Raw genomic sequence first — 72089 nt, 5'->3', positions numbered from 1 at the left:
GTTTTCGGAGAATATTATTATATCGTCCAGATATATCAGGATTTCCCTCCACTTGAGATCTCCAAAAACTTTATCCGCTAGCTGCTGGAAGGTGGCTGGGGCATTGCAGAGTCCGAAGCTTAACACGTTGAACTCGTAGGAGCCATGCCCTTGTGCCGTGAAAGCCGTATATTGCTTAGAGGTTTCCTCGATCGGAATCTGCCAATACCCTGAGAACATGTCCAGTGTCGTGAAATATCTGGCTCTCCCCAGATAGGTCGATATGTCATCTATCTGCGGTAGGGGGTAGCAGGATTTTTTCGTCACTGGGTTGATGGTTCTCTTGTAATCCACACAGAATCTGGTGGACCCGTCCTTTTTCTTAACTAGGACTACAGGGCTTGCCCAGGGCGAATGGCAGGGTCTTATTACCCCACAGTCTAACATCTCCTGTATCTGGGTATCTATTATATCCCTTTCGTTCTGTGAGACCTTGTACGGGCGGCATTTTACCGGCTTGTCCTCAGTTACCTCTATCTTGTGTTCGATAAGGTCTGTTTTTCCCATGAATTTGGGTGATTTGCAGAACACATCCTCGTAACTCGACAACAATTGTTTTAATTTTTCTTTAAAGCGTCCTTCTGGTATGTGTTCTAGCTTATGATCCTCTAGGTTCACCTTTTCATCGTTCGATTGGCGGACCGAGAATACTTGACTGGACGCCGTTTCTTTTTCCATCTTTGCTATGGTGGTACCTTTATACACTATTCTTGGCGTTGGGCCGACGTTTTTGAGCTCTATCGTGGGGCTCTCTCCGTCTTGCCCGTAGTTGCCCAGCAGGTGGTTCCTGATTAACCAGTTTTCATTAGGTACCACGTGTGTTCCCTCTGTTGGGGTATTCTGCGGTCTTGTTGTTATTGTTCTGGTTTCGCCAGGCATGATGACCACATCTTCCGCAGCCCTTAATTTAGTTTGTTCTGGCGGGATTTCCTCAAAGTAGTTAGGTAGGTTTTCCCATCCTGTTTTTGCTTTGCTGGCGCGTGTTTTCCTCTTTCCTTTTCCTTTCGATATCCAGATTTTTATGTTAGTGCCCCTAAACGCGTCTGTTAGTATTTCCTTGCTGGTTAGCCAGCTTGTGGGATCGTCTCGTTGGCTTAATATTGGTAAGGCGATGCTCCTAATCTCGTGATGATTCGCCCATTGTTTCAGTGCCGTGCAGCATCTTCTGAAAGGTTCGATGGCGACTGAATGGGCGTTTTCCTCTTTGGCCGTCATATGAACTATCTGTCGGCCGTTTTTTGAGAAGAAATCCAGTTCTCCCAGGTGGGAGTCATTTATTTTTTCTACCCCTGCGTGGCTTCTGATTACTCTAGCAATACCCCCGTCGTTGCAGGGTGTCGTGGACACTGTAAATGCCCATGCCGTGTTCTTGGGGAAGGAGAAAATCGATCTGGGCACCTCGTGTATGCTAGGCTCTGGTAAACGAGAATTTGCTTGCTTTTTCCTGGTTTTTCCTGCTTTTGCTTGCTGGGTTGCTTTGCTTGGGTTATTATTTTTTTTTGTTTTGCGGCTGTAAACGTGGGTCTTGTTTGCTTGTGCTTTTTGCTTGATGGCTGAAACTTATGGTCAACCCTTCTTCAAGGGTTAACGTTTTCTTTGCCATGTCGATTGTCGCTTTTGTATCCACCAAAAATTCCATTCCCAAGATGAGTGGTTGGGGTGGGTTTCTTAGTATAGTAGCTCGTATGTCCCATTTTCCTACGTAGCTCCCTACTATCTCTAGTGATGTTTTCGTTTCCCCCAGGCCGGGGGTTTTCTGGCCCCCTGCCGTGAGCAGGAGGGTGGAGTGTCTTGTGCTTCTTTGCTTGTTTTCTATTAGGCGATCGCTTACTATGTTCAGCTCCGCCCCTGTGTCTATTATTGCTGGTATTATTTTTCGTTTAAATTTGTAGCCTATCCAAACTCTCTATGTAAAATATTTTGGACTTTGAAGTGTTGCCATATCAGTCGGAAAGAACACCAACTTTTAATTTTCAAATGGAATACACTGTTTCTAATCTAATTTTTGAATTCCTCGCAAGAAGCCTAGTAATTAATGTTAATACTTCGCTATCCTATTCTATTCCCTATCTTGCACCGTTTCTTAGATATTTCATAAGAGTGGTGGATTTGGCAGCAAAATGGTAGTCTAAACATTTATTAAATTTTTAAGTCCTGAAAGGTTTGCTGGTGTGATCTTTTGTCCTCAGTTAGACAATACCACATGGTTGAAAAGCCCAGAGACGAAAAATGTCAAAAATTTATAGGGTGAAAAAAAGAACATTAAATTTAGAACAAATCTATGTGTACTCTTCCTTTACCTAACTTCAACCGTTTGTGACTTTGGTCGTTCATGTAAGAAATACCGGGTTAGCGGCCAAACATTTTATTCTGATGAGCAGAAGCGAAGAGAAGTGGACCTAACCTAATTATGATTCGGTTTTAAAAACTGCGAGAAAAAATGTCATGTTGAGGGCATGTTTTCTTGTTAGACTAGGGTTAAGAAGATAAGACAAGTAGTAATAAAATTTCGTTTGATAGAAAATACAGTCCATTAGTCATTTCTGTGCAAATAAGAGAAAATACCCGTGGCATTTGGCCACAATCCCGTTCATGTTCCATCGAGCCGAATGGAAGTAGTCTTCGCCAAGTAGACAACAAAATTTAGTCTAAATTTAGTGAAGAAAGTGAATAGTGGCAGATGCAAATGGTAAGTCCCCATTCCTTTAGTTTTATGTCCTATTTGCCATATCGTAGCTTTCTGAGTAGACCTGGTTTTAGTCAGCTGTGGTTTGTTAGCCAAGCAGTTTAACTTTATGTTAAACTCACCTTTTTTAATTAGGTTTGCTGGTTTAATAATAGGGATCCAAGCATATACACATTGTTTCGATTAGTAGTGTTCTTAGTTCAAGATGAGTAGAAAACCAGCTAAAACTGATAGTTCCGCTGGTGTAGCCACAACTAATGTTGAGTTAGATAGACTAGTATTGCAAAAAAAACCAGTTACAGCAACAACTAGAGCGATTTTCTGAGTTCCTTTCAAATATGAACACATTAAATGGCAATCAAATAAATGAATTACAGGTTCGTACTGCAAAATTTGAAAAGTGGTTAGAAAGGTTTGAAGAAGTGCAATTAGAAATTCAGGTTATGAGTACCGAGGAAACCAAGGTTAGTGTAGATGAGCAATGTATATTTGAAAGGCAATTCTACACATTGTTGTCTTCAGCTAAAGGTTTGATAGCAAGTTTTAATAGTCAATCAATGCCAAATAACACTGCTTTGGGTCCACCTGAAGCTGTCAATAATGGTTCCTTTATAGTTGGTGCTAGACTTCCTAGCTTAGACCTGCCAAAATTTAATGGTGATTTTGAAAAATGGTGTCAATTTTCAGAAACGTTTCAAACACTGGTACATAACAATGTAAATTTAGATGAAATACAAAAGTTCTATTATTTACTAAGCTGTTTAGAAGGGAAAGCATATAAAGTTTTAGAAGGTTTAGAGATTTCTCGAAGTAACTACTCAGTTGCATTGGAAATTTTAAAGGAGAGGTTTGAAAACAAACCATTAACAATCCATAAGCATATCAAATCACTTGTGGATGATATGCCTTCAATGAGTAAGGAATCTGTTAGTCAGCTAAGAAGCATTAATGATGCTCTTGAAAAACATGTTAGAGCTCTTAGAGCTTTAGGAGAACCAGTAGACTATTGGGATCGAATTCTCATTTTTTTGATAAGTAGAAAAATAGACAATGAATCTAAAAGAGTATGGGAGGAAAAAACCATTTCAGCCTTTAATGGCCAACCAACATTGAATGATTTTACCCAGTTTCTTAGTAGCAGATGTTTGATTCTTGAAACAGTTGAAGGTAATGCAAAGGAATGTCAAGTAACAAAATTGCGTTTTAAACATGAAACAGGTAATAGTAGGATTTGTAACTATGTTTCTGATAGTAATATTCGAGGTAATATTAAATGTGAAATTTGTCAGGGCTCGCATTTTGTTTACAAGTGTAATAAATTGTTGGCACTTTCTATTCCAGAAAGATCAGTTGAAGTAAGAGACAAAAAACTTTGTTTTAATTGTTTGAGATCTAGTCATATGTCAAAAGATTGTAGGTCAAGTGGTTGCAGGAAATGTGGTAAGCGCCACAATTCATTGTTACATAGAGATCTTGATGTAGCTCAAAATGTGACCCAGGGTAGGGGCAGCTCTAATCAAGGAAATTATAGTACAGAAAATGTTGTAGAAGGTGCTCACTCCTGCTCTGAAGAGATAGAGTGTCCTGGTGCCAGTTCAGTAGTGGCAACTTCACTTAAAACTTCAGAAAATTTGAGCCAAATTTTATTGTCAACTGCTATCATTTACATTAAGAATAACAATGGTTTATTTGTTAAGTGTCGAGCATTACTAGATAGTGGTTCGCAGTTGAACTTTATTTCATCTGAATTAGCTAAGAGGCTTAAGTTACATCAACAGGCAGTCAACATTCCAATTGCTGGAATAACACAAATGAGAGCTACCATCAATTATCGCTTAAATTCTGTTGTTAAATCTTGTCATAACGATTTTCAAGCCAATTTATCATTTCTTATTTTGGATAATATCACTGCAAGGCTTCCAATTAGAACCTTTAGTACATCTGAGTTGGAAATTCCCTCAAATTTACAGTTGGCTGATCCCAATTTTAATGTGTCATCACAAGTTGATTTGTTGATAGGTGCCGGTCTGTTTTTTGATTTGTTGTGTGTGGGGCAAATTAAATTGGGAAAAAACAAGCCTATCTTGCAAAAAAGTGTACTGGGGTGGATTGTTTCTGGTAACATTTTTGAAAATAGTCATGAACCTTTGTCAATAGTAGCATCTTGTCATGTTTTAAATGAAACTGTACAAAATCAGTTAGAAAAATTTTGGACAATTGAAGAATTAGACACCAAAAAACATTTATCCAAGGAAGAAATTGAGTGCGAAACATGGTTTACTAGCACATTATCACGCGAAGTGTCAGGTAGGTTTTGTGTATCCTTACCTATTAAAGGCAATGTAGGTAATTTGGGAGATTCCCTTGAAAACGCAACTAACAGATTTTGTTCTCTTGAAAAAAGACTTTCAAAGAATTCCAAAATGAGGGAAATGTACATCTCATTTATGAATGAGTACATAGAGCTAGGTCACATGTCTAAAATAGAACCATCAAATTTAAAGGCCGACAATGTTTTTTATTTACCACATCATTGTGTATTTAACTCGAGTAGTACAACAACAAAAATGCGTGTTGTTTTCGATGGTAGTGCGAAAACATCTAGTGGTTTATCCTTAAACGACGTGCTTAAAGTAGGACCCTGCGTACAGGATGACTTATTTAGCATATTAGTGCGGTTTCGACAATATGATGTGGTGATTACGGCAGATATAGCCAAAATGTATCGCCAAATTAATATTATTCCCCAACAACGCGACTTGCAAAGAATACTTTGGCGGCCGAATGAGAATTCGGAGCTAGATCATTATAGGCTCAACACCGTTACTTACGGCACATCTTCCGCGTCATTTTTGGCCACTAGATGTCTTGAGCAAATAGCGCAAGATTTAAATGTTACAATGCCAAAATTGAGTAAAGTTATATCAAAGTGTTTTTATGTAGACGACCTAATTTTGAGTGTCGAGACAGCATCTGAGGCCGTTGAAGTCGGAAGTGCTTTGGCAATTGAGTTGAACAAATACGGTTTTCCACTTAGGAAGTGGTCATCAAATCAAGATAGTGTACTGAAATCTTTGTCATTAGGAAATTTAGACAGCTCAGGTTATTTATTTACAGATGGTGATACGAAAAAGACTTTAGGTGTTTACTGGCAGGCTAGATCCGATAGATTACAATATGTTATAAATTTGAGGTCAGAACCTCATTCCTCAGTTACTAAACGATTTATTTTGTCAGTAGTGTCTCAAATTTTTGATCCGCTAGGTCTTGTAGGCCCGGTAACAATAAAGGCAAAGATTTTACTTCAGAAGCTTTGGCAATTAAAACTTGGATGGGATGAGTCCCTTCCTATAGACTTATTTTCCACTTGGACTAGGTTTTATAGTAATATAGAGTCCTTGAATTCAGTTGTGATTCCTCGTCAGATTACCATATCGAAGGCTACATCGTTTGATTTACACGGGTTTTGCGACGCCAGTGAAAATGCTTATGGAGCTTGCCTTTACTTACGATCTGTAGATAGCTCTGGAGATGTAAAGGTACAGCTCATATGTGCCAAATCTCGCGTAGCACCCCTCAAGAGTATTAGTATTCCTAGATTGGAACTGTGTGGGGCTCTTTTGCTGGCTCGTTTATCTTCAAAAATACTATCTACTTTGGACATTAACGTAAATAAAGTTTTTTTATGGTGTGACTCCACTATCGTTTGGTCGTGGCTTTCTGATGAGCCAAGTAGATGGAAGTTATTTGTAGCTAATAGGGTGTCTGAAATTCAGACCTTGACTACAAAATGTAGGTGGAGTCATGTAGCGTCAGAGGACAATCCTGCTGACCTAATTTCTAGGGGAGTTGAGCCAGAGTTTTTGCGCGAGCACCATTTATGGTGGACAGGTCCCGCATGGCTCCGTAGTGATGATCAGGATTGGCCGACTGAAACTAGACTAAAGGTAGACTCTATTCCTGAAGAGAGAAATGTTAATAAAGTTAGCTTGATTAGCCATAAACCTGAGACTTCTATTTTTGATAAATACTCTTCGTTGCATAAATTAGTTTACGTGTTTAGTTGGTGCTTAAGGTTTGTGCACAATCTGCGAGTCAATCGAGCTAACCGATGTTTTGAAACAGTTTCAGTTCAGGAATATGACACAGCTTTAATTAGATTAATTAAATTAATGCAAAACGATGTTTTTTCAGCCGAAATTCTTGCTCTGAAAAATTCAAATAACATCCCTAATCGAAGTTCAATCAGGTCGTTAGATCCTTTTTTGGATAATGATAATATATTGCGGGTAGGAGGCCGCATCAAGCATTCTAACGAACCATATAGTGCTCGCTTTCCAATAATTTTACCACAGAAGCATCCTTTAACTAATTTAATCATAATGGACCAACATCATAAAAGACTTCATGCTGGTCCTCAAGCAGTGCTAGCGGCTTTGCGCAGGCAGTACTGGCCTATCAATGGTAGAAGTGCCGTTAAGAGTATCTTGAGCAAATGTGTTACCTGCTTTAGGGTTAAACCTCATCTTTGCTATCAAAAAATGGGCAATCTGCCAATGGATCGTGTTATTGCTCAAAGACCTTTTTTGATTTCCGGGGTAGATTTTGCAGGGCCTTTCAATTTAAAAGATGGAAAGCTGCGAAATCGATCACTAGTAAAAGGGTATATGTGCCTCTTTATTTGTTTTACAACCAAGGCAGTGCATATTGAGCTTGCAAATGATCTAAGCACTTCTTCATTCCTTAATTGCTTGAAACGATTCATTTCACGTCGCGGTTTATGTAAACGGTTATACTCCGACAATGCCACCAACTTTGTCGGAGCTCAAAATGAACTCATGAAAATTGCCGAATTTGTTGCTAGTTTAAATAAAAATAAAGATTTTAACAAATTTTGTTTGGAATCCTATATTGAGTGGAAGCACATTCCTCCCAGAAGCCCACATCATGGTGGTTTATGGGAGTCCGCTATTAAGTCAGCAAAGCATCACATAACACGTGTAGTAGGAAACGTTAATTTAACTTTTGAAGAGATGAGTACACTGTTTACTCAGATAGAGGCGATTTTAAACTCTCGTCCCTTGACACCATTGTCCTCTGATCCTCACGATTTACTTCCTTTAACCCCTGGCCATTTCCTCATTGGGGACGCCTTAAACACATTTCCACAACGAGACGTGTCAGAGCAGCTTTCAAATCGCTTGAATCAGTATCATCTCCTTCAAAAGATGCAGCAACAGTTTTGGGTTCGCTGGTCGACCGAATATTTATCCCAGCTTCAACAGCGGGCCAAATGGCAGCACACATCCGAAAACTTAAAGCCTGGTTCCATGGTCGTTCTACGAGATGAAGGTACTCCACCCTTAAATTGGAGACTGGGCCGAGTTGTGGAGCTCCATCCTGGTCAGGACGGATTGGTACGAGTAGTCAGCGTTAGAACCTCATCTGGAATTACCCGACGTGCTACGCAGAAGCTATGTTTATTGCCAATCGAGACGTCAGTGTAAGTGAGTGCGCCGTGCATAAAATCTTCGTGTTTAAGAAGCTTGTGTTCGGTTCGTTATTGAAGTTCCTTCAAAATTAAGTTTATTCTTTTAAGATTTTGTAAATGTTACGTTTAGTTTAATACTGTATCGTCACATGTTATCCTAGTTTATAGCATGTATTCGAGCGATAAATTGATAATTATGGCATGCTTTGAAAGTAGGAACTTTCAAGGCCGGCGGTATGGTCGTTCATGTAAGAAATACCGGGTTAGCGGCCAAACATTTTATTCTGATGAGCAGAAGCGAAGAGAAGTGGACCTAACCTAATTATGATTCGGTTTTAAAAACTGCGAGAAAAAATGTCATGTTGAGGGCATGTTTTCTTGTTAGACTAGGGTTAAGAAGATAAGACAAGTAGTAATAAAATTTCGTTTGATAGAAAATACAGTCCATTAGTCATTTCTGTGCAAATAAGAGAAAATACCCGTGGCATTTGGCCACAATCCCGTTCAGACTTAATAACAGTTTTTCCTTAAAGTGCGTATAAAATCGTAATACATACTAATCTGAATACGGACCCCTGCTTGTGCTAAAGTTTCAACCAGTTTTGTATTTGACAAATATCTGTCAGAACATGTCGTTATAGAAACGACAACTAGTCATTAAGGCCAAGCAGGTGTCCGTATTCAGATTGGTATGACACGATTGTATGCACCCTTTAAGGAAACACTGTTAATAAGTCAGAAACGGTTGAAGTTAGGTAAAGGAAATGTTTACATGGATTTGTTCTAAGTTTAATATTATTTTATTACAAACCATAAAACACCGATGAATCATTTTAAAAGAAAACGAACTTTTGGCAGTTTTTATATCTGTCTGTAGGTCCGGTAGGTTTTTTTCATTTTCTGTGTCTGGGGTTTCAACCATATGTAGTATTGTCTAACTGAGGACAAAAGGTCACATCGGCAAGCCTTTCAGGACTTGAGAATTTAATTAATGTTTAGACTACCGTTTTGCTGACAAAGCCACCATTTTTATGGAACATCTAGGAACCGGTGCAAAATAGGTATAGGGAAGTATTAAGAATAATTACTAGCCTTCTTGCGAATAATAAAAAAAAAGAATAGAAACAGGATGTTTAATTTAAAAGGGAGGAAAAGTGCCACCCGTAAAAGTCTTGCTGTCTAAAGATAGTTTGTCACTTTCTTGACAAATTGACAAACATATCTTTAGTAACAACACCTTCTTCAACCTGGTATTAACATAATATTTAACTGCTGCTTTTAACTATGCGCAAATAACTATTTTCTACGACCTCTATAGAAAATAAAAGTTTTCTCCCTCATTTGAGAGATGAAAATATCACTTTCACTACCTAGGGAGTAATTAGAGAATTTTAAACTAAAGCCTGTCTGAATATTGTGGACTTTCTTTCGTTTGTTATCTGTTTAATGACTTTTTCAATTTTTTTATTTGCTTGAGCATCTCATAAAAAGGTTGGTGCAAGTGGGTATTCTCTACACATATTACCTTTAAAATTTTACATTTATTGTAAATTAATTTTGCAATGTGGAAAAGTAACTTTACCGCATCCGGTGCGGAAAAGTACTCTTTACCGCACTCAAATAAGTGTGTAAAAGTGCATTTACCGCACCTGAGTAGGAAAGGTTTTTTTCATTATTCTTTCTAGTCTGAAAACTATATATTTTTTGGTGGATTTGTTTAAAAAAATGTACCTTTTCCGTGAGGACGCTGGAAAGTGCCCATTTCCCGTGCGCTGTTTTTAACTGGTGGGTTTTCTCGTACGCTGACAAATACGTGTTTTGCATAAAATCTTTTTTTTTTTAAGTCAGTGAATTTCTGACATTCTACGTTAAGTTGTGTGCTAGATTACCATTCAATGTATAATGAATTTTTATACTGATTTTATGCCACAATATAAAATCAAGCTTCAGCTAACATTGGTTAAAACCGAGTTCAAACTTAAAACACATTGACATTTCTTATATTCTCGTGGTAATATTATTTTTTTTGTTTCAGATATTCTCCCGGTGAAGCGAGAAGCAAAAAAAAAAGTCATCCAGGTCAATCTTGGAATTTTTTTTTTTATTTTAATAATAAACTAAAGATTGGGGCGCGGGTGATGTGTAGTTTTATTTGCGATTTCGATTTGCTGTTATGCCATATGCAGCATTGTTCTATCCACAATATCTGGCCGAATAATTTTCCTTTAATTTCCAACTAAATGCTGAAGTATTAGATATATTGTCATTCCTTTAAATGTCAATCTATGCATGGCGAACTGAGTAACTGTGCAGAAGTTGACATTGGGAGTGAACAAGGACCAGCAATCAGTCATTCATATCTATCTAACGTACAATTTATTTTCCAACTGATTAACATCCTACAGCAAATTTAACTTTTTGTGTCTGCTCAGCTTCTATTTATATCGAAGAATTAATGCTAATCACGTGTGTTTTCTAAGAACTGTCCATAATGCCCAAACGGCATTTGGACGTCTCGTCTAGCCAACGTTCTATTACCCGACGCAAGGTCAGGTACCGACGTTGGGGCGACGGCATTTCTACTCGTATTTGTACTATTTTGGGGAATACAAATTTGAGTCGATTGGACGTCGGGTCACCACTAATACGGTATATTAACCCTTTCAGGGATGACCCTTCTGCAAACATTTTGAAAAAATTTGTCGTTTTGAGGTAAAAATATTATTTTTTTTATGATTTTTCGTAAATTGGCCTAATTAGTTTCCTACGGCCGTGACGTCATGTCGTCGACGGACAATATATCTAAGTGGAAAATTCATATACATATACGTTGAGGACATTTTATTTATCATCAAAACTCTTATTTGTTATGAAACATAAACAGTTACTACCCTTAAAGCAGCACAAATGTACTTCACATTTTACACGATAAACATGTGTTTTTGAAGAACAGCCTGGCAACTTGCACCTGCCCAGCCAGCAAAATAACGTCTTTTTACGTAAATGTACGTCATTTTCTAACCTAAATGACGTCTTTAATGACGTAACTTGACGTCCCGTGGACAGCAGAATGTCACAGGGAATCGACGTCTTTTATAAACGTCCCTTAACGTGACATTCACACGACACAATGTCGTTAATTTACGTCTATAATGTTGTTACTTGACGTTAAGTAACCGATATAGGGCCGATTGCACCGACATATGTTTAAGGGCACCGTAGGCTAGGTTATAATTCGACTGTGAGATCATGTGCAAAATGTCACAGTCAAATTAAAACCTAGCTTAGGTGGACCCTACGGTGCCCTTAATTACGTCGGTGTAATCCGCCATTTATACTTAATTAAGAATGGGAAAAGTATATTGAAATAAAACTTCAAATCATGTAACTGTTTAATTAACTTGGATTAAGTATTACATATAGCTATAACAAATACGACTCGGTAGTAAATAACGGGTGTTCAATAATTGTTATGGTCGTATAGTTGGCTGTGGTTCTCTCTTTCTAGCATGAACATAGGGCGGAGATAAGTTCGTATATGTTTGAAATCAACTGTCACTGTCATATAATAATTGTTTACAACCTTATCTAAGGGATATATTTTGACAATTGCCATCCATAGGTGACCTGACCATAACAATTATTGAACACCCTTTATAACATTCTTTGAACGGAATAAATGCCTCACATTTTACAAATAAGTATTTGTAAGAAAATCTTCCGATTAAACAAAGTGAACAATAATTACTCAACTGATATTAATTATTTATACAGTGACTTAAACTATTGTTTATTCACGAAAAGAGCAAAGAAAATTAGGTCCGAGTTGCCCAAGTTCTTCGAGTGAATAAATAGGTTTAAATCACGTGTTTTATACAATATTTTATTAAATTTTGACTACTATTTCGACTATTAAATGTTCGTTTGTTTACATATGTAAATAAGCGAGAGTGGTTTAAAAAAAATTTAGTTCACAAGTGAATATAAAGGTACGAGTCCACTGTGTACATTTGTATCGCAACAATGTTGTACAACATACTGGAAACTCATGTTTCCTGTCTTCACGGGGAATAAAACAAAAATAAATCATGTTATGCCGGAACACGATTTTTGTTGCAAAACATATTTGATTCGCTATGTAGACAGGATCGAAACATGAGTTTCCAGCATTTTGTACAACATTGTTGCGATTGTAGAGGGTTATCCACCAAAATATACACACCACTGTTAACTTTAATTATGTATATATTGAAAGATGAACTTAAACTACTAAAATAGATTATAACTTGGTTCATAATTTTGGAAACATAAAAAGTTTATCTTAAAACATAAAAGCGTTTTATCAAAAGGTATTTCTTAAAACCACCATCATCATCCCCCCCCTCTAAACCTCAAACGTCTCTAAAGTCACTCGTCAATATGCCAAATGTCACGTCATTCAAAGTAAAGCTCAACCTAACGCTGTTTTAAAAATTTTGATTTTCCGAGTACTTCCGAAGATATCCGAAAAAAACTGAAAATTTGATTTTTTGTTTTTATTTATTTCTAACCTTATTTGAAGAGATATCCCAAAACTAAAAGCATCTTTTTATTGCCACTTTTTCCTAGCTATTTGATGATGGATTCAAATTTGCCACACGACGTTTCGTTTTCTGTCAGTCATCATCAACTTTCTTTTTTCTTATGGGCGCCATATTCGATTTTTAGCCCACCAAATAGTACGTTTTATTCTGATTTTAGTGATGTATAATAACTTATGATTTGCTTCATAAATAAAATAATTCAATAAAAACTATTTTTACTTTAGTTATTGGCTTTGAGTTAATGGGCCGTTTTAAAAAATGTCATTATTTGACAGTACTTGTCAAACACGATAATTCGGACGATCATTAGAGCGTCAATCATAGTTAAAAATGTATCTAGAAAAGAAACCCCCGCAGAAAATGTTATTATTATACAAGCATTGCTGAACTATTTAGGTTAATCAGAAAAAAAGATTTGTTAGCATTATCTCTAACTTAAAAGGCTTATTTACGTTTCCAAGAGAAAGATCATCATTTTAGGAACTTCATTTTTTGCCAAATTTCAATTTTTTATAATGTTAAGTGCAAGTTTATAGTTATTTATACAGTAAGTGACAAACCATTTTTTATTCATTCATATTTATTCGAGTGAATAAACCGGTTTAAGTCACGTGTCTTATACAGTATTTTATTAAATTTCGACTTCTTATATTAAAAAAAAATACTAAAATTACAGTTCTATTAAATTTGCACCGCGCCCCGTGTAGATGTAACATTGATGTTTGTTTGTTTACATCTGTAAATAGGCGAATGTCATTCAGAGTGATTTAATAGTTATTTATACAGCAAGTGACTTAAACTATTTTTTATTCACGAAGAACAACTAGGTCCACAAGCGTAGCGAGTGGCCTAAGCTTTTCGAGTGAATAAACCGGTTTAAGTCACGTGTACACCTTTGTGACTAAGTATGTTCAGGCCAATTGCGTGTGATTATTACTATCAAGTAATCTTCATAAAACGTCTCATTAACTCAAAGCTAACTAAGGTAAAATCTCTAAAAGCTTTAATGATCGTCCGAATTATCGTGTTTGACAAGTACTGTCAAATAATGACATTTTATAAAAAGGCCCATTAACTCAAAGCCAATAACTAAAATAAAAATAGTTTTTATTGAATTATTTGGTTATTTATGAAGCAAATCATAAGTTATTATACATCACTAAAATCAGAATAAAACGTACTATTTGGTGGGCTAAAAATCCAATATGGCGCCCATAAGAAAAAAGAAAGTTGATGATGGCTGCCAAAAAACGAAACGTCGTGTAGCAAATTTGAATCCATCATCGAATAGCTGAGAAAAAGTTGCAATGAAAAGGTGCTTTTAGTTTTGGAATATCTCTTCAAATAAGATTAGAAATAAATAAAAACAAAAACTCAAATTTTCAGTTTTTTTCGGATATCTTCGGAAGTACTCGGAAAATCGAAATTTTTAAAACTGCATTTGGTTGAGCTTTACATTGCGCAACTTTGCCCCAATTTAAACTTTCTCGTATCTCTTATAGTTTCCGAGATCCCAATGGTGAGGGTCGAATTTGAATTACCCTGTAGATTGATAACATGTCCGCCAGTGTCTTATTTTATCGCTCCGTGAGACCATTCGTACTCGGGTGGTATGCTGTTGTGAATTGTTTAGTTGTACCCATTTTCTTTAATAATTCGTTGACTAATTCCGACTGAAACACCTTTCCCCTGTCGCTAAGTAAATATTTTGGTGCCCCGTGCCTTGTTACTATATTTTCGAGTATAAATTTTGCTACGGGCCCGGCTTTTCCGTTTGGTAATGCTTTTGTTTCAGCCCATCTAGTTGCGTAATCTGTTGCGACTAAAATCATAGTATTGCCGTTCCTACTTTTTCGAAATGGTCCTAACAACTCGATTCCTACTCTTTCAAAAGGGGTTCCCACAGGGATCGGTTGTAGCAGTCCTATTGGGTTTTAGGGTTAGTCCTGCGTCCCTCAAGCGTTGAAATACTTTTCTTAGCTTAAACAGATGTTCTTCTGTTGTTTTTGAAAATATAATTATGTCATCCATGTATATAAGTATTTCTTTCCATTTCATGTCTCTAAACACCCTATCCGCTAGTGCCTGAAATGTCGCCGGCGCGTTACAGAGTCCAAAACTCATATAGTTAAATTCCCGTAGTCCGTGCCCTTGTGTTTGAAATGCAGTGTATTGTTTAGAATCCTCGCTTATCGGTACTTGCCAAAACCCAGAGTACATGTCCAATGTTATGTTCAAAATACTTTGAATTGCCTAGGTATGTTAAGATGTCGTCGATATTTGGTACTGTATGCTGATTTTCTTGTTACGTCGTTAAGTTTTCTATAATCCACGCAAAACCTAGATTCGCCCGACTTTTTCTTTACCAAGACGACCGGACTGGCCCATGGTGATTGACTGGGTCTTATGATGTCGTATTTTTCCATTTCGACGATTTGTTGGTCGATTATATTCTTTTCTTTTTGTGACACCCTGTAAGCTCTGCTTTTTATTGGCTTCGCATCCCCCACGTCTATTGTCACGTTTAAATTGTAAAGCCTATTTGGCCCAACAACTTAAACGAGACGTGCGTTTATTACTTTAATAAACGCTTTTACCGAGATCTTGTTTCAGAGGTAGAATCAAACCACTTGGTAGAAAAATATAATTTAATAACTAAATAACAGTTAAAACTAATTGACAAAATGATTGGTTTATCAACTTAGTGAATCGGAATAAGTATTGGTTGTAAAGAAAAAAAGTGATCAAAGCGAACCGAAAGAAATCAAGGAAGATTTAAGACGAAAAGTAAATCCAGTACAAATAGGAGTTGGCGTGTCAATGGGTCGGAGTACAAAAGGAGGTGGAATCATATTAAATTGCGGAAATGAAAAGGAAATTTCTAATGTGCAGACTGAAATTCAAAATAAGCTCGGTGATCAATATCAAGTTGATCGACCAAAAATATTGAATCACCGATTGAAAGTTGTTGGTGTAAATGAAAATGAGTATGCTGTTGGTGATGAGCTTATCATAGAAAAAATTATTAGACAAAATGACCTAAGCGCTGATAGAAGCGACTTTAAAATGAACTTACTCAGAAGAACCAACGTATTTAGTAAAAGATTTAATTTAGTTTTTGAGGTTGACTCAGCCACATATGACAAAATTATTTCTAAAGAGAAAGTAAACTTAGGATGGAATCGATGCAGAGTTTTCATTGATTACGGGGTGATACGTTGTCTAAATTGTTGTAAGTACGGTCACTTGAGCAAAGACTAAAGATAAGCAAGCTTGTGGTAAATGCGGTAGTGATCATAACTCAAATGTGTGTGTAAATAACTTTAAAAAATGTAAAAACTGCGAAGACTCAAATCAAATATATGGGTTAAGTTTAAGCACGGATCACACTGTGTGGGATGTGACTAAGTGCGAAGTTTATAGACAGAGTGAACAATTGCAACGTAGGAAGTTTATACAATAGCAATTAAATTCTTTGGAGAATTATGCAAATTCCGATATTGTATACCTAAATTGCCAAGGTTTCTTAAATAATAAGGACGAAATTCTATTGCTGATAAGGAATTGGAAACCGAAAGTTATTCTCATGTCAGAAACACACGTAACTGATGATATAAGTGAATCAGAACTGAAAATTGAAGGGTACCGAATCGAACTATGTAAATCAACAAACAAAAGAACGGGTGGTGTAATTGCGCTGATCAATAATGGCATTAAATACAAAATGCGCAATAATGAGTGCGTGCAAGATTCGGTGTGGCTGTTGTCCATTGAAGTTATTGCGACTGAATCAAAGTATCTCCTCAGTGTGTTGTACCATTCACCACAAAAGGAAAACGCTCAGTTTGTGGAATATTTTTCAGACTACCTGGAAAGGGTAAGTGAATATGATGGAATAATTGTAATAATGGGAGATTTTAAATTCGATTTAGTCAAGCCTAATTTCTATGGTACCAAACTTATGGAAAAGGTGTATTTAAAAGGTTTCACGCAGTTGGTCAGCTCACCTACCAGAATAACTATAAACAGCGCTACACTAATTGATTATATTATTACAAACAATAAATATCTACCGCATTCGGTGCATCTAACACCGAAAATCAGCGATCATAATATACTTACAACATCTTTAAAAGAGAAAATAAAAGATGATAATTATGTAACAATATACAAAAGAGTCATGAACAAATACAACCCAACTTTCTTACAAAACTTCATTATAGGCAATAACTGGAATAATGACATAACGGATGTCAATGTGCTGGCTAACTCTTTTATTGACAATTTATCATATGTCATGAATGAAATGTGTCCAATACAAAAAATTGTTACAAAAAGGCAGTACGAAGAAAAAAAGTGGATTACTAATGATATTAAAAGTATGATGAGAGATAGAGACGTTTTGTATAAAAGAGCAATCTTAAGCAAAAGCAACAATACTTGGAATGAATATAAATTCATCAGATATAAAATTATCAAACAAATTAATATTGAAAAAAACAAATTCTATATAAACAAGATAGATAACAATAAACATAATGCGTATGAACTTTGGAAACATTTGAAGACTCTACTTCCAGAAAAAAATCCGTCTTTGCCAGACTTAATAAAATTTGAGGGAGGTGCAATTGTAGATGAGTCATGTATAGCAAATCAATTTAACAAATACTTTGTGAACAGTGTTGCAGATATAATTAATGGAATCCCACCAAATGCACATTTAGAAGATGTAACCGAGATTGTTTCTGGAAATAAATCATCTATTGATGTGTTTAAACAAATTTCTATGGCAGACCTAAAAAAGCATATTAAACTTATGAAACAAGTCGGAGGAGATGAAAATGGAATATCAACCAAAGTATTTAAGGATGTCATGGACGTAGCTGCAAATAGGATTTTAGATGTGATAAATGCATCACTTTCAAGTGGGGTGTTTCCGGAGTTATGGAAATGCTCAACAATTGTGCCGATTCCCAAAGTGACAAACTCGAATTTATGTTCTGATTTTAGACCTCTAAATAAAGTACCAGTGTACGAAAAACTATTAGAAATGGTAGTAAAAGAACAAGTCCAAAACTTTTTTAGTGAAAATAACATACTTGTAAGTAATCAATCAGGCTTTCGCCAGGGACATTCATGTGAGACAGTAATTATAAATATTTGTGACGAATTCCGTAAGAGCATTGACAAAAATAATTATGTACTAGCAGTGTTTTTGGATTTCAAAAGGGCATTTGAAACGATAAATAGAGATACTTTGATTAAGAAAATGAATAAAATGGGTTTCAAAGGCACTGTATTAAAATGGTTTCAATCTTACCTACATAATAGAACACAAACTGTAAAATTTAAAAATAGCACATCTGATTGCATTGTAATAAATAATGGTGTACCACAAGGTACTGTTCTCGGTCCATTTCTCTTTCTTTTATATATAAATGATATTGTTAAGACAGTAAAGTACACGAAAATCGAACTATTTGCAGATGATACCATGATTTACATCTGTGGACCAAACATAAGTCAGTTGCAAGATTATATAAATTATGACATTAACAGTTTAAGCAAATGGCTTTGTAGTAATAGTCTAAGTGTAAATGTAAATAAAACTAAATTTTGTGTTTTTGGAAAACAACATTTACTGTCTAAACTAGACATAAGTAATGTACATATTAGTTTAAGAAATCAACAAATATCGTATGATAAGCAAATTAAGTATTTAGGAGTGATCTTTGACGCCAATTTGACATTTTACGAACATGCACTGTACATAACAAGAAAATTTTCAAAAAAGGTTAATTTTATAGCAAGGGTTGGGAGAAATTTATCTGTAAGCACTAAGTTATTATTGTATAACAGCATAGCGGCGCCACACTGAGAGTTCTGTAGTACACTTTTTTACAATTTGCCGGCATATATTTTAAATGATTTACAGACCATACAAAATAGAGCAATGCGTATAATTCTTAAAAGCAACCGGTACACGCCGATTAAAATCATGTTAAATGTGTTAGATTTCTTAACGGTAAAACAAAAAAACGTATTTAACACATTTGTGTTTATTTATAAAATTAAAAACAAATTATTACCATCTTACCTGTGTGGCAAAGCAACTAACTTTAGTATTGACATTGACTTGATTGTATAAGGACATATTGTTATTATTGGCTTGCGAAGTCAGTTGGTGTAATAGTTGTGACTGCTTTTGTCGTTTTTGTATATAGCTTGACTAGCTAAATAAACGATATTATTATTATTATAATAAAACCTTCAAACATAATTCCCAAAGTAGCACTTTAAACAATACCTTTTACATGCACAAAATATTACAATAATAAATATATACTTACATTAGTTAAACAATTACGAGAGCAGCTTTCTGGAGGGTTTGGCACTCGCGATTTATTATAGTTTAAGAGATGGTTTACTATTTAATTAATTTATGAACCCGGTGCGGGTTGCAGAATTCAGGACGACTACATTCTGTGGCGTGAGCGGAGTCTTCTGGCTAGGTATGCCTTCTCCGACGTGGTGCACAGCAAAACTGGACTGACTGGAATGAACTGAACTGAACCCCTCTCTAGGGTACAACTTCCTTTTTATAGCATTCCAGACACTGGTTCCACCAATCAAAACTCCCAGACCTGGTCTCCTCTAGCCGACAACTCGTGACGACCTTTCGACCCTCGGTACTTGGAAATATTCCACATATTTTGCAACTCAGCAATTGCATCATAAGTGCAGTTGCACTCTGACCGCATTCCACAATTTTAATGTTTCCGCTCAAGTAATATAAATTCCACATTTTTTAATGTTTCCGTTCAAGTGAAATAAATTAGATTTATTTCATTCGTGACACTATTTTATGCTCGACTAAATTCGTTTTTCCCATACTTTCCCGTACTTTGGTGTTTTAGAAAACACGTCTGAAAATTCCAGTAGTGTTTCCCTTAAGATGTTTTTTTTTGTTTTCGTCTTTGATATGCCCGATTTTATGATCTTCCAAGGTGACTACTTCTTCATCGTCTTCTATTTGTAGAACGGAGAGTTGTCACAGTATTTGTCGTCCACTAGTCCTTTTATTTTCAGTATTTTCGGGCCTGATGTTTGGAGGGCGAACTCTGTTGGCCCACTTATTGGAGTCGCCCACTTTCGTTTGGGTGCGCGTTTCCGCTTCTTCTCTCATTGTAGCATGTATAGTGTCCTACTCGATTACACGTGTTGCATCTCGGTCTCCCGTCGCTGTACCTAGTGTTAGGTGGATTTTGCGGTCCTGTTGGGCGTCCCCGGTGTGTGAATCCTCTCCCCCTGGGGTTCTGTTCTCTTCTTTCGTCGTATCTTATGTTTTCGTTCCTCCTGGGCTGGGACCTGTAGTTACCATTCGACGGTCTGGTTCGACGGTCTGGCGTTTCCTCTGTATCCACCGTTTCCTCTGTACCCATTGTATCCTCTGTTTCCACGGTAGCCTCTATACTGAGCTTGATAATTTGTCCGGTAATTTCTATTTGGACTTATGTTATTCGCCATTTGACGTTCGTCTTCGTAACGCCTGTTTGCAAAACTAGTTGTCTGAGAGAGCGTAAGCACTTCCGTTTGTGAGATCATTCTGTCCACCAGTACTCTTTCTCTAACGTCGCTCAATCTTAAGACGAGAGTTTTTAGTTTGTCTAAATTTGACGCTTCGTTGCCAAACAGGTAGTAGGTCTCGGCAAACGAAGGATGCAATCCTTGTTCAAATTGGTCTTTGAATGTTTCAAAGTTCATATTCGGGTCGATTTCATTTGCTAAATTCAATAGATCGTAGTAATAGTGTTTGATATCTTCGCTGTCCCCTTGCTTTCTTTTATTGAACCTAAATTTTATATTTCGTAGAGGGCTTTCTCCTCGAAATTCTTTAATAAAATCCTCTTTTATGTTTGACCAGGTCTTATTCCGATTTGTGTCGTCCACGGTGTAGCCTTGATACCATCGACCACTTGGACCCTCGAGGAAGCTCCCTAAATATGCTATCTTGAAACTATCGTCCCAACCATTACAATTCGCTATTTTTTCATAATTATTTAAGAAGGTTATTGCCGAGTCCAAACTTGGGTTAAAGGTTGGGGGCGGGACAAACTTTGGTTTGGCAGGATTTTTTGTTTCTGATAAAGCGTTAGACAAAGTAACATTTGCCATTTCTACTGTAGTTACTCGATTATTTGGCGGGAAAGACTGTATAGACTGTGTAGGATTTGGTATGACCGTTTGGTCTAGTGGGTTGGGTGGTTGATCGACGTCCGAGTCGGACAAACTATTAGGTCTTGGGGCTATGCCGGCAGGCTTTTGACTGTTTCGTGGTTGGTGAATCTCGAATGTAAAACGTTGTCTTTTTGGACTACGACAGAGGTCTTCTACGGTGGTGCTGCTTAGGGGAGGGTCAAATAGCGAATGCGATGGGGTGGGCGATGTCCCGATTTGCAATCTTAAATCCAATTTATTTTTTGCCGCACTACGTGTCGTTCTTTTATCCCCACTGCTCATTTAGAAATAATATACGCATACAAATATTCACCCTGGTATCTTAGGCAATCATTAGTTCCCACATAAAAAACACATTTGCACACAGCCGAACTTAGTCTGACAGAAGAAAAAGAAAAAATATGTAAAAATTTATTTAATCACTAGACACCTTTTCAATATTCGGGAGTTTTAATTACACTGAAAAACTCTTCCATCTCTTCCTCAATAATTAACTGGAGTTTCCATTTGTGTACTATCTTGGTGGCCCAGAAACTTATTGCACCCCCTAATTTTCTGTACTTGTTTACAGTTTTCCCTATCAGCGTAGTTTCTAATACCTTGACAGTAATTCTTATTTTTGAGAAGTATTTCAAAAGGTCAATTATTTCGTTTGCTTCACTAGTCTTTTCGAAAAATTTTTTAGAACAAACGTCATCGTACAGGGTGTCCAATCTTTTTTTTTAGCATCCACGATATCGTTTACAAACCTCGTATATTCATTCATAGTTCAAACTTTCTTCTTTAAAGTTGTACATACTAATTATGATATACCCGGCGCCTCCACCAAGTTGTCACGATCTAATTTTTAGTCGTAACGCGGGGACGTGTAGGGTGGGGTCGTAGTCAAGTTAAACTCAAAGATTGGATAACAAAAACAACAACGTTTATTCGTAGAGAAACTAATAAAGAAAGATTAAATGAAAACTGAATTTATAAAAAGCATTGTCAGACATAAGTTGGTTTAATTCAAATTATAGAGTTTGTACTTACATGATAATTAATTCACAAACCATTTTGGACGAGGGTAAGTGTCAGGGTAGAGTTCCCTTAACTTTCGCGACCGAATCGTCTAGTTTCGCGGATAATTTCTAACTAACTTCTTTCCAAATTTCTCATCTATTTATTGTAAGGTATTGCGATCCCTTAGTCAGTTCAATTTCTTAATTGCTTGTCTAAGCACTTGGATCATTGTCCGAACAATTGATGACTTATTGCTGACTGGCGATTGCAACACCTTAGCTAGCTTCCGTTCTAAAAGGTTCAATTGCTTACTCTTCAATTTGAGTGGTCAACGACTTGTTTCGGTCAGTGGCCGATTATTTGCTGACTAAGTAATTAACGTATTGGTAGTAGTTAGTATTAAATTAATTAACGAGAATCTACTTGTGAGAATATCTGAGACTTCTGGATCATGTGAGGTTTCGGACATTGAGGCTGGAGGCATCCTTCTTAGCAGAGGGTAGATCTTCTTGTAACTTAAATAGATGCAAGTTAGTACTACAATAATATATAATGGAATGGTCCATATATTAAAATCTTGATTTGGTTTGGCGTTTTGTAGAATGTATTTTGTTTTTTCACTTTCACTATTGAGAATGTCTTGTATTTGTTGCACTTCATTAAAATTTAGAGCAATAAACTCGCTTAACTTCGTTTCACCGAACTTGAGAGGTTTGTACTCGTAGTTTTCAATTGAAGTGTTTAGCACAGGAAGTTCAATTCTCTTGAAATCGATTTTAGAGTTCTTATAGGTTTTTAGATGAAAGTTGTTAACAATAACTTCACAATCGTTGCTTACTTCTACAAGGTAGGATTCTTTTAGAGGGACATTTTCCTTTGTTGATCCACAGAGTTGGTGTACCACTACTTGATTTGGGATAATAAGCATCCACTTCTGTTGCTCCAATGTTTCCATCTTGATGTATTCCACGTCAACAGGCGTCTGTTGGCATCTTGAAAAGTTTTCATTGAATTTCAGCATCTGTACTTCACAAGGGCTCTGGTCATCATTTGGTACGGAGCTGATTTAGAGGTATTCTTGTTCCTTCACGTTCTCGCAGGAGTCGTCGAAAACAGCATGCTTTTCTTCATTAAGGATTAGGTATTTTGAGAACGGAAAAATTACTTTATAGGAGTTTTGACTAGGTGTCGGTAGAGGATACAGCCGATAAAGGATGTAATTATTCTTTTCAACAATTGGAACTTCAATTATAAAGACAATTTGATCTTGTTTTGAATAGCTTTTAATTTCCAAAATTCTTTACGAACGTTTTCTTTATTTGGTAAGAATGGCAATTTTCCAATATTTCCAATTTCCTCTGATATTGTTTGAATTTCCTCTAACAGATCTTCGGGATGTAAGATCGAATTATGAAATGTATTTAATTTTGAGAAGGTTATTGCAACGGAGTTTTTCGAATATGTCATATAATTTCTTGATATGAAGTGATTATTTGTGTTAACACATCTGAATTAAAGGTAGTGTCTATCTTCCAAACCTTTTGCATCTAAACGTTTTACAGCACTTTCAACTTGAAAAAGCCGTGATTCTAAAATTAGCTGGTTATGAGTTCAATTTTCAGCTACTTCTTTTATTAAGTAATTAGAGCTTTGCAAAATAGTTATCTGTTCTTGTACTATTATTTTTAGATTGTTTTCATTCTCTAATACTTGACTTATTTGCTTATCATACCTCTCGGCATCTTGTTGGTCAAGGTTACCTGTAAGAGCTTTGACAATTGAGCCTAGTCTATTAATTAGTCCTCGTTTTTCTCTTTTGATCCTTAAGGGATTTATTTGTGAAAGTTGATAATGGATTTATATGGCTGTTTTACCTTGAACTGGCAATACTTGACCTAGTTTCGAAAATGTGTCGATTATAGTAAGAAAATTTTGATTATCAAACTTGAAAATGTCAATATGAAGTATTTGGAATGGTTTGCTCGTTGTTTCGGTAAGAACTAGAGGAGCATACGGCGGTTTTCTGTCATATTTGCTGGTTTGACAAATAGTACATTCAGAGATGTATTTTGTTACGTCTGTTTTCATGGATTGCCAGTAATAATTTAGTTTTAATTTTTCCATGGTTTTATTAATACCACGGTGATTGCATTTACCTTCATGTTGGCATTTGATTAATCTGAGTCTTTCTTCTTTGTCTCTTACGGAATTTATTAGTTTTGTACATTTAACTAGCTTTAGTCCGCTTTTGTAGAAATTGTGCATGTAAACCTTGTTAAAATCTAAATACATACTATCATCATGAAAGTATAAGTAAAATGTTTTATTATTTGTTGTATAGGTTTTTAGAAATACCAATATAAGGTTGTGATTTGACTTAGGTATTTTTAAATGCCAAATTTGAAGTTTTTCAAAACTGTCCCATGTTACGTCAATTTTGTCATAGGGATTTTTTGATATTATTATTTGGTAAGGCTTATTATTTATAATATCATCGAGAATCGTAATACTGTCGTTAGTTGTATTGCCATTACTACAAGAATGAGAAGTTTGTTCTTGATTTTGATCTAATGAAGATTTAAGTTTTACATCTTGTAGAATATTCACTGTATTTGGAGTTGATTTAGGTTCTAGTAGATTTTCATCAAATAAAGAGATTGCGTCCTGCATTTCTCTAGTATTTAAATTATTGGGGTTATTGGTTTCGTTAATAAATTGATTCAGAAATTGGTCAATATCAACATCATTATCGCCAGGATTATCGCAAATACTTTCATTCTCTAGAGCATTTATCTGTATACGGGATAAAGCATCTGCATTTTGATTTTGTTTACCCTTTTTATATATAATTTCATAGTCATATTCTTCGAGTTTAAGTCTCCATCTTACTAATTTGCTATTTGGTTCTTTTAAATTAAAAAGCCAAATTAGAGGTCGTTGATCGGTATATATCAGAAATTTTCGTCCAAACAAATAGGGTCGAAAATATTTCCATGGCCAGACTATAGCAAGTAGTTCCTTTAGTTTCACTATCGTTTAATGTCCTAGAAGCGTACGCCACTGGTTTATCATGAGGTGCATTTCCTTGTGACAATACGACTCCGATAGCAAAGTTGCTTGCATCTGTAGTTAAAATAAACTGCTTTTCAAAATCTGGGTACTGTAATATGGGTGCATTGACGAGAAGTTGTTTGCAATGTTCGAATGAATTAATAAAATCTGAGTTGTAAATAATTTTGGAATCTTTCTTTAAGCATTGCGTTACTGGTTTTGTAATCTTAGCAAAGTCTTTAATAAATCGTCGGTAGTAGCCTAGTAAACCGAGAAACGGTTTAATTTTCTTTTGGGTCTTAGGTATAGGAAATTTTTTAATTGCCGATACTTTTTTTTTGGTTAGGCTTGACACCTTCTGTTATTACTACATGTCCCAAATATTGGACTTCTTTCTTTAAAAATTCCGACTTGTCCATTTGAATTTTGAAATTAGATTCTCGAAGCCTAGTAAAAACTTGTCGTAGTCTAGTAATATGCTTTTGTAATGATGTACTGAAAATCACAATATCATCTAAATATACGAGGCATATTTCGTTCTGTAGTCTTCTTAAGATGTTGTCCATCACTCTCTGAAATATGGATGGCGCGTTTTTTAATCCAAATGGCATTCTTTTGAATTCATAGTGTCCATTTTCGGTAGAAAATGCCGTTTTTTGTACATCTTCTGGTTCCGTTTCAATTTGATGGAAGCCACTGGCAAGGTCAAGTGTGGAAAAGTAATTACTTCTTCCAAGCTTATCTAGTATGTCTGTTATATTAGGTAGCGGATATTTGTCGTCAATTGTCTTTTCGTTCAATTTTCTGTAGTCCACGACCATTCGACATTTGCGTTTACCTGATGCGTCGAGTTTTTTAGGGACAATCAAGATGGGACTGGACGAAGGAGATGTTGAACTTTGAATAATTCCTTGTTTTAACATTTTTGAGACTTGTTCTTCCACTTCTGCTCTATGTATTTCAGGGTATCTATAGCTTTTTGTAAAGATTGGATTTTCATTTGTTAAATTAATCTTATGACGAATATTGTTAGTGAAAGTAAGTGGTGTATTTTGGCAGTAGAAAATATCTCTGAATTCTAAACATAAATTTCGGATTGCATCACGTTCTTCTTGATTACAATGATTTTTTAAGATTTTTTAAGTTCGTAATTTGGTGAAATGTCATCATCGTCCATTTTTTCACAAAAATTTACGTCGCAAATATCGATTGATTCTACTTCAAAATTATCTTCAAAATTTATTTGAACTGGATTTTCTCGAGAATTTATTATAGTAGTTATTGCGTAATTGTTAACAATGTTCACTAAAGCTTTAGGCATTTCGACATTTTCATTAAATTTTGGATAATCTAGAATACCTAAACCGTTGTTTATAGTAACGGGTATTTTAACTACTTGTTATGTTCGTGGAGGAATGATTACTGAATGGTAATTACATAGATTTTGAGAATTTTTCGTAATTTTTTTAGTACCGTAGAATATAGGTATTGTTGCATGAGGGGTAGTTAGAGTTTTTTGTTTCAGTTTAATTTCTGCGTCTAATTGCTGTATCATGTCAGCTCCGATTAGACCATCAAATTTATTTGAAAATTTAAATAAGTAAAATTTGTGAAATCCTGATATATTAAAAATTTTGATAGCAGGTATATTGATAATTTCGTTATGACAAGTCATCCCATGAGCAGTTTGAATATTAAAGTTTTCTGATTCTATAAAATTTCTGTAAAATTTATATGCAATGCTGGAACTTTTTGAATTACCTGTATCGATTAAAAAATAAGCTTTCATTTCTGGGATGTAGATATAAGGTAGATCGGAATTTATGTTACATAATACTATGTTAGTTCATTGCCTTGCTGAGCTTGTATAAAATTTTCCTGTAATTCGCTCGGATCATTTTCAGTGCTAAGGTCGTTTGTTGAGTCCTGATTCTGTGAAAAGGGGTCAGTATAATCTTGACCGGCTAATGCACTCTGTTCAAAGTCAGGGTTATAGTAATTTCGCACATAATCATAATTTTCGTATTCATTGGAATTATAGGAATAGTTATAACACTGTCCACTTGATTCGTTTCAGAAATTTGAGTGATGGGCATCGGATTTTCTAATGAAGTGGTTGGACTCATTTCTTGGGCATAAAGTTCTTGGAATGTATATTTGGGTTTAGGCCTATTGGATATCATCGTATTTTTGGAAATTGTGTCCCAATCCATGCGAGTGGGTTGATTTGAATTATTAGGTCTTTGATTTTGGAAATGAGTGTTAGGTTGTGGCTGATTGTGGGTTTGAGGTCTATTAAAAATAGGCGGCCTAAGAATACTACGTTGTTGGTTATTAGAATGGAAGTTTGGCAGAGAAGGCCTGAATGGAAAATTGTTTTGTTGTGGCGGCCTGAATGAAGTAGCATTGATCGACATTGGTTGGAAAGGCCTGTTAGGAAAAGAGGGTTTTGAAAAATTATTAAAAGGTAATCTTGCAGTATTAAATCGCTTGTTTGATTGCATCGGAGAATTTAAGGTATGCATTTGAGGTGGTCTTTGAAGATTTGGAAAACCATTACTTGTTACTGGTTTTTATTGTTTCATCGGGTTGAAATTTGAAAAGGTATTTGAAACATTATTTCTTCCCAAACTAAACTGCAGAAAGTTTTCTTCTTCAGATGTGTGTGCTAATGCTTCTTCTAAATTTTCAGGGTCTTTTAACCTTACAACTAATTGTAAATGATATGGTAATCCTGCTAGATAAGTTTTTAAAGCAAAATCGTCATAGTGTGCAATTTTAATAATTTTTTCGTTTTCATCCTGCACTTTTGTGCTTAATTTTGCAAAAAGGAGACTGCGAGCATCTTGTAAGCGCATGCCAAATTGAAGAGGATGTTCGTTCTTTTGTGGTTTTAGTGAAATAAGATCTTGAATTAGACAGTCAATTCCACGTTGATCAGAAAAAGTTAAATTTAAAGCTCTTTTTAAAGCATTCCATGAATTAATTTATTTTATTTAATTTGGATCTAGTACCAATTAAATCAGCGGCCCTGCCACGTAATTTACCTAAGATGGTATGAAACAATATAACATTTAATGGATCTGCTGGATTTTCAGCATTTTGAAAATTACGTAACAAGTTTTCGCAAGAACTGATGGGGGACCGGGTATGTTGTCTGCTTGATATCTAAGTAAGCTAATGTCTCTACTCATCTTATTAGATTCACTTACTTCTTGAATGTTTGAAAGTGTTTCACTTAAAATATTTAAATATTCAGATTGTTCTTGTTCAATACGCGTAGAAGATAAAACGTTTCTACTTGTTAGATTTAGTTGTGATAATTCAGAAAATAGCTTCAATGTCAGACATAAACTATAAAGATAAATTAAATTCGAGCTGTATCATAGGAAAAATAGAAAATGGAAAAAGGAAGTCACTTACAATAAGATTTCGGCGATGATGAACTTTATCATTCTCGAATGGATGCTGGATAATTAATCTTCTATATGTAGTTGCTTACTGCTATCCTATAGGAACCTTGTTGGAGGAATCCCAGGCACTTAACTGCTAATCCTAGAGGAACCTTGTTGAAGGAATCCCAGGCACTTAACTGCTAATCCTAGAGGAACATTGTTGGAGGAATCCGAGGCACTTAACTCTACAGTTCCCGGAGTTGAGTCGATGTTGGACTTTTCTCCACTCACTCGTTCAAGCCGCACTATAGAGCTGTGTTACTTTGTGTCGATCACACGATTTGTTTATCAACTTACTAATAAAAACACCTCCATTATCCGTTACTATAAACCGCTGGACTCCATATCGTGGATAAATTTCTCGTTCTAATACATTGACGATTTTCTTGGCTTCCACTGTTTTAAAAGTAAACGCTTCCACCCACTTAGAAAACACGTCTTCAACCAAAACAATATATTTGTTGTGGGTCCGTTTCGCTTCTGGATTAAGTCCAAGTACGTCCACAGACACCATTTCCCATGGAAACTTCGGTAACCGTGGTCTCTGGGGGGCTACACTCTGACGTTGAACAGTCTTGGCGATGCTACAAATAATACAATTGGCGATATATCGACCAACATCTCGGTGCATGTATTCCCAGAAATAATATTTGCTAATTTTTCGACTAGTTTCCGCAGTTCCAGGATGAGCGGCATGTTCCACGTCATGAAAAGTGTGTATCACTTGTTCAATCAGTTTCCGAGGGACCACGAGTCGGTCACCTTCGGGATGTCTTCTCCAAAGAAGGCCTTCTTCTACAGTAAATCTTCTCATTAATCTTTCTTGCGCCGGCTTAAGTATCTCATTGCTTTCTCTGAGGGCTAAGATGGTTGCTATGGTGTTGACAATGTGTTCCACTTTTTTTTGCTCTTGCGTCACTCTATCATATTGTCACGTTAAGGGTTGGTTGAGGGGGAAGAATACGCAGGATTCCACAGGTAACCCACTTTTATTAAGCTATAGTGCAGAAGGAACACGGAGGGCAGCGCTTTAGCGGTGGTGAATGAACCCTAGACTTAGGTCCGAGGGCATTCACCGAGCCGGCAAAGACGTGAAGAACCTAACAAAGGGAGGTAAGTTGGAACGGCAACTTAAGCTGCGCGCCCACACTATTTCCTTTGCTAGGGCTGATCTAGGGTGTGGCACTTGGTCACCTACTGCTCCACGTTAAGTTCTACAATAGGCATACCCAGACTAACCCAGAGATCAGTCAGTGACTTCCCTCTGGGGAAGACCCCAGAGTTCGGTAATCTGTACGTGCTTTTGGTGCAGTATTTATACCCACATCATGACCCCAATTCGCCAATCTTGCTGACACAAACATTGTACTGGGGGAGACCGGGGCAACTTAGGGTAACGGCACCTAGTGTAATCTTTATGTTACATGCCCCTCCCCTAGAAAGTGTTCGCCCCGAACACTAAAAGCGAAACTTATACATAAAGTCTACATATACTAATGTTAATCTTAAATGCTATAGGGTGTATAAAGGTGGTGGAACGAGTCCTTTATTTCTTCACCAGATTACAATATAATAGCTTAATATAGTCCTATTCTTAATGCTTGCGAGAGATAGGGGTGTACTTTAAAATATCACAAATGTTACATTGGGTCACCTTTCAACCTTGCTGTTGCGTCTATCTTATTGCCTTCCTTATTAAGCAAAATTCACTTAAATTGCTCATTGTACCCTTCTTTGGCACCAACGTCTAAGTGGAAACGCTTCACCTAGGCTTCATTTCATCGTAGGGCCCTCTCTTGGCACTGTATTCTCTAAGCGGCAAACTTCATCGCTTAGCTTCATTTCTTCATATTGTGTCCTTTTGCGTGCTCCTTTAGCACACCTATCCTTGGACATGTATATTTCTTCCTAATTAACGTCAGCCCATTTGGAGATGCTTCTTCAGCTCGACTTATTAAAGACTTCGGGTGCACACGGGTGTAAGTAGAACCGTCGTGGCGGGACCCATCTGAAGATGTCGGCTTCTCCAAGGCATAAGGCTAGTTCGCTTTTCAACAAGGCTGTAGCAGTTGATCGATAGACGCAACCAGATTGCCAGGTTGACCCTAAAAAAAATAAAACAAGATTCCAATCATTACTTTGTTTGCCATACATCTCTTAAAACATAAATAAAATCATTATGTAAACCAGTACACTTTGTTGTTGTAACCTAGAACTTCATAATTGCACGAATTTGCTAGGTCATCACATACCTACACTTAGGTCAGGGATCGCGACACTGGCCTAGAAATCAAGATATTGTAAATAAATAATTGCGCTAACTATACACCTATTCTATGAAACCTAATTAAGAAAATTTGCCTTTTACCATACCCAATATAATACCAAAATAATGTGCTGCTAATGCTGCTATAAAAATGTTGCCTTCTTAGAGCGTCCTACAGGCCCCTCTTGACATTGCCCTACTCAGTTCAAGCAACTGTGGACCTGCAGGCTAGCCCTTTTTCTTCCACAACCTATCATTGTGTTTTCGCTATGTTTCTTCCTTACCCTTCTGGCCCTTGTCTTATCTTATCTTCTTCCACTTGAGCTTCTGTACCTTATCCGAAGCGGGCTGCCAGATTTTGTGGACCTAGAAGTGTACCGTCTTCAATCATTCCCTTTTTCTTTGTGCCCTTGTTTAGCGTCTGCGAGGGTGTGTCTGCTAATGTGAGGATTAACAGACGGGGATCCAACGAGGCGCCTCCACCATGTCACGTTAAGGGTTGGTTGAGGGGGAAGAATACGCAGGATTCCACAGGTAACCCACTTTTATTAAGCTATAGTGCAGAAGGAACACGGAGGGCAGCGCTTTAGCGGTGGTGAATGAACCCTAGACTTAGGTCCGAGGGCATTCACCGAGCCGGCAAAGACGTGAAGAACCTAACAAAGGGAGGTAAGTTGGAACGGCAACTTAAGCTGCGCGCCCACACTATTTCCTTTGCTAGGGCTGATCTAGGGTGTGGCACTTGGTCACCTACTGCTCCACGTTAAGTTCCACAATAGGCATACCCAGACTAACCCAGAGATCAGTCAGTGACTTCCCTCTGGGGAAGACCCCAGAGTTCGGTAATCTGTACGTGCTTTTGGTGCAGTATTTATACCCACATCATGACCCCAATTCGCCAATCTTGCTGACACAAACATTGTACTGGGGGAGACCGGGGCAACTTAGGGTAACGGCACCTAGTGTAATCTTTATGTTACAATATAGAGTGTCCCGGTCTAGGTTACATAATCCTGGGTTTTGATTATTAAGTATTGTCTCTGTCAATTTGTAGTTGTTATCAGCTCCTGGTGGCACTAGACGCTCGTTATCCGGTTCCCCTACATATTCCATTTCTTCGGGCTTTCTGCTGAGCAAATCTGGAAGATGGTTTTCCGTTCCTTTAACATGCTCGATTACAAAAGAATACTCTTGCAACTGAAGAGCCCATCTGGTGAGTTTTGCCTTGGTGTCACGAAATTTTTCTAGCCATGTCAAGCACCGACTATCCGTTCGAACCACAAACGGTTTATCATCTAAATAGTGTCGAAAATGATTGATAGCCCAAACGAGCGCCAAGCACTCTTGCTCGTTTACGTGTAGACGTCGCTCGTTGGGCTTAAACTTCGCACTAGCAAATGATACAATATACTTTTTACTCACTTCAGGTTCTTGATATAAAACAGCCGCCATTCCATTCTGGCTGGCATCCGTCTGTAGCACAAATGTTTGACTGAAGTCTGGTCGATGTAAGGGTTGAGCTTGAGCAGCTGCTTGTTTCACTCTTTCGAAGGCAACATCCTCAACCTCCGTCCAAATCAACCTACTGGCCTTTCCTTTTAATAACTCGGTTAATGGTGCGGTAATCTCTGAATATCGCGGAATGTGTTCCCTTAACCACCCACAGGTACCAAGAAATGCCTGTAGTTGTTTACGGTTTTTCGGGATTTTAAATTCTTCTACTTGTCTCAAATGCTTTTTCTGAAGAAAGATGAAATCACACTGAACTCGAAATCCAAGATAGTCAAGACTTTCGAGGCCTATGTGACATTTTTCCGCTGAAGCTCGAAGGCCATGTATCCTTAGCCTTTCCAAAACAAGCCTCAGGTGTCGCAAATGGTCTTCTTCAGTATCACTGTAAATAATTACGTCATCTAGGTATACCTGTGTAAATTTATTCACATAACCCACAAGAACCTCCCCGGCCATCAACCTTTGGAAGGTTGCCGGAGCATTTTTGAGTCTAAACGGCATTACGGTAAATTGATAGGCCGTTCCGTCGGGGGTAGTGAAAGCAGTTTTTGGTTTATCAGCAGGCTCTAATGGAACCTGCCAATATCCACTTTTGAGGTCTAAAACACTAAAAATCTTCGCCTGGGCCAGGTTTTTGAGGGCGTCTGATATTCTTGGTAAGCCTGAAGATTCGTCCATAGTTATTTTGTTGAGCTCCCTGTAGTCTACACAAAATCTCGGACTTTTTCCTGGACGGGTTACCAAGACTGGAGGCGAAGCGAATGGCGAAATAGAGGGTTCTATCACACCAGCCTGGAGCATCTCATCTATTTGTTCATATAAAATTCGCTTCTTTGCCGGAGCCATTGGATAACATTTCTTATTAATGATAATATCTCTCTTCAAGTGAATCCTGTGAGTTGTAGTCTGAGTAGTTGGTTGTTGCATCCCAATCTGGAACACTTCTACAAATTCCCTTAGTAGTTTCCCGAAACGCTCATCGTTCACTTCGGGTAATTTAACGTTTCCCAAACTATTTAAAGTTTTGGTTTTCCAGAATATGGTGTTGCGCTCACGCTCGCCGTAATTCATACAACTACGATAAAAGTCTAGGACTACTTTCTGTTCTACAAACCAAGGCATTCCTAGGATCATATCGTGTCCCAAGTCTTCAACTACATGAAAATTCATTTCAAACTGCCCCTGTTTTATCGCGAATTGAACTCGAGTCATCCCTAGAGTCTGTACCTGTTGCCCCTGTGCAGCTAGCCTAAGCATAATCCGATTCTCACTTATAATTGGATTATTCAAATGCCTTAAACTTATTAGATTAAGATCAGATCCAGGATCCAATAGAGTTTTTATTTCTTTTTGACCCAACTCTACTGGTATAATAGGCCGCAGATATTGCGGTCTGGAATGCTCTGCAGTATTCACTTTGCCTTGCGGACCGGACTCGGTTGTTGGGGAGTACCGGTCCTGGGGTAGTTTTTTGGCTCGTTCCATTCAGATTCATAATCATCTTGGCGGTTTGAATCTCGGAAGAGCTCCTGGGGTATTTCTTCAATTGCTGCCAGTCTTTGCGGCTGACCCGGTTCTATAGTTTGGGAACAGTACCGAGCCGGATGAGGTCCATTACAAATATAACATTGTATCGGTCTTCGATCATTCTCCCGCTGCTCCGAATTTATTCGTCGTTCTTGAGGATTTTTTGGATAGGCTTTATTTACATCAGAAGTAAATTTTTGTTTAGCATTGTTTGCTGATAATTCTTCCAAGTCCATTTCCACCTGTACAGCCGCCACTTCCAACTGTTCTAAAGTTCTGAAATGGAGTCCTCTCAATCTCGATTTTATCTCAGGTCGTAACGCCATCAAAATAATACTGATCAACGACTCTTCATTATTGAAATCAAATTGATCAATCCTTGCTGCCAGTCCTCTTTTCCTAGCGATGAAGTCTTCTGTACTCTCCTTTTGACCCTGTTTTTCGCTGTAAATTCTGGTAGTTAGTTCAATTTTTACCGCATGACCGTCAAAGAATTCTAAAAATTTGCGACTAAATTCTCCGAATCCTACAGGATAAAGCTTAAACCTGGTCCCCCACTTTGCGGCTCTTCCCCTCAAACGTTCTAAAATTTTTTTAACCTGCTCATGACTATCAGTAATACCAACGTTTTCAAAATATTGAGACATTTCCCTAATAAACCCTTTCGGATCCTCATGAGTGGCTCCTTCAAAGCTTGAAAGTACAGTATGCTTTCCACCAGTTTTAATTAACTCTAAATTTGCTGTTAATTCTTGAATTGCCCTTGCTAGCAAAATGTTTGTATCTAAGCTATCTACCTGCCTAACTACTTCATCTGATTTGTCCCTGTCAACTCTATCCAAGCCGTGAGCTCGACAACTCGAGTCTTTACTATACTCGCTTTGGGAATTCCCTTGATTCCCCACCAGGGATGCCATGTTACGAGAATCACTCTCGGGACTAGGTCGTTCCGAAGGTCTCCGTTCCTGAACAGTTGGACTTTTATCTATTCGCATAATTATATCATCTAAACTTTCTCGAGAGTGATTATCTTCATTTTTATCCATTCTTTGATTTAAGTTAAATTGAAGAAAAATAAAAATCAAAAAGAATTTACAAAAAACTGATCTTTATAACCCAAAGGGATGCCAAGTTATTTTTCCAAGGGGAAATAACTAAACCTAACTATAATTACCTACCGCGAATCTAACTTAATTTACTAGCTAATTTCTAACACAGGCGACTGTTCAATAATCACTACTGTAATTAAATTTACATCCTGTCAAACAATCCCTAAATAGATTAAACAACTTATCTACTACTTACAGTCTCTGAAATTGTTAATTTAGGCTCAGGTTCACTGTTTAAATTGAAAGAGTCCCTCCTATGTGTCAATCACAATGACGGACCTCTCCTCATCTGCTTTCTTTGGCACCACTGTCGGTATCGTCGTGTACCAGTGTGTAGTACTTCAGATCTCGGCCTATCCAGTTCACCTCAAACCGATCGTCCAAAACTCCTCATTTGACGCCAGCACTGGGGTACGATCAGGGCACAGCCAAAGTATTGTCCAAAAAAACAAGCAGGGAAGAAAAACCAAATTCACCACGCGATAACTCGTCAACCGTATTATCGTTTCCGCGTTTTTCTTCGGTTTTCAGCTCAAAATTCGTGACTAAATCGTATTCTAAAGTAATGACATCAATCTCAAGTCAACAATTGACAATTCTCTACCTTTTTTTTTACCTGAATTACCCTAGCATCCCTTATAATTTTTTAATTTACGCACACAAAAAAAAAAGAAAAAATAAATCTTAAAAAGAATGGATATTTTTAAGACAAATTGACATAATCATTGACAAGGATTTGATCTAATTTTAGGTCAAAAATGTCATTTGAGGTTACGTGTCCTTGTATAATATCAATTGGTTTTAGATTAGTACTAGAGTGAATGGTATGATTATACGCAAGTATGGCATAAATCATTTTTTGTTCCATCGGAGCGGCTGAATAATTTTGATTATTAAGTAATCTAATGTGTTCAGCAAGAGTTGAATGTAATCTTTCTATAACTCCATTTGATTCTGGGTGATTGGGGAACAAAAATGTACTTTAATCTTGTGCAAGGTTAATAATTCTGTCTCCACTGAATTTTTAAATTCGGTGCCATTGTCGACAATTATTAGTTTGGGTATTCCATGGTGAGAAAAGAATATTAAAAGCTTATCAACAATTTCCACAGAAGCAAGTGAATTTAAATGATATGCTTGTGCATATTTCGAGAAACTGTCAATAATTGTCAGAAATTTGTTTTTTTCAAAAGTATAGGTGTCAAGGTGAATAATTTCAAAAGGTCTTGATGCAGTTGGAGTCACATTCATTGGGATTTCGACTGGGGTTCTCTCATATTTACTTCTTATACAAATCTCCATCATTTATATAAGTTTGAACAGATTGTTTTAATTCGGGCCAGTAATACCTTTCTCTTAAACGTTTAATCGTTTCTTCGATGCCGCGGTGGTTAGATTTACTTTCATGATAATTTTGAATTATCTCTTTGATGTCGTTTTTATCCGTAACATCAATTAATTTTTTGAGACAACGTAAGAATTTAAGAGATGGCCACTTAAAGGTTTTTCTTATTACTTCAGCGAATGGTTCAAAAATATGGGGATCTTCAAAATACAGGTAATAAAGTTTATTTGGTACAACAGCTTCCTTAATGAATGTTATGACACTTTTTTCAAAATCGTTTTCAGAGAATTCTGTGTTTAGCGGGTGAATGAAATACCTTTTGGATTATTATTTGGTTTGCAGTGGGAGGTTATTAAAAAATAACCGGTTAATGATTAACCGGTTATTCCCTCTAAAGGTTTAACTGAAATCGGTTAACCTGTTCAAAATTAACCGGTTAATAAAATAACTGTTAAATAAAGTGTTTTAACATTTTTATTTAAAAAAATCCACATTTCCGATTTCCGGTACATAAATAAAATAAAACCTTTCGGGTCCTTAGACGATGATTAATACATATTGGAAAAATCAATATTAAATTTCCCAATATTCATCGTCTAACGATCCTAAGAAAACCAACTGATCAGAGTGCTTTGGAGTCAGACGACTTCTTTGATCAGTACAGACATTGTTTAATAGTGAAACTAGTCGCTCTGATGGCACCGAAGCACCCAATACGGTCAGATATTTTAAGGCAACTTGGTAGGTCCCTGGAAAAGCATTCTTGCTGTTCTTCCAATATTCCAACGGGTCCCGATCTCTTGGTTGGATTGGTTGATTGAGATAAAGTTTTAATTCACTTGGAAGTCCTTGTTGACTGCCTCCATGGCCTCCAACATCCTCAAGATTTTGATTTTGAATCGCAGCAAATTCGTCATGAATACTCCATATGTCTCCACATGACGTTCTTGTTGAAGTTGAGTTAGAACTAGAAGTGCCAGCTTGAGGGGGACTACCGGATCCTTGCTTTCTTAATTCCTTTTTAATTTCATTACTCACAACACGAATAGCATTTGCCGCATTTATGGGTGATGCAAAATGTATCTTTTTAAACCTGGGGTCCAGTATTGTAGCTGCGGACAAAAGAGTATTAGATTCCAGTGGAGTTAGTCTCTTTACCATTTGAATTTTTAATTCTTTCTGAATTAATTCCACTTCAGCATTACTAATGCATATTCGGTCAAAAGAAGTTCTTAAACAATTTGCAAGCGGAATTACTAGACTTCCTGAAACATATTTATCTCCGGATATGTCTTTTGTGACTGCCTCGAATGGTCTAAGCAATTGAAGACATTTCTCAATTGTTGCAATCTCAGATGGTGTTAACATGGCAGGAGGTTTTTTGTGCACTGGTGAAAGAAGAATTTTGCCCACATGACCTGACAGTAACACAAATCTTTCAAGACAATAAAAAGTTGAATTCCAGCGTGTTGCTATCTCTTGAATCAAATATAAAAAAGTTCCATCACTCTTTCCTTCTTTTCTTTGCTCCTCGCGCAACATATCTTGTGCTATATTACTGTGCTTAAAGAAAGCCACAATTCCCTTGATCTTCTCAATTATATGAACAATGTTTTTATTCTTTTCACTCCCTAGGGCTTTTGACACAATTAAATTTATAATGTGTGCAAAACAGGGCACATGCCTGTCATTTTGTGATTGATTTTCACTTTCTGAACTGTCATCGGTGGTAGATCCAGATAGCAATAATTTTACACCACAAACAATATTTGCTCCATTATCAGTTGTAGCTGAAACTATTTTTGAAGTGGGAATTTTCCATTCATTTATCATCTGACTCAAATCTTCACAAATATGTGGACCAGTATGATGTGGTATAAGGTTTCTTACTCCAAGATTCATGCACTTCATAGCTCCTTTGTCTTCATCTAGAACATATACAGAATTCATACCATACAGAACCTTTAATTATAATATGAATTTTGACTTATCTACTTCAAGAAACTCACCAATGTAATGTAAGGTTAAAACAATAAAACTGCGTGTGGCATTCATTACAGTGGCTATGTCAGTAGTAATAGCAACACTTTTTATATCAGTTAGTTTCGTGCAGACAATTTTCTGCAGAGTAATATATTTTTGTTCAATAAGGGTAGTAATCTACAAAGATATAAACTAACTATAGTATTGAGGAAATAAAAATTAAGGCAATTATAATTACAGTTTTTCTACTTGGAGGTAAATATAAAGGAACAACAACATGTAGAAACTTGGTCAAGCCTTCTCTCTCAGTACAATTTAAGGGCATGTTATCTTTACAGATCATATAAATTAATGCCTGAGTAATTGAAACATTTTTTTTGCCACCTCCTTAAAAATAAATAATAAGATATTGTAACTTGAATTGGACTTATATGCAACATGCTTACTTTCATAACTTCTTTGGTGGTTGAAGATGTGTGATATAGTAGGTTGTACTAAAAAGTTACTTAACACTGATGAAGCTCTCGATGATGAGGCTATACCACTTGAGCCAGCAATAGTAGTTTCTGAATCTCTGGATGAATCCATATCAGAATCCTTGTTGTATGTGTTCTGGGACTTCTGGGAACTATTGGATATTACAGATTCCTATTTATAAAAAGGAATTAAATCACAAAAAGATAGATATGTAAAGTATGTGATTTTACCTTATCCATACTTGACATTGTTAAGGCGTCTGTATCTGTGTCTGTATCTGATTGCACATCTTCAACAATGGCAGGCTTTTCAGCTGGTTTTTTTAACTTTCCTGATGTGGAGGGACACATTTTCTGCAGCTTGGCTGATAGTGAAGAATGTTTGTGGAAAAGGTGGTTTTTTAAATTAGTTGTTCCACCACCCATTTTATACATTTTTCCACATAAGTTACAAACTGCTGCATTGTTAGCTCGTTTAGTAAAATAATCCCAAACTTCGCTTTTTTTACTAGACATTTTATGTAGTTAGAACGTGCGGCCAAAAACTAAACCAAAACCAATCAGTTCAAGGAGTTCAAGCTGTCCCCGAATCTTCAATTCTAGAGGAAACATAACAAGTGACCATCACCATACCCCCATAACCTATATACCCTATGATGCAAGTACTACAACCCAAACTAAAAATTTGCACCACTTGTAATACTTACCTATAGAATGAGGGCACACAAACTCACAATAAAAACAAATGAAATGAATGATAAAATATATTGTGAATACTGAAAATTCATAAATATCTCTAGCGTATCTCTTTCTCTTATCTTGAAATGACACTATGAAACCATTGAAACATTTGAAACGCGGGAAACAGGAAACGCCAATACAAATACAACACAACCAAACAACCAGTCACTAGTCAGTAGTCACTGTCAGTAGTGTCAGTCCAGTCACTCTCAAGTGTCAACACTGTCAACTGTCTCCCTTCTGAAAGCTGTCAGTTGCCACTGTTGAGTTGAGTGTTGACAAAAGAAGTATTTTGGCGTGAGTGTTTACTAGAGTGTTTACAATGTCTTTCTCATTTTAACCCATTCTGATAAAACAAGATGGCCTATGTTACTACAGCTTAAAACTCAGGTTAATACTGCCGCCAAAATATGCCTAAAGACACTTCATATAGCCGAATTTGATTAGGAATATTAAGATACTATTTAATCAGCCTCTTCTTTAGGGAAACAGAAATCCAAGAAGGTGTTTTTCAGAAAATTCAAATTGGATGACAATTGATACTAATAATATGGACAAAATGTGAAATTAAAATATTTAAATAAAATAACCTGTGTCCGGTTATTGCTTTTAATAACCGATTATTAGGTTAAACCGACTTTAAAAAATAACCGTGTTTTAACGGATTAACTGGTAATAAACAACCGGTTATTAGTTTAACCGGTTAATTTATCCCATCCCTAGTTTGCACCATAATTAACAGCAGTTTCTGAAATCGGAATACCAACTACAGGATCTTGATCAGCATTTGTATGAACGGTGTTATTATCATCGTCAGGGATACACGGCTGCTCGTCGTCCGGTTGAGCGATAACAGAAATCCGATCCAAATCGTAACTTGTACTAGGTGCCATATGATCGTTGTAAACATCATTTACATACTTGTCGATATCAAATGCTTCAGTGTCTTGGGTTTCTTTAACATGAATTTCTATCCGTGACAAGGCGTCAGCGTTAGTATTCAGTTTACCCTTTTTATAGATAACGTTCATTCCAATCAATCTAGTTTTGCTGTGCCCCACGTCGGAGAAGGCAGTACCTAGCCAGAAGACTCCGCTCACGCCACAGAATGTAGTCGTCCTGAATTCTGCAACCCGCACCGGGTTTACAAAATAATTAAATAGTAAACCATATCTTAAGCTATAATAAATCGCGAGTGCCAAACCCTCCATGAAGCTGCCCTCATAATTGTTTAACTAATGTAAGTATAGATTTATTATTGTAATATTTTGTGCATGTAAAAGGTAATGTTTAAAGTGCTACTTTTGGGAATTATGTTGAAGGTTTTATTCCGATTCACTAAGATGATAAACTAACCATTTTGTCAATTACTTTTAACTGTTATTTAGTTATTAAATTATATTTTTCTACCAAGTGGTTTGATTCTACCTCTAAAACAAGATCTCGGTAAAGGCGTTTATTAAAGTAATAAAGGCACGTCTCGTTTAACTTGTTGGGCCAAAAGGGCTTTACAAGTTAAACATGACATTTGGTGGAGGTGCCGGGTAGATCCTGATTGACTTGCTGCTCTTCACGAGTTGGCCAGAATGTCCTGACATAGGCGTTGTATCTATGATCGTTCAGATCTACATGGACTGCTGGTATTGGGTTTGGAGCTCTAGTCCATTTTGGTGGCACATCGAATCCTAGTCTGATCAGTGCATCACGAAATGCTAAAGGAACTTCCTTCCTACGTTGCGTAGAAGTGACCATATTGTCTTGCATTACCGGCAACACTTCTTCTCTCGAAATCAGGGACATTTGATCAGCCACATAATTAATATCATCCATCCATTGACTGTCGAGCTGGTATGTCTTCACCAATTGTGCAGCCTCAAACATGGACAACTTTACTGTGCCAGGTGGAGCACCCCTAACCAAACGTGGCCAACCAGCTCTAGCTGGCTGATTATCACCATCGGCAGCGTCAATTAGTTGGTTGATACGGTTCATCATGTCTCGGTCGGCTTGCTGTCTTGCTGCGAGAGGCCCTTGGCCTTGCTGTTGCTGGGGGGCTTCAGGAGCTGCTTGGGCTTCTGCCAGATTGTTAGGTCTATTTTGCTTAGGAATCAGGAAAATTTCTCCCTCTGCTTCCACAACCCGATGTCCTCCTGCAGCACTGGCAAGTGCGTTTTTAATGCTCATGATGTCTTCCACCTCCAAGATGCTTTGGTCTCTTATGCATAAAGCCATCCTGTCCAGATTGGCCTTGCTCCATTTAGCCTGCTTATCCGGAGTACCTTTATAACCACCAGCGTTCAGACCGGGACGTGACATTCCGAACTCCACAAAAATGCCAATGCACGCAAGGTCAGCATACTTTTGAACAGTAATTGGGGGTGCCACAATGGATGCAAATCTGTCATACATAAGGTGCCCAACTACACCTGCCCATTGAGCAAATTGATCACTACCCAAAAGTATTTTAAGCCTCTGGTACATGGCACATTGGTTCTTTCTAATCATCTCTGCTATTGCCAAAGCAGCAGAAACATTAGAAGCTGCAGACTGCTCAATCATCCAGGTTACAGGACCTACATCAATTTCCTTGAATATTGTGTAATAGGTGGATAGCACCTTGCACACATAATCTGCTGTCAGGTTGGTTATTGGGAACATTTTTGCATAGGCCGAGATGATCTCAGAATTAATATGTAAATTAAGATTCTGGGCTTGAAACTCTGTAGCGAGTTGGTCAATCCTCCTATCCAGATAGCGCTCGGTGACATTCCCACTTTTTGTCAGGTTAAGCAGACTTGTGATCAAAGAAGCTGTCATTCTTACGAAAACATCCTCAAGTTCAATGTCTCCCATGATGTGAAAATACTGTGTGATGTCATCAACCCCAAGTGCTGACCACACGTTAGCAATCTGGTCCTCTGGTATAACTGTAACTTCTGCTAAGGCAGGTATGATAACAGCATTATTGTCAATATTGCTCATTCCCTGGAAGATACGTTTAATATCATCTTCGACAAGGAAATCAGTGATGGCACGATTAGCACCAATTTCTATAGCCCTTAACTTTTGAGGATGCACTTCTGCAGGTAGTTGGATATTGAAGTGTTGATCATCCACGACTCTTAACCGAGCGCGGCACTCGTCAGCTGTGATGGAGTAAGCTGCATGCTGCTCTTGTCTCAGATTATTCAGCATATAGGTATAATAGGCTTGAATGCGATTTCTTTTTGGAGGATGTCGGAGCAAGATGGTTAAAACTTTTTGCATGGCAACCTCTTGGTCAATGGGCTGTGTTTGTTCTGAGGCCATCCATAAATCAGTCAATTGTCCTGCCTGTGCCGCATTAGTACTAGCCACTGTCAAGTTCTGATTGGCACGTTGCCTTGTGACAATCTCCTCAGCAATTTTGACAGCTGCTTGTGTGCTAAAAGGGGCTTGGAAATCATGTACCGTGAGTCCCTGCATGAGATTGCCAGAAGCAATAGCTACCAAGCAGCTCTCTCTTCCAATCGAGTGAACACTGTGTTGTAAAACGGTCTCCGTATGACATTTGGTGTAGGTGCCGATTTTGTGTCAGAATGACATTTGGTAGAATTTGCCGTATTTCAGAACGCCGTTTGGTAGAGTTGTTTCAGGCAGATGAAAAACAATGTTAAAAAAAAAAGTGAATTTTTAAACCAGAAAAAAAATTTTTGATTTTTCTTATTGTGAGTGAAAAGTCCGCAAGATTAAACAACTGGACTTATTTTTTAAAGATTTCATATTTTAATAATTATTTGGACGGACCAGCACAAGTTTGGTATCATAAATATGTAAATGATCCAAAAAATGTTTTGAATACTTGGGCAATAATTTGAACAGATTTTCTAAAAGAATTCACAGGTGACCAGCCATTTCGTAAACTAAAATTTAGATTAAACACGAATTACGAAACCGGTGTTGCAAAATACCTTTTTAAAAATAATTAACTTAAGCTTTATTAGAAAATATACTAAAATAATAATACGTAATACGTCTAACTAGTTTTAATGTTAAGCTCTGACTGAATCTAAATCTAACACAAACACTCCCGAGAACAATATTATGTCTATTCAGCGATACCTAAGTATTTGCTTTAACTTGCATTTTACGTAAAAGGGTGCCTCGTAACTCCTCCCCTGGAAGCTTCAACTATACGGCTTGACGGGGTAGTTGAACATCACGTGGTAGCTCCATTTCCTTAGGATTTTCTTCCATCATGGTCTTCTTACTGCAATTTATCAGGTTTAGTTTCCTTATGACAATGTAGATGACCAGCAGGATCAAGAGTCCATAAATTGCAATTGTCCAACGTAAGAATTTAAGAGATGGCCACTTAAAGGTTTTTCTTATTACTTCAGCGAATGGTTCAAAAATATGGGGATCTTCAAAATACAGGTAATAAAGTTTATTTGGTACAACAGCTTCCTTAATGAATGTTATGACACTTTTTTCAAAATCGTTTTCAGAGAATTCTGTGTTTAGCGGGTGAATGAAATACCTTTTGGATTATTATTTGGTTTGCAGTGGGAGGTTATTAAAAAATAACCGGTTAATGATTAACCGGTTATTCCCTCTAAAGGTTTAACTGAAATCGGTTAACCTGTTCAAAATTAACCGGTTAATAAAATAACTGTTAAATAAAGTGTTTTAACATTTTTATTTAAAAAAATCCACATTTCCGATTTCCGGTACATAAATAAAATAAAACCTTTCGGGTCCTTAGACGATGATTAATACATATTGGAAAAATCAATATTAAATTTCCCAATATTCATCGTCTAACGATCCTAAGAAAACCAACTGATCAGAGTGCTTTGGAGTCAGACGACTTCTTTGATCAGTACAGACATTGTTTAATAGTGAAACTAGTCGCTCTGATGGCACCGAAGCACCCAATACGGTCAGATATTTTAAGGCAACTTGGTAGGTCCCTGGAAAAGCATTCTTGCTGTTCTTCCAATATTCCAACGGGTCCCGATCTCTTGGTTGGATTGGTTGATTGAGATAAAGTTTTAATTCACTTGGAAGTCCTTGTTGACTGCCTCCATGGCCTCCAACATCCTCAAGATTTTGATTTTGAATCGCAGCAAATTCGTCATGAATACTCCATATGTCTCCACATGACGTTCTTGTTGAAGTTGAGTTAGAACTAGAAGTGCCAGCTTGAGGGGGACTACCGGATCCTTGCTTTCTTAATTCCTTTTTAATTTCATTACTCACAACACGAATAGCATTTGCCGCATTTATGGGTGATGCAAAATGTATCTTTTTAAACCTGGGGTCCAGTATTGTAGCTGCGGACAAAAGAGTATTAGATTCCAGTGGAGTTAGTCTCTTTACCATTTGAATTTTTAATTCTTTCTGAATTAATTCCACTTCAGCATTACTAATGCATATTCGGTCAAAAGAAGTTCTTAAACAATTTGCAAGCGGAATTACTAGACTTCCTGAAACATATTTATCTCCGGATATGTCTTTTGTGACTGCCTCGAATGGTCTAAGCAATTGAAGACATTTCTCAATTGTTGCAATCTCAGATGGTGTTAACATGGCAGGAGGTTTTTTGTGCACTGGTGAAAGAAGAATTTTGCCCACATGACCTGACAGTAACACAAATCTTTCAAGACAATAAAAAGTTGAATTCCAGCGTGTTGCTATCTCTTGAATCAAATATAAAAAAGTTCCATCACTCTTTCCTTCTTTTCTTTGCTCCTCGCGCAACATATCTTGTGCTATATTACTGTGCTTAAAGAAAGCCACAATTCCCTTGATCTTCTCAATTATATGAACAATGTTTTTATTCTTTTCACTCCCTAGGGCTTTTGACACAATTAAATTTATAATGTGTGCAAAACAGGGCACATGCCTGTCATTTTGTGATTGATTTTCACTTTCTGAACTGTCATCGGTGGTAGATCCAGATAGCAATAATTTTACACCACAAACAATATTTGCTCCATTATCAGTTGTAGCTGAAACTATTTTTGAAGTGGGAATTTTCCATTCATTTATCATCTGACTCAAATCTTCACAAATATGTGGACCAGTATGATGTGGTATAAGGTTTCTTACTCCAAGATTCATGCACTTCATAGCTCCTTTGTCTTCATCTAGAACATATACAGAATTCATACCATACAGAACCTTTAATTATAATATGAATTTTGACTTATCTACTTCAAGAAACTCACCAATGTAATGTAAGGTTAAAACAATAAAACTGCGTGTGGCATTCATTACAGTGGCTATGTCAGTAGTAATAGCAACACTTTTTATATCAGTTAGTTTCGTGCAGACAATTTTCTGCAGAGTAATATATTTTTGTTCAATAAGGGTAGTAATCTACAAAGATATAAACTAACTATAGTATTGAGGAAATAAAAATTAAGGCAATTATAATTACAGTTTTTCTACTTGGAGGTAAATATAAAGGAACAACAACATGTAGAAACTTGGTCAAGCCTTCTCTCTCAGTACAATTTAAGGGCATGTTATCTTTACAGATCATATAAATTAATGCCTGAGTAATTGAAACATTTTTTTTGCCACCTCCTTAAAAATAAATAATAAGATATTGTAACTTGAATTGGACTTATATGCAACATGCTTACTTTCATAACTTCTTTGGTGGTTGAAGATGTGTGATATAGTAGGTTGTACTAAAAAGTTACTTAACACTGATGAAGCTCTCGATGATGAGGCTATACCACTTGAGCCAGCAATAGTAGTTTCTGAATCTCTGGATGAATCCATATCAGAATCCTTGTTGTATGTGTTCTGGGACTTCTGGGAACTATTGGATATTACAGATTCCTATTTATAAAAAGGAATTAAATCACAAAAAGATAGATATGTAAAGTATGTGATTTTACCTTATCCATACTTGACATTGTTAAGGCGTCTGTATCTGTGTCTGTATCTGATTGCACATCTTCAACAATGGCAGGCTTTTCAGCTGGTTTTTTTAACTTTCCTGATGTGGAGGGACACATTTTCTGCAGCTTGGCTGATAGTGAAGAATGTTTGTGGAAAAGGTGGTTTTTTAAATTAGTTGTTCCACCACCCATTTTATACATTTTTCCACATAAGTTACAAACTGCTGCATTGTTAGCTCGTTTAGTAAAATAATCCCAAACTTCGCTTTTTTTACTAGACATTTTATGTAGTTAGAACGTGCGGCCAAAAACTAAACCAAAACCAATCAGTTCAAGGAGTTCAAGCTGTCCCCGAATCTTCAATTCTAGAGGAAACATAACAAGTGACCATCACCATACCCCCATAACCTATATACCCTATGATGCAAGTACTACAACCCAAACTAAAAATTTGCACCACTTGTAATACTTACCTATAGAATGAGGGCACACAAACTCACAATAAAAACAAATGAAATGAATGATAAAATATATTGTGAATACTGAAAATTCATAAATATCTCTAGCGTATCTCTTTCTCTTATCTTGAAATGACACTATGAAACCATTGAAACATTTGAAACGCGGGAAACAGGAAACGCCAATACAAATACAACACAACCAAACAACCAGTCACTAGTCAGTAGTCACTGTCAGTAGTGTCAGTCCAGTCACTCTCAAGTGTCAACACTGTCAACTGTCTCCCTTCTGAAAGCTGTCAGTTGCCACTGTTGAGTTGAGTGTTGACAAAAGAAGTATTTTGGCGTGAGTGTTTACTAGAGTGTTTACAATGTCTTTCTCATTTTAACCCATTCTGATAAAACAAGATGGCCTATGTTACTACAGCTTAAAACTCAGGTTAATACTGCCGCCAAAATATGCCTAAAGACACTTCATATAGCCGAATTTGATTAGGAATATTAAGATACTATTTAATCAGCCTCTTCTTTAGGGAAACAGAAATCCAAGAAGGTGTTTTTCAGAAAATTCAAATTGGATGACAATTGATACTAATAATATGGACAAAATGTGAAATTAAAATATTTAAATAAAATAACCTGTGTCCGGTTATTGCTTTTAATAACCGATTATTAGGTTAAACCGACTTTAAAAAATAACCGTGTTTTAACGGATTAACTGGTAATAAACAACCGGTTATTAGTTTAACCGGTTAATTTATCCCATCCCTAGTTTGCACCATAATTAACAGCAGTTTCTGAAATCGGAATACCAACTACAGGATCTTGATCAGCATTTGTATGAACGGTGTTATTATCATCGTCAGGGATACACGGCTGCTCGTCGTCCGGTTGAGCGATAACAGAAATCCGATCCAAATCGTAACTTGTACTAGGTGCCATATGATCGTTGTAAACATCATTTACATACTTGTCGATATCAAATGCTTCAGTGTCTTGGGTTTCTTTAACATGAATTTCTATCCGTGACAAGGCGTCAGCGTTAGTATTCAGTTTACCCTTTTTATAGATAACGTTCATTCCAATCAATCTAGTTTTGCTGTGCCCCACGTCGGAGAAGGCAGTACCTAGCCAGAAGACTCCGCTCACGCCACAGAATGTAGTCGTCCTGAATTCTGCAACCCGCACCGGGTTTACAAAATAATTAAATAGTAAACCATATCTTAAGCTATAATAAATCGCGAGTGCCAAACCCTCCATGAAGCTGCCCTCATAATTGTTTAACTAATGTAAGTATAGATTTATTATTGTAATATTTTGTGCATGTAAAAGGTAATGTTTAAAGTGCTACTTTTGGGAATTATGTTGAAGGTTTTATTCCGATTCACTAAGATGATAAACTAACCATTTTGTCAATTACTTTTAACTGTTATTTAGTTATTAAATTATATTTTTCTACCAAGTGGTTTGATTCTACCTCTAAAACAAGATCTCGGTAAAGGCGTTTATTAAAGTAATAAAGGCACGTCTCGTTTAACTTGTTGGGCCAAAAGGGCTTTACAAGTTAAACATGACATTTGGTGGAGGTGCCGGGTAGATCCTGATTGACTTGCTGCTCTTCACGAGTTGGCCAGAATGTCCTGACATAGGCGTTGTATCTATGATCGTTCAGATCTACATGGACTGCTGGTATTGGGTTTGGAGCTCTAGTCCATTTTGGTGGCACATCGAATCCTAGTCTGATCAGTGCATCACGAAATGCTAAAGGAACTTCCTTCCTACGTTGCGTAGAAGTGACCATATTGTCTTGCATTACCGGCAACACTTCTTCTCTCGAAATCAGGGACATTTGATCAGCCACATAATTAATATCATCCATCCATTGACTGTCGAGCTGGTATGTCTTCACCAATTGTGCAGCCTCAAACATGGACAACTTTACTGTGCCAGGTGGAGCACCCCTAACCAAACGTGGCCAACCAGCTCTAGCTGGCTGATTATCACCATCGGCAGCGTCAATTAGTTGGTTGATACGGTTCATCATGTCTCGGTCGGCTTGCTGTCTTGCTGCGAGAGGCCCTTGGCCTTGCTGTTGCTGGGGGGCTTCAGGAGCTGCTTGGGCTTCTGCCAGATTGTTAGGTCTATTTTGCTTAGGAATCAGGAAAATTTCTCCCTCTGCTTCCACAACCCGATGTCCTCCTGCAGCACTGGCAAGTGCGTTTTTAATGCTCATGATGTCTTCCACCTCCAAGATGCTTTGGTCTCTTATGCATAAAGCCATCCTGTCCAGATTGGCCTTGCTCCATTTAGCCTGCTTATCCGGAGTACCTTTATAACCACCAGCGTTCAGACCGGGACGTGACATTCCGAACTCCACAAAAATGCCAATGCACGCAAGGTCAGCATACTTTTGAACAGTAATTGGGGGTGCCACAATGGATGCAAATCTGTCATACATAAGGTGCCCAACTACACCTGCCCATTGAGCAAATTGATCACTACCCAAAAGTATTTTAAGCCTCTGGTACATGGCACATTGGTTCTTTCTAATCATCTCTGCTATTGCCAAAGCAGCAGAAACATTAGAAGCTGCAGACTGCTCAATCATCCAGGTTACAGGACCTACATCAATTTCCTTGAATATTGTGTAATAGGTGGATAGCACCTTGCACACATAATCTGCTGTCAGGTTGGTTATTGGGAACATTTTTGCATAGGCCGAGATGATCTCAGAATTAATATGTAAATTAAGATTCTGGGCTTGAAACTCTGTAGCGAGTTGGTCAATCCTCCTATCCAGATAGCGCTCGGTGACATTCCCACTTTTTGTCAGGTTAAGCAGACTTGTGATCAAAGAAGCTGTCATTCTTACGAAAACATCCTCAAGTTCAATGTCTCCCATGATGTGAAAATACTGTGTGATGTCATCAACCCCAAGTGCTGACCACACGTTAGCAATCTGGTCCTCTGGTATAACTGTAACTTCTGCTAAGGCAGGTATGATAACAGCATTATTGTCAATATTGCTCATTCCCTGGAAGATACGTTTAATATCATCTTCGACAAGGAAATCAGTGATGGCACGATTAGCACCAATTTCTATAGCCCTTAACTTTTGAGGATGCACTTCTGCAGGTAGTTGGATATTGAAGTGTTGATCATCCACGACTCTTAACCGAGCGCGGCACTCGTCAGCTGTGATGGAGTAAGCTGCATGCTGCTCTTGTCTCAGATTATTCAGCATATAGGTATAATAGGCTTGAATGCGATTTCTTTTTGGAGGATGTCGGAGCAAGATGGTTAAAACTTTTTGCATGGCAACCTCTTGGTCAATGGGCTGTGTTTGTTCTGAGGCCATCCATAAATCAGTCAATTGTCCTGCCTGTGCCGCATTAGTACTAGCCACTGTCAAGTTCTGATTGGCACGTTGCCTTGTGACAATCTCCTCAGCAATTTTGACAGCTGCTTGTGTGCTAAAAGGGGCTTGGAAATCATGTACCGTGAGTCCCTGCATGAGATTGCCAGAAGCAATAGCTACCAAGCAGCTCTCTCTTCCAATCGAGTGAACACTGTGTTGTAAAACGGTCTCCGTATGACATTTGGTGTAGGTGCCGATTTTGTGTCAGAATGACATTTGGTAGAATTTGCCGTATTTCAGAACGCCGTTTGGTAGAGTTGTTTCAGGCAGATGAAAAACAATGTTAAAAAAAAAAGTGAATTTTTAAACCAGAAAAAAAATTTTTGATTTTTCTTATTGTGAGTGAAAAGTCCGCAAGATTAAACAACTGGACTTATTTTTTAAAGATTTCATATTTTAATAATTATTTGGACGGACCAGCACAAGTTTGGTATCATAAATATGTAAATGATCCAAAAAATGTTTTGAATACTTGGGCAATAATTTGAACAGATTTTCTAAAAGAATTCACAGGTGACCAGCCATTTCGTAAACTAAAATTTAGATTAAACACGAATTACGAAACCGGTGTTGCAAAATACCTTTTTAAAAATAATTAACTTAAGCTTTATTAGAAAATATACTAAAATAATAATACGTAATACGTCTAACTAGTTTTAATGTTAAGCTCTGACTGAATCTAAATCTAACACAAACACTCCCGAGAACAATATTATGTCTATTCAGCGATACCTAAGTATTTGCTTTAACTTGCATTTTACGTAAAAGGGTGCCTCGTAACTCCTCCCCTGGAAGCTTCAACTATACGGCTTGACGGGGTAGTTGAACATCACGTGGTAGCTCCATTTCCTTAGGATTTTCTTCCATCATGGTCTTCTTACTGCAATTTATCAGGTTTAGTTTCCTTATGACAATGTAGATGACCAGCAGGATCAAGAGTCCATAAATTGCAATTGTCCAAAAACTTGATGTTTTGGAAATGTACGAAAAGCTTAACGAAGGTCGGGTTTCCAAAATTTGGCTTTTTAGTTTCTGCAAATCGTCCAATTTGATTTCTTCCAATGGTTGAGTACTTAAGCTCAACGTCGGTAAAAATGGCAAATTGTCTGTTAAATCAGGGAAAAGAATTAGTTGATTAGAATTTTCTGCTGGTTGCCGATTATTGATCAATATGTTGTTAAACTGAACTTCACAATGTACTGGTATGTTCATTATGTATGTTCCCAGTAGCCTTAGACGTTCATTTTGATTTGTACACTTTAATTGAACTAGTTCTTCTTTGGGCAACACTATTGTCCATTGACTTAAGTCATCCAGTTGATTGACTATTGGACTGGCAATATGTAGTGCGATTTGGTGACAGGCAGGTGAAAATCCATTATCTTCTAATAATTGAATGGTGCAGGATGCGTTTTGCCTATCATCTTGAAGTTCCATTTTGTCGCATAAGTAGTACTGATTTTTAAGTTTAGTACTGTGACGCTCTTTTGTTGGGGATTCAAATCAAATGCCCCTTTTGACACTAGTCTGATGTTAATTGCCTCGGGCGCCACCTGGTTTCAAATAACCGCGGAGCGTAAACCAGGAAAACGCTCCGTCTACCGGGGTAACTTTTAAGACAGTCGAAGAAGGAAAGCGGTCGCTAAGGTTTTGCAAGGCTGACAGGCCCAATGAAAGTCAAAAATTAATTTACAAGCTCACCGGGTCGTGTTTCCAAAATAAACTAAACAGAAATCAACACTCTGAAACAATTAAACAAAAATTATGTCTACGGGCCTACGGTGGTTAACGGACACACAACCAACTGTAAAACAAATGTCGGAACCCTAACGGTATCTTAAGTCCTAAACAGAAACAAAAGCAAGTATAAAAAATGAGAGAGAGCGTGTAACTTTGTTTTAAGTGGTCAACTTCAACCAAAAGCGTGTAAGTCGGGACGCGGGTGACAAAGCAGCTAAACGTACCAATAAAAGCGGTCAAATGATAGGCGTACGCGTTAACGGTGTCTACGGCAGCTGTCCTGGCGGTTAAGGACAGGAGAAATCCGGGTGCTAGCTACGGTTAACAGGGAGAAACCGTCGGGTCCTTACGAACACACAACGGCCAACTACGGTATACTAATTACTGGGGAAATCCGCCGGGTCGTTACGAGTCCACGACGGCTAGCTACGGTGTACTAATTACTGGGGAAAATCCGCCGGGTCATTACGAGTCCACGACGGCTAGCTACGGTGTACTAATTACTGGGGAAAATCCGCCGGGTTGTTACGAGTCCACGACGGCTAACTACGGTGTACTAAACACTGGGGAAAATCCGCCGGGTCGTTACGAGTCCACGACGGCTAGCTACGGTGTACTAAATACTGGGGAAAAATCCGCCGGGTCGTTACGAGTCCACGACGGCTAGCTACGGGGTACTAAATACGGGGACAACCAAAAGGAAAGGACAGGTATTGCGGTATAGGCCCAGAACAGATGCCGTACCGGTATAAGCGGTTGGATGGTACTTACTGCTAGTCGGATCTCGAGTCGGAGCAGGTTGACTGGTTCGGACGCTGACCGCAGGTGGAAGAGGCCGTTTGCCACGTGCAGGCCAGTTTTATTACCTGCAATGTCCCACTCACCTACGTACCATGTATGGGGGACCGGAAGCGCGCGCACTGCCACACACTGAGTGCCGGCAGGACGCCTTTGCAGGTTAACTGCGGTACTATAGCCGCTAAACATTCGGCCGCGTAAAACTTATTAACCGCGTATTTATCAATTAGCGGTTTTCCGCGACACATCGCTATGACCCTAACAAAGAGTAACCGACGTCCCGATCCTAAACTGACAAGAACGGAGAAAATCCGACTGTGGGAACTTTAACAATTAAATCGACGATGATTCCGGTTGATCGATCGAACTCACATTTAGTCATAAAAAATATTATCAGTTTATATATTTCATAAACAACACAAAGGTAATTAACTAGGTTATTGCGGCTAATGCACCGCCAGCAGGTCACCGGGCAACCAGGTACCAAACGCAGCGTCAGCAGGAAAATCACCAAACCTTCGAATGTGGAGCACAGGACAATATTGGTCAGCACTTATTATTTTCATTTGTTTATAACGTTGTAAATGTGTATAAATAGTTGTTAATTGTTAAATAAAAATCAGTATTAATCCAACAGCGGTTCTTACTCAACCTTCCAACCTAAACTACAATAAACTACCAAGTATCCTGAGCAATCTTCCTGAATTCCATTACAGGAATTTACATTGGTCCTTCGAGCAAAAAACCTTCAAAAAACCAACTGATTAGAATTCTCTCAAGCCTGTGCGGTGCCTAAGTATACCTTGGGTGGGAGTGGTTCTTCTCAGTTAATTCCCTTTACAAATAAACACACATACCTTTCTTCCTGCTGTAACAAGTGCCTTGTCTGGTTGCAGCATTCCAAACTGATTAGAATTCTATCAAGCCTGTGCGGTGCCCAAGAATACCTTGGGTGGTAGTGGTTCTTTTCAGTTATTCCTTTGTATAGCAGGTGCACTGTCTGGTTATACAATTCTTGACCAAATCATACCATCCCCAACCAAACAAAGAAATCGGTTGAGATACCACCAAACAACAAATAACAAACCCAAACAAAGAAATCGGTTGAGATACCAGCAAACAACAAATAACAAACCCAAACAAAGAAATCGGTTGAGATACCAGCAAACAACAAACAACAAACCCAAACAAAGAAATCGGTTGAGATACCAGCAAACAACAAATAACAAACCCAAACAAAGAAATCGGTTGAGATACCAGCAAACAACAAACAACAAACCCAAACAAAGAAATCGGTTGAGATACCAGCAAACAACAAACAACAAACCCAAACAAAGAAATCGGTTGAGATACCAGCAAACCACAAACAACAAGCAACAAACAAAGACATCGGTTGAGATACCACCAAACAACAAACCCAAACAAAGAAATCGGTTGAAAGACCAGCAAATAACAAACAACAAACAGCAAACAAAAAAAACACCTACTAAAATCATAAGAAGAAGCCAGGACATACAAACCTAGAAGAATGGAAGAAGCCAACGAAATCGCCAAAGCACAAGAGACCTTGGGTAAAAAATTAAAAACCCTATTTACCAATTACAAAAAAGACGCCCACGAGAGGAAAAATGAACAATATTTTCTCAAGAAAACTGCAGAGTTCGAGGCCATTTGGGAAAGCATTGAAGAAAACCATAAACAGCTTATAAAGCTTGACGTTCCGACGCATCCGTATTTCACAGCCAGATGTTTTTGTCAACTACAAGAGCTACTCCAAGAAATTACCAAACATATTTCCGATTCCAAACAAAAGTTTCTTCAGGCAGCCAAACCACTCGCACAACAAGAAGCCTTATATTATAATCCAATAATATCAAACACCGAGAATGAAAAACCACTATTCCACAACAAAAACAAACAAAGCCCAAGACAACACTGGAAAAAGGTACTGATCGCTGTTCTTTTTGTTGTGATGATCCAAGCGTCCAAGGCAACTCAATATTCGATCCATTATCCTCCACCAGGACTATACATTGAGCACATGGGACATGCACGAATAGACAGGGGCACCTTCAGAATTGACCTTAAGTACGAGAAAAGTAGAATGATAAACGACTCAATAAACGTTCAAGATGCAATTAATCAGATAGACAACCTCTGTCAACGAGCAAAATCAATAGCAGGGGACACACAATGCATATCACTGATACATCATTTAAAAGAGAAGGAAAAACAATTTCAATGGACACAAAACGGATTACAAACTGTGGTATCCAAGCGTGGAAAAAGAGGAGCGTTGGGAAAACTACTTACCGCTGTATTCGGAGTAAATGATGAGATCTACACAAATATTGACGAATTAGATAAAAACCAAAAGGAGCTAATCAAGGCATCCAACCACCAAACCAAATTTATGCTACATGCTTTATCTACTTTTAATGATACCGAATCCAGAATCAACAATCAACTCGAAAGATTCCGGGAGAAAATCAATGAAGGCATTGCTTCAATAAATGAAATGGAAGAATGGTATCGAATGGTGGATACAAATAAACTGACAATTCACATTCTTAGTTCATATCAAGTGGTTTCCAATTACATAGATGAACTTTTGGACTATTATAAACGATTGTTAGATGTTCACTACCACAAAGATCACATATATGACTTAATATCTCCGACCCACATTGAAGAGATTATAGCAGCTGCGTCCAGAAAGATTCCTTCCAACATCGAAATAATATCCTATCCTGTGCTCCAGACCAGAGTGGAACACAGTGAAGAATTTATCCACGTCTATGGATATTTTGTGATGATAAACCACAACGAATTTATGCTAATCAGATCGACTCCAATTCCACTGAAGACAGAAAATAAGTCCTATTGGATCCTGGATATTCCAAACGAATTACTAGCAATCGACTATGATTCACAGTTGTACTTCCAAATTTCTGAATATGAGTTGAACAACAGTCTGAACATTGCGGAAAATGTCTTCGTATGTTCACCCACTACAACAAGAGGCATAGAGACTAGTCCAAATTGCGTAATAGACCAAGTATACCAGCGCGAAGAAAATACCTCATGCAAAATCACACAGCATTCCATATCATCAATAATATGGAAACAGTTACACACTCCAAACTCATGGTTAGCAATTACGCCTGAAAAAACTAAAATTGTCATTATTTGCGATGGAATCCGAAACGATGTGTCTCTAAATCAGACTGCTATTATAGAAACAACTCCAACTTGCCTCATTCAAACGAAGAAGAACATCCTAACGCCTAAGAGGTCAGACAGTGTCACTGTCTTACAGGCATTCTCCAAACCTATACTACAAAATATATCATTATTCCCAGTTATGCACGGAAGAGAAACCACGCTAATTGACGAACCTGTAATTGACGCATCCAACAAGCTTAATGAAGTCAGGAGTGAAGAAATGAGTATCAAACGACAACTTGAAACCACGCATTGGGAGACAGTCAAAAAGCACTTTCTAATCACAAGCCTTAGTGGTACAGTGATAACTATACTTGTTGTTATCACACTTATGGTACTATTCGGGTTCTACAAACGACGACAAAGTAACAGCTCCAATACGAGAAGAGACAGAGATGCAGCAGATATTCTATTAAATACAATCAGAGCTGCCCAGCCACCCACAGAAGCGATTGTCCTCGAACCAGTATTTCCCCATGACGGCGCTGAACATTGATGGCATGGCAATAGACTGCCCAGAATGTCTAAATTCACATTTAGTCATAAAAATTGTATCAGTTTATATATTTCATAAACAACACAAAGGTAATTAACTAGGTTATTGCGGCTAATGCACCGCCAGCAGGTCACCGGGCAACCAGGTACCAAACGCAGCGTCAGCAGGAAAATCACCAAACCTTTGAATGTGGAGCACAGAACAATATTGGTCAGCACTTATTATTTTCATTTGTTTATAACGTTTGTAAATGTGTATAAATAGTTGTTAATTGTTAAATAAAAATCAGTATTAATCCAACAGCGGTTCTTACTCAACCTTCCAACCTAAACTACTATAAACTACCAAGTATCCTGAGCATTCTTCCTGAATTCCATTACAGGAATTTACACATAGCTTATAAAAAACAAAACTCAAAAAAGGTGCACGAAAACGCTGTTATTCATCTTGTAACGAAGTTACTATTTTTTTATTGAATTTGATTAAATGCGCGTGACGTTCACTGCTTGGTGCTAGACCGCGGCCGTCGTGGCGTCGATTTTGTCGGGGCCGTCCGGAGCCGTTCGAAATGGTTCGGTGGGCGCTGGGAGTGGGTACCACCACTAACATCCCCCACCGTTGGTTTTGTGTATAAAAGAAGGTCCCGCACCGGAAAACGGGGATTCTTCGATCATCAAAAGATCGAAACCAGCCAGCCTAGCCGTTCCGTACCGATTGATAACTCTTTCTCCGCGTATCTGTAAGTAAAAAATAGGCACATACCGACAGTCCGGTATTTGTTCTGTTTGCTGTTTTAAACCCGTACCGTTAACTGTAGTTATTTTAACAAACTGTAAATTGGGGCATTTTCAGTATTTTTCCGGGGATTTCCGTTTGGGGCATTTACAATATCTTTCCGTGGTTTTCCGTTTGAGGGTGTTTCTGGTATGACGGCGCCGGCTACAGTTACGTTATTTTGAAAACAGTTAGGTAATTCTTCTGGTCCTGTTCCTGTTTGTTTGACACCGAGGAAACGGTGTAGCAGGCAGGAACGGTGAATCCTGTAGCTCGTTTACTTCGCTCCGGGGAAACGGAGTAGTGAACGGGTTTGGGATACTGGAGGGATTAGCGGCTGTGTGACTGGCAACGTCACGAGACTTGAAATCTCTGTTGCATGATTCTGGGGAAACAGTATGCAACGGAGGGTGTATTTGTTGAACCCCGGGGAATCGGGGCGGCACCTAGAGGTTAGGTCGAGTGACGGGAACACCGCTGGTCACGTAATTGGGCCTCTTTGGGTCTCTGGAACAAATTCCGGCGTCGAGTAGCCAGTTTGACATAACCGTACCGTACCGCCGCACACTGGTAGTTTTTTTAATTTCATTGGCATAAAAGAAATACTTGGAGTTTTATACCAGGTGTCCAAGAGCACCCTGGACATAGGAGATTAACATGGGAAAACGGTTTTGATTTTTTTGCGCCTGTACGGTTCATTTAATGGAAAAACGCTTTAGATAAAAGTTGTAGTGCACATTTTCGGCTATCAACTTGTAATTTTTTCAATACCGTAGATTTGATCATTAAGACGAGAAACGGAGCTAAAATTCGGAAATTTTAAATCTCCCGCCAAGCGGTCGTTAAGGAAAGTTTATATCCGGTCGTGCTACCAACCTTTCAAAATCGTAACAAATCGTTGTCAGTCATTCTGTAATCAAAACATTCAAAACAAGTTTATTTAGTAATAATTTTGAGTTACTACCCACAAACTGCGAAGAAAATACAAATAAATCGTGATAAAAACACTTTATCAGTAGACACAGCCCAAAAATCTGGTAAGTTGCATTCATAACCTCATTCAATGTCTCTACTAAACTTATTTACTTTGTAGCAAAATTCATTAAGAACACACTGGTTTTGCTTGCAAATATTTAATGAGGATGACCGAATCACCTATCTCAAGCCTCTTCATAACACTACCAAACGATTTAAAGTGATGAAAACAGTGGACAATGAAGATCTTTGAAGATAAGTTTCCTACTGTACAGCGACAACAACAAAGGGGCCAAATACTTCCTTCAAAAGTGGTGTGATTTAGTTTCAATGTGCTTAACTTCATGGACTATCATCAGCGAGGGTCTTCACCAGTGTTGCAACTAAAACTTAAAATGATTCAGTGTTGATATCTGACTTAAATCTCAAAATTTGATGTGCCTGTGACATGTGAATAATCTTAAACTGGCTATAAAACCTCTGAGAAACCCCTTCCAAGAAGAGAATATGGACTTACACAGTCAAATTATCAGTCAGGTGACAAAACTTTTTGTATATGGGTAGGTATTGTCGAAAAACCAACTTTTCAATTGAGCTATCTACATGAGCTGTTCTATACTAGGTTTAGGTATTAACATTATAATTGTGTTCTTTTTTCCACACACTCAATTGTTCCAAATAAAACTTTGTACACTGAACGTTTGTATTATTTATTTATTCACAGTTCAAGGTACAGTATACATTTTCTTCAAGTGAAAAGCTTAGGTACAATAGGTGGCAAAGAAAACTGGTCTTACCACATAAACAGTGATTGTTCCACAGATTGAGTGTGAGTGGGTGAACCTGTCACCATACAAGCTATGCTAAAAACAACTTTGTCTTACTAACCTAATGTTTGTTTGGATAATAGTGGAGTTCCAAATTAGCAAAGGTAGGTGAAATGTAGTGATTGAAAGTTTCTAAAGAGAAACAATTTGCTTCTAATTCAATACACCATTTCACAGGACGTACTACTTTTACTAATCAAATGTGAACTCGAGTTACACATTACTTGCAAATAAACTATTTTTGGTTAGTAGACATTTTACAAGTAACCTTGTAGGTGAATGATGTTCAAGTTAACTAATGGAGCTAATTAAATATCAGTACTTACCTTACCCTGTAGAGATGGGAAAAAACATTGACAATCAGTTATAAAAAAAGCCTTTTTATTAACATCATACAATGTAAAACCACTTAAACACTATGGTGTGTTGATAACACTACAAAACAGAAGGATACAATAAAACTATCAGTTACATAGGTCACTAAATTGCACCACTTTTGAGGGAAGTATTTACCCTCTTTTGTGATCCCTGTATAGTAAAGCAACTTATCTTCAAACATCTGCAGGCCTTCCTAGTCCATTGTTTTTATCACTTTAAATCGTTTGGTAGTGTTATGAAGAGGCTTGAGATAGGTGATTCGGTCATCCTCATTAAATATTTGCAAGCAAAACCAGTGCTTTCTTAAAGAATTTTGCTACAAAGTAAATAAGTTTAGTAGAGACATTGAATGAGGTTATGACCGCAACTTACCAGATTTTTGGACTGTAGCTCCTGATAAAGTGTTTTTATCATGATTTATTTGTATTTTCTTCGCGGTATGTAGGTAGTAACTCAAAATTATTACTAAATAAACTTGTTTTGAATGTTTTGATTACAGAATGACTGACAACGATTTGTTATGATTTTGAAAGGTTGGTAGCACGACCGGATATAAACTTTCCATAACGACCGCTTGGCGGGAGATTTAAAATTTCCGAATTTTAGATCCGTTTTTCGTCTTAATGGTCAAATCTACGGTATTGAAAAAATTACAAGTAGATAGCCGAAAATGTGCTCTACAATTTTTATCTAAAGCGTTTTTCCATTAAATGAACCGTACAGGCGCAAAAAAATCAAAACCATTTTCCCATGTTAATCTCCTATGTCCAGGGTGCTCTTGGACACCTGGTATATTTGGCTAAAAGTCATTCAAATGTCACACAATGTTTTCAAAGAACAAGTTGGCTATGATAGAATGTCACATTCTTTTATTATTGTTTGACAGTGATTCGTCAAACTCAAATACATTATTTTTTTCTAGTAAGTTTTTTTGGATGCGTTACAAAGGTTTTGTTGTTATAACTTAGTAGAAGACAAGTTTCATTTTTGTTTTAAAATGGATCCTAATTGTAGGGGTAAGTAGTAAGTTTTTCACATAAAAATGTTTGATCATTTTGATACTTTTAAATATTATACATAGGGGCACCCTGCTCGTATCGAGCGGGTACCGCTTGGCGGCACTTCAGAAGGCCTTACGCCCATACCCCCACACCCACGCATCTACACACCCCCTCTTGGACAGTGTTCAATACTAAGAGTTATGCAGCGCCGAATAAAGAAGTCATGCTTGTACTACGTTTGTTGTTTCTGTTCCTGCGCTACCCCCTAAACGTGACATGGTGGAGGCGCCTCGTTTGATCTCGGACTACTGATCTTCATATCAGTAGTCACACCCCAGCTCTACCCCTGACGCTACGACCCTCCCAAAAAATGAAGATGTTGAAGATTTTGAAGGACCAGTTTACAGACTCGCATTTGCCCGAATCGAGTAGGGTAAAGTAAAGAGCGACCTGGAGGACGCCCTAAAACAACAGAGTCTATGCAGTGCAGATGAGCACAATAATAAGTATAATTTATATTAATTTAATAAAGGTAAAATTTAACTGAGTAATTGGGTATAGTAGAAATAAGTATATAATTTGCATAGTTGCAGTTTAGTAATAACATTGTCTCAATTTTCTAAGCCAGTGACCTAGGTTCCTTGCTGAGACAGCAAAATAGTGCAAGTATCGTGTGTTTATTTAAAACTAGGTCAAGTGCAAGTACTTGATATAGGATTCTTTGTTTATTAATTTAAAAAATATATATATATTGTTTATTTCAGTGGCCACCGGACGACCTTGTTGCGTCTATCAACGCATTGCCATATCATTTAAGGAAGTAAAGCAGCAAGTCTTGGAGAAGCTGACATCTTCAGATGGGTCCCGCCACGACGGTTCTACTTACACCCGTGTGCACCCAGAGTCTTTTAATAAGTCGAGCTGAAGAAGCATCTCCAAATGTGCTCACGTTAATTAAGAAGAAGTATACATGTCCAATGATAGGTGTGCTAAAGGAGCACGCAAAAGGACACAGTAGGAAGAAGTGAAGCTAAGCGATGAAGTTTGCCGCTTAGAGAATACAGTGCCAAGAGACGGCACTACGAGATGAAGCCTAGGTGAAGCGTTTCCACTTAGATGATGGTGCCCAAAGGAGTATACAATACAATGTGCAGTTGACGTAAATTTTGGCCAAAATGGAGAGCAAGAAGATAGACGCAACACAAGGTTGAAAGGTGACCCAAGGAAAGAATTAATTTTTTTGTGGCTGAAAACATTATCTAGGAATCTAGAAGTAGTTTTAAGAGAAAAGTGTTTATATTTTTGGAATAAAGTTTTTCCCATACCCTCTCTAGCAAATAAGCAACATCGGTTAATTTTAAGATTCATATGGAAAAAGGAAAGACGAGAAATTTATTTTGTAATATAGAATTTTAGTGTTCGGGGCGAACACTTGTTGGAAGGGGGAGATGTCACGAATAACATAAGTTGCACCATGTTCCGGTACCTAGTCTGGCCCCGGTCTCCCCCAGTGCACTGCCGAATCAGCGAGACCGGCAAATTGGGGTCATGAGACGAGTATTTAATCGGCGTCTCAAGCCATCGACGACTACCGAACTCTGGGGTCATCCCCAGAGGGAGGTCACGAGCGACAGTCCGAACTTCCTAGTGCCCGGACGGCTCGTTACCCTGTTGCAGTACCTAAAGTAAGTCCTTTGGGCGTGTCGGACATAGGGGCACCCTGCTCGTATCGAGCGGGTACCGCTTGGCGGCACTTCAGAAGGCCTTACGCCCATACCCCCACACCCACGCATCTACACACCCCCTCTTGGACAGTGTTCAATACTAAGAGTTATGCAGCGCCGAATAAAGAAGTCATGCTTGTACTACGTTTGTTGTTTCTGTTCCTGCGCTACCCCCTAAACGTGACAATATACTCAAAATGGAAATGCGTTTTTACGTCACTATTAAGAGACAAAATTTTGCATGTTTTTTTTTATGTTCCGCCCAATATCCCACGGGTTTGTTTAGTGTTTTGTTGAAGAAACTTACTTAATAAACTAATGCTAAACAGAAACCTTGCTCATATTTGCACATAAGTCTAAAATACGGGGTTAATTTTTTACTGACGTTTCAAAAGTTCAAAATGCTATACTTACCTATATTTTGTTCTGCTTACAGATGTGGACGAAAACTTTTTTATTATTAGTTACCAGGACCTTTTTGACATGGTTCAGAGTTTTTCCGATAAAAGTATTAATAGTAGATTCACTACTTTAGAAAATAAAATTTTAGAACTGACGAAAAATGAGCAACTCAGCAAGAACGAAAAAAGAAATTTATCAAGATTTAAATCAGATTTTGTAAAAAAATGGTTGGTTTCGTGTCGATCTAAAGACAGATTCATACAAACACATGCAAAATTGTTGAGTTTGCAAATTAAATTTTTCAAAAGAAGCAATCAAGTCAAACGAAAATCAAGCAATAAAGGTTGTTACGTACGAAATAGAGTTTTCGTCCGTTAACTCGTTTGATTTGTGTTTTTAATGTCCGTGGGCCTAGTTACACTAGTAGACCGATTCCGATCGCTTAAAACCTCCAATTGCACTTTGTGCACATTTTGTTGTAAATGTGGGTGCGTGACCTGATAAGTTATCAGGTGCCGTAGTCACGTGATTAGTTTCGATTTTTGTCGGGGCAGCGTCGGTTTGTGGTCGTGTTTCTTTGTGTCAGGTGCCATGTGCCTATTTAATCACCCCACTTTGTGATATCGGTCTCTTTACCACTACAGCACTCGAACTGCCGACATCTGACTTTTTTCTGAGCGGTGTGGCGCGTGTGTGAATTTGAATTTTTAATCCGTAAACATCTGGCCGAATTACAGGTAAATTGGTTTTATTGTTAGTTCTTTTGAATTATTTTGTATCGGCCCAATTTTCCAACACAGTATTGTGTTCGGCCCAACCGGAGATTCAGGGACTTTTCCAACCGGATATTCAGAGATTTTTCCAACCGGATATCCAGAGATTTTTCCAACCGGAGATTCAGGGACTTTTCCAACCGAGATTCAGAGACTTTTCTAGCCGGAGATTCAAAGACCTTTCCGACCGGAATTTCAAGGGTTTTCCCGACCGAATAACATTTCAATCGGGGACTGAATCAGCCTGACTGGGACTGCTTTGTCCAGAGTTTTCCGGACCAACCCACGTGTTGGAAAAGCCGACCACCGGCTCCAGTTTTATTTAATTTAATTTAATTTTTATTTTTTTTTAGTTATATTAGTTTGCTCTAAACAACTTCAACACTTGTCATCACCTCTGGTCACCTTTTTGGTTGCCGGAACAAGTGTTGAAGCTGTTTGTTCGTTTTCCCTGGCGTTCTGCTGTTTTCTGCCTTAGGTACCTGTCACCAGTCTCTGGACCCCATATCCTACCTGGAAATTAGCGGTGGCCACTACTGACTACTGGGAAGAGGATACTGGAGGTTCCAGGACCTAAACGTCGTCTTAAGAACTGGTAAGGGCAGTTAGAGACAGTTTGGCACTGGGAAAACTTTTCCTGTTTTTTTTTTTAAAATTTAAAATTTATCTTGATTTTTCATTTTATTTTAAATTCAACTTCAATTTTGTTTTCTTTTATTTTTCCTTGTTAATTCTTTCGATAATTTGTTTCTCGGCAACTTTTGTAAATTTTTGTAAAGTTGTAAATATTGTAGTTTTGTTTTTTAACTTGTAATATACACGTGTACATATACAACAAATAGTTCGTTTGATTTCCTGCAGTATGTCCAAGTGTGTTCATCTATAGCTAGTTATGAACTCATGCAATTAATCCACGACCTTGAGCTATCTAATTAAAGAATGTTGAAATCTCATTAACGTGAGGTTTCATCATAACAAATTGGCGCCCAACGTGGGGCACGAACCCACGACCCTGAGATTAAGAGTCTCATGCTCTACCCACTGAGCTAGCCGGGCCGCACCCTACAGAATACTCTAATATTCCCTTTCAAATCCTGGATCACATTATGCCAGATTCGTCTTTCAGACTCGAACCAGATGAGTTCTTGCTTCAAACCAATAATCTGATCTTCTAAGGCTTTGTTTTTCTTTATAGACTCACTCAGTTGGTCATTCAAACTGTGTATTTTTTCCCAGGACTCTTTGGCGTCTTTCAACAGTTTTTTATTTTCAGTTTGCAATTGTTGTTTCCAATGCAAAGCATCAGTTTCAGCACCTAATTTTTCGTAAAGCTGTTGGTTTTGTTGAGTCAAACCTTTCACTTGAGCTCTCAATTCTTCAATTTCTAAAACATCTTGTTTCATAGTTTTCAGTGCATTTTGGCTAATTTGGTACTTTTCATTCAACTGAGTAAATCTAGCCTTATAGTCCCAATCAGGGATATTTTTAAACACCTTGGGTTTTGATGCTCCATCTTCAGATTGACTACCCAAAGGTCGTTTTGTACGCACTGGTGGCTTGGTGGTTTTAAGGGTGGCTGTTGGGATGGCTGGGGCTGTTTTGATGGGTGCAGCCCTAGCACTCACATTAAGTTTGACCTTAGCTAAATTGTTTAATGGCTGCTGATCTGTGACAGTCGTTAAATCCGAGACAGAGCGCGAACGTCTTAAAGGGGCGCTCATAATTGCATTTTGACTTGTGGAAGCTCGAGCTGCCTGAGCTTCGGATAATAAAACTTTAAACTTGGGCAATTTAGAGCGTTGCATGTTAATTAATTAATATGATTGAAGAATTGAGAGCTCAAGTGAAAGGTTTGACTCAACAAAACCAACAGCTTTACGAAAAATTAGGTGCTGAAACTGATGCTTTGCATTGGAAACAACAATTGCAAACTGAAAATGAAAAACTGTTGAAAGACGCCAAAGAGTCCTGTGAAAAAATACACAGTTTGAATGACCAACTGAGTGAGTCTATAAAGAAAAACAAAGCCTTAGAAGATCAGATTATTGGTTTGAAGCAAGAACTCATCTGGTTCGAGTCTGAAAGACGAATCTGGCATAATGTGATCCAGGATTTGAAAGAGAATATTAGAGTATTCTGTAGGGTGCGGCCCGGCTAGCTCAGTCGGTAGAGCATGAGACTCTTAATCTCAGGGTCGTGGGTTCGTGCCCCACGTTGGGCGCCAATTTGTTATGATGAAACCTCACGTTAATGAGATTTCAACATTCTTTAATTAGATAGCTCAAGGTCGTGGATTAATTGCATGAGTTCATAACTAGCTATAGATGAACACACTTGGACATACTGCAGGAAATCAAACGAACTATTTGTTGTATATGTACACGTGTATATTACAAGTTAAAAAACAAAACTACAATATTTACAACTTTACAAAAATTTACAAAAGTTGCCGAGAAACAAATTATCGAAAGAATTAACAAGGAAAAATAAAAGAAAACAAAATTGAAGTTGAATTTAAAATAAAATGAAAAATCAAGATAAATTTGAAATTTAAAAAAAAAAAACAGGAAAAGTTTTCCCAGTGCCAAACTGTCTCTAACTGCCCTTACCAGTTCTTAAGACGACGTTTGGGTCCTGGAACCTCCAGTATCCTCTTCCCAGTAGTCAGTAGTGGCCACCGCTGATTTCCAGGTAGGAAATGGGGTCCAGAGACTGGTGACAGGTACCTAAGGCAGAAAACAGCAGAACACCAGGGAAAACGAACAAACAGCTTCAACACTTGTTCCGGCAACCAAAAAGGTGACCAGAGGTGATGACAAGTGTTGAAGTTGTTTAGAGCAAACTAATATAACTAAAAAAAAATAAAAATTAAATTAAATTAAATAAAACTGAATCAAGTGAGGAATTGTGGTGGTTCGATTCTGACCTTTTGAGACTCTGTGGCCGGTGGTCAGCTTTTCCAACACGTGGGTTGGTCCGGAAAACTCTGGACAAAGCAGTCCCAGTCAGGCTGATTCAGTCCCCGATTGAAATGTTATTCGGTCGGGAAAACCCTTGAAATTCCGGTCGGAAAGGTCTTTGAATCTCCGGCTAGAAAAGTCTCTGAATCTCGGTTGGAAAAGTCCCTGAATCTCCGGTTGGAAAAATCTCTGGATATCCGGTTGGAAAAATCTCTGAATATCCGGTTGGAAAAGTCCCTGAATCTCCGGTTGGAAAAGTCCCTGAATCTCCGGTTGGGCCGAACACAATACTGTGTTGGAAAATTGGGCCGATACAAAATAATTCAAAAGAACTAACAATAAAACCAATTTACCTGTAATTCGGCCAGATGTTTACGGATTAAAAATTCAAATTCACACACGCGCCACACCGCTCAGAAAAAAGTCAGATGTCGGCAGTTCGAGTGCTGTAGTGGTAAAGAGACCGATATCACAAAGTGGGGTGATTAAATAGGCACATGGCACCTGACACAAAGAAACACGACCACAAACCGACGCTTCCCTGACAAAAATCGAAACCAATCACGTGACTACGGCACCTGATAACTTATCAGGTCACGCACCCACATTTACAACAAAATGTGCACAAAGTGCAATTGGAGGATTTAAGCGATCGGAATCGGTCTACTAGTGTAACTAGGCCCACGGACATTAAAAACACAAATCAAACGAGTTAACGGACGAAAACTCTATTTCGTACGTAACAAGGTCGACCTAAAGTATCTTTTGAAGATAGCAGTGATCGTTCCAAAAGAATGAAAACTAGTAATTTGCGAAATACATCTAGTGCAGTAGAACTCGCCTATGCAACGCAAATGAATTTTCGTGCCGAAGGAAACAATCAAGCTGCAAAAATACTCAAAGACATTACCAATACACCATCAAAAACTGACGAGTATTTCAACGCCTTAAAAAATCAAACAACAACTTATACTAAATTGAGTGCTGATGAGGCACTTTCTCTTCTAATAGAAGCAAAGTTAAGCAAGAGTCAATACAATTTAATCAGGCGTCAAGTCAAAGAAAAAAACTGTCATATTTATCCTTCCTATGATGAAATCCTTAAAGCAAAGAAGCGATGTTACCCTAACTCAATAATTGTCTCTTCGGATACTGTAGCCGAAGTTCCAATGCAGTCAATGCTGAATCATACTTGCAAAAGATTGCTTTAGTTACAAGAAGAAGTTATTGATAGTTTTAATATGTAAATGGGGCCTAGACGGTTCTTCAGGTCAATCGGAGTACAAACAAAAATTTGACAAAACTGGTAGTTCTGACTCTAGTATAGTATTGACATCATTAGTACCCATAAGGCTTATATATCGTACAGAAACCAATAAAAATAATCAAATAATTTGGCAAAATGTAAGAACATCATCGCCTCGTTTTTGTCGTCCTTTAAAATTACAGTTCATTCACGAAACAGCAGAGCTAATTAAACTAGAAAAAGAGTTTGTGGACCGTCAAATTAATAATATCGTTCCATTTACTTGTACCTCCAATGATGGTAACACAGCTCGTAGGTTCTTTGAAAATGTAGAAGTAGTATCAAATATAACCAAAATTGACAAACAATTAATTACAAAATTTCATGCCTCCAACTATACACAAAATTTTATTACATGGCTTTGAAGTTATAAATCATTTTGCTTGCCAATAGGACAATTATCCGAGGAAGCACAAGAGGCACGCAACAAGGATATCAAGAAGTATAGAGCGGATTTTTCCAGAAAAACATCCAGAAAAGATAACATACGAGATATAATAAATCACCTTCTGGTTTCGTCAGATACTTGCATCTCGAGTTTACATAAACTACCTATTAAAAAATTAAAATGTTTCCTTCCTGAAACTTTAGAGTTATTAGATACTCCAAAAGTAAATAATTCCACGGATACTAAGTTTTTAGAGTTAAGTAGTTTTGATGAAGAATAAAAATATCATTAGGTATGTTTTTTAATTAAAAAGATGTTTTTGATATTTTTAATGAATTATGTACGATATATAAGACCTTAAAATGAAATCATTAGACACATTGAACCGAATATTACCATTCAGCACTTTACTTTAACTAACAACTATTTATCTTTATGAAATAATTCTGTATATTATATTGTGCGACTATTAATTTCTTTGTCCACGACCAACCAATAATGTACTAATATTCAGCGTGTTGACAGAAGCTAAATGAAGGTCATATAGCGTCAGAGTGATTAATGAAGAGGAATAATGATCATTATTCCCTCTCGACCTAAAGGTGGTTGCACACCAAGCATAAAACATGGGATATGCGGTATTTCTTGCATGTAGACATCCACTTATGTCTTTGCAATTACTGCTAATTCAGAATACCATTTTCTTAACAAATACACCGCAATAACACAGTACAGGAGTTTGCCAAATCATTAGGTAAATTCCATAATTTATATTTGAAATATTTTTGGTGTATGACCGTCCTTAGTTCTGTGGTTTTTTAAGTTGACATTGACAACGTCAGTGCCCTTGTGGTCGTAGGCGGCAACGCTGGGGGTGCGTTCAGAAATAGGGGTGGTGTGCGCACCGTGGCCTTTGTCACATGCCACCATATAGTTATGTAAATAAATTGTTCACGTGATCCATTTTTTCCCAAATTCTGTCACGACTTGTACACCGACGGCCATTCTAAACGCGATCCTAATCGTATCGAGTTTGACATTTCAGTTGTTATGGCGGATTTGAGAGATTACCTATATTATTTATTATCTACATAAAAGAGTATCAACTTCTAATTTGCCTGCACTTGGCATTAGTGGTAATGGACAGTGGTCGTGGACAAAGTATAGTATTATCCTCGTTTTTTATGGCCATTAATCCCACGGGAGATTTGCGTCCCTCGCCTGCGGCTCGTGACGTAAACATCCCCCTTAGGGATTAATGGCTATCATAAAAAGCTCGTTGAATAATATACTATTAAAAACCTGCATAAATAATTCCATTGTGTCATTTATTAAAAATTCCTTAACTGTATTTAACTCTTTTAATTATTGCCTAGTTTTTTTAAAATCGACCACTGTGCGCCGTACTTACACCGTGTCACAGACAGTCATACAGTAGTGAAGGGTCCGTAGCTAGTTTTCATAACCGTTACACGCTTTCCCCGTATCACCGAACAAGGTAACTTTCGTTTCATTAGGTATCCGTTACCGTAAGTATTTACTGTAAGTACAGAGAGCCGCAATACAGTGCATTTAGAGAAAACAGTTGTTTTAATTTTGTTTACTTCCCGAACCCTTTAGAACTTTTCTCCAGCTGTCTAAAGGCTACCCAGGTACCGTAAAGTAGAGCTTCAACCACTATAAATAACGAAGGTGGCGCCCGAGGCAACGTAACCGAGGAAATCCGCTAGAAAAGCGCTACAATCTAACAAAATCATTCTTATAGCCAATAGGATTATCCAAAAATTCAATAATATACAGGTATTTCCAATTAATAAAAAAGCAAAGTTTGGTCTGTCACAATGTTATGAGATACCCTCTAACTACCCACATAGTGTACTTTGGTTTAAGTGTGGTTCCCGTAGATAAATCCCTACAACGTTTGTATTTACTATTTGTTGTTGTAAAATCAAGTAGAAACAATTTAAGGTTGGGTGCAAAATAAAACTAATCACTTTGTATAGGTGGAGCAATGAGAGAGTAGAGTTCATTATCTCATTTATCTTGAGAAATACGAATAAATGATAAATACGAGTTTTACAGAATATTTATATTTTTTATAGTTTCAAATTACTTTCGGGTATACAGGTTCATAAAGGCGTGACGGTGACAGATAAAACTTTAGATTTTTTTAAAACAAAACCCCGTTTTTAAAACATTTTTTGATTCTTCATAAAATTCTAAAAGTTTATGTCATATCTAAACCTAATAGATCATCTAATTATTGACTGCATTGTCATTGTTTCTAAAAGCAGATTACTCATGTTTGGTACGAACGCTTTACAGGAACGACAAAAATTGTTGTGCAAATCAACATGCAATAGATGTCCGACAGGGCGTTCATTTTTTAAAATTTATTTGTATTATTTCAGTTCAATTTCAATTTCAACTTTTATCTATACAGCCTGTACATAATTCGTTTTTCTGATAGGTTTTACGATACACTATGTCAAATTAATAAGTTTATGTTTTGCTGTAAGTAACGTACAAAATTAGAACAAGATTTAAAATGTGTATTCTTGTTCAATTGAATTGTCAACGACAATTTTCAGGTTTTAGTTTAGTTAACAAAAAACGGAGGTAATAGTAAATAAACATAAATAAATCGCAGACTATTAAAATGAGGTATTATGACTGATACTTCATAAACGTTGAAGTGTTCCGTAAAAGCTATCAGAAAAAAGAATAATAGACAGATGAGTGTTTCGTTTTAAAAAGTCGAAATTTCTTCAACATATACAGGGTGTTTCATGTTTTAATACGCAAACTTAGGCCAGGTATTCTACGCCTAAAAATAGCTATAATTTGCTATATAAAATAAACTAAATTACAAAAAAGCTTTGTTACAGAAATACAGAGTGTTAAAAATTTCAATTTTATTCCACTTTTTTTCTGGTGCGCCACGATTTTTTTTCTTAAAAATTCCAAATCCTTATTTGATTAAGAAACTTTTTTGTATTAATTATTTCTTCCGTATCTTTAACCGTTTTCAATAGTAATATGTAAGAGCGATAAGTTGACGAAACACTGTTGTCTATGGAGCTATTCACACGGGCGCGACCACCGATTTAGCAGCGCTACGGTGGCGGGTAGTGGTCGACTCTCGCCAAAACGCTCGACCGTTAAAAAACACGCCACCAATAGCAACACATGCTTTTAAATGCGAGTGTTCACACGAGACACCTCAGTGTCGCCACAGAAGCCCACAGAGATGGATGAGGAGGTAAATACAGACGATTTTATAGCTGCCGTTGAGCAATTTCCCGCTATTTGGGACACGTCGTCCAATAATTATAGTAGTAAAATAACTAAAAAAAATAGTTGGGAGCTCCTTATCGTAAAATTTTGCCCGAACTTTGCCGAAAGAACAAACGTGGAAAAAGCCAATATCGGTGAGTTTTTATTAAAGCACGTAATTTATTATATTTATTCGTATTTTACATTTTTCTTAAAACGTAAACATAATAATATGTTAAACTAAAATAACCAGGGTAGGGTATACCTACATATTTTGAGAAACCATAAACTTAACTCTATATTCTCTATAGCTGCCAAGGTATCTGACCTTCGTTACTTAAAAAGTAATTTGCAAGCCTGTCGGGTATATCATTAATTTCTCTACCACCCCTTGTTGCATCAGGTACCATATCAACCATTCCTTCTACAGTTAATGTATGCTAAAAACTATAGCCATCACGTTCTCTAACAAAATTATGAAGAACACAAGAAGCTTGCACAATTTTTTCAGCAAGATCAATGGAAACGTTTAATGGTCGATGAAAAATTCGCCATTTATTAGCGAGAATTCCAAAAGAACATTCAATATATCGTCTTGCTCTTGACAGGCGATAATTAAAAACTCTTTTCTTGAATGTTAAAAAATTCCCTCCATAAGGGCGCATTAAAAATTTTGAAATTCCAAATCCTTCGTCACCAATTAGTACAAATGGATTGGCAATATGGGATCCTTTTAATAGTCTACTTTCTGGAATGTTCAGTTCATTGTT

General features: G+C 37.5%; 3 protein-coding genes, 1 long non-coding RNA gene and 2 other non-coding genes across 6 annotated transcripts in view; 2 read left to right on the top strand and 4 right to left on the bottom strand.

The window, feature by feature from the left end:
• Positions 1–29515: 29515 nt before the first annotated feature.
• LOC145733596 (uncharacterized) lies at positions 29516–31795 on the bottom strand. Its single transcript, XR_014179234.1, has 2 exons — positions 30733–31795; positions 29516–29932 (listed from the first exon to the last, which is right to left on the bottom strand). It is a non-coding gene; the product is annotated as an uncharacterized LOC145733596 (long non-coding RNA).
• Positions 31796–36760: 4965 nt separating this feature from the next.
• LOC145733568 (E3 SUMO-protein ligase ZBED1-like) lies at positions 36761–39301 on the bottom strand. Its single transcript, XM_081986462.1, has 5 exons — positions 38995–39301; positions 38734–38935; positions 38526–38674; positions 38314–38464; positions 36761–38232 (listed from the first exon to the last, which is right to left on the bottom strand). The coding sequence occupies exons 1-5, from the start codon at positions 39277–39279 to the stop codon at positions 36878–36880; spliced, it is 2142 nt and encodes a 713-aa protein (XP_081842588.1). The 5' UTR covers positions 39280–39301; the 3' UTR covers positions 36761–36877.
• A 4862-nt stretch (positions 39302–44163) lies between these two features.
• On the bottom strand, positions 44164–46704 carry LOC145733567 (E3 SUMO-protein ligase ZBED1-like). The gene is made up of 5 exons (XM_081986461.1): positions 46398–46704; positions 46137–46338; positions 45929–46077; positions 45717–45867; positions 44164–45635 (listed from the first exon to the last, which is right to left on the bottom strand). The coding sequence occupies exons 1-5, from the start codon at positions 46680–46682 to the stop codon at positions 44281–44283; spliced, it is 2142 nt and encodes a 713-aa protein (XP_081842587.1). The 5' UTR covers positions 46683–46704; the 3' UTR covers positions 44164–44280.
• A 17668-nt stretch (positions 46705–64372) lies between these two features.
• On the bottom strand, positions 64373–64445 carry TRNAK-CUU (transfer RNA lysine (anticodon CUU)). Its single transcript has one exon. It is a non-coding gene; the product is annotated as a tRNA-Lys (tRNA).
• A 1092-nt stretch (positions 64446–65537) lies between these two features.
• On the top strand, positions 65538–65610 carry TRNAK-CUU (transfer RNA lysine (anticodon CUU)). Its single transcript has one exon. It is a non-coding gene; the product is annotated as a tRNA-Lys (tRNA).
• Positions 65611–71293: 5683 nt separating this feature from the next.
• Positions 71294–72089, top strand: part of LOC145733904 (uncharacterized) — a 2074-nt gene continuing 1278 nt past the window's right edge. The window contains exon 1 of the mRNA XM_081986935.1: positions 71294–71474. Within this exon, the coding sequence (XP_081843061.1) occupies positions 71294–71474 (181 nt within the window). The remainder of the gene's footprint in view (positions 71475–72089) is intronic.

The sequence above is a fragment of the Ips typographus genome, linkage group LG9 (genome assembly GCF_016097725.1).
Source record: "Ips typographus isolate SLU linkage group LG9, UJ_Ityp_2.0, whole genome shotgun sequence".
Classification (NCBI taxonomy): Eukaryota; Metazoa; Arthropoda; class Insecta; order Coleoptera; family Curculionidae; genus Ips; species Ips typographus.
Note: the sequence above shows the minus strand (reverse complement) of the source record. Positions and strands in the feature narration are given on the sequence as shown.

What these genes read in the sequence shown, in the direction of transcription:
- LOC145733568 (XM_081986462.1), bottom strand. Translation starts at nt 39,279, where the DNA reads ATGTCTAGTAAAAAAAGCGAAGTTTGGGATTATTTTACTAAACGAGCT. An exon ending in CAATGTCAAGTATGGATAAG is followed by an intron (nt 38,936 to 38,994) that starts GTAAAATCACAT and finishes TTTTATAAATAG; the next exon opens with GAATCTGTAATATCCAATAG. An exon ending in TACCTCCAAGTAGAAAAACT is followed by an intron (nt 38,465 to 38,525) that starts GTAATTATAATT and finishes ATATCTTTGTAG; the next exon opens with ATTACTACCCTTATTGAACA.
- LOC145733567 (XM_081986461.1), bottom strand. Translation starts at nt 46,682, where the DNA reads ATGTCTAGTAAAAAAAGCGAAGTTTGGGATTATTTTACTAAACGAGCT. An exon ending in CAATGTCAAGTATGGATAAG is followed by an intron (nt 46,339 to 46,397) that starts GTAAAATCACAT and finishes TTTTATAAATAG; the next exon opens with GAATCTGTAATATCCAATAG. An exon ending in TTTAACCTTACATTACATTG is followed by an intron (nt 45,636 to 45,716) that starts GTGAGTTTCTTG and finishes TATATGTTCTAG; the next exon opens with ATGAAGACAAAGGAGCTATG.